The 69525-nt window shown below is 52.0% G+C and overlaps 5 protein-coding genes across 5 annotated transcripts in view; 3 read left to right on the forward strand and 2 right to left on the reverse strand.

Moving 5' to 3' along the window:
• Positions 1-16876: 16876 nt before the first annotated feature.
• B3GNT3 (UDP-GlcNAc:betaGal beta-1,3-N-acetylglucosaminyltransferase 3) lies at positions 16877-19651 on the forward strand (the record flags this gene model as incomplete). The annotated part of the gene is made up of 2 exons (XM_084250030.1): positions 16877-17449; positions 19100-19651. The coding sequence occupies 2 exons, from the start codon at positions 16877-16879 to the stop codon at positions 19649-19651; spliced, it is 1125 nt and encodes a 374-aa protein (XP_084106156.1).
• A 3835-nt stretch (positions 19652-23486) lies between these two features.
• INSL3 (insulin like 3) lies at positions 23487-24736 on the reverse strand (the record flags this gene model as incomplete). The annotated part of the gene is made up of 2 exons (XM_084251502.1): positions 23487-23695; positions 24547-24736. 2 exons carry the CDS (start codon positions 24734-24736, stop codon positions 23487-23489), a joined length of 399 nt encoding a protein of 132 aa, XP_084107628.1.
• A 2563-nt stretch (positions 24737-27299) lies between these two features.
• JAK3 (Janus kinase 3) lies at positions 27300-39729 on the reverse strand (the record flags this gene model as incomplete). Its single annotated transcript, XM_084249464.1, has 23 exons — positions 27300-27407; positions 28572-28682; positions 28940-29057; positions 29446-29618; positions 29905-30029; positions 30983-31172; positions 31243-31382; positions 31953-32103; positions 32235-32386; positions 32467-32599; positions 33357-33484; positions 34099-34183; positions 34837-34968; positions 35161-35288; positions 35784-35970; positions 36115-36226; positions 36652-36809; positions 36908-37030; positions 37510-37804; positions 38188-38333; positions 38513-38624; positions 38975-39098; positions 39546-39729. 23 exons carry the CDS (start codon positions 39727-39729, stop codon positions 27300-27302), a joined length of 3315 nt encoding a protein of 1104 aa, XP_084105590.1.
• Positions 39730-59254: 19525 nt separating this feature from the next.
• Positions 59255-62569, forward strand: RPL18A (ribosomal protein L18a). Its single transcript, XM_084250590.1, has 5 exons — positions 59255-59292; positions 60480-60659; positions 61482-61611; positions 62162-62271; positions 62414-62569. The coding sequence occupies exons 1-5, from the start codon at positions 59275-59277 to the stop codon at positions 62504-62506; spliced, it is 531 nt and encodes a 176-aa protein (XP_084106716.1). The 5' UTR covers positions 59255-59274; the 3' UTR covers positions 62507-62569.
• A 5372-nt stretch (positions 62570-67941) lies between these two features.
• SLC5A5 (solute carrier family 5 member 5) overlaps positions 67942-69525 on the forward strand; it is a gene marked incomplete at both ends in the record, with an annotated part of 11057 nt that continues 9473 nt past the window's right edge. Inside the window, 2 exons of the mRNA XM_084251503.1 lie at positions 67942-68298; positions 69158-69223. Of these exons, the coding sequence (XP_084107629.1) occupies positions 67942-68298; positions 69158-69223 (423 nt within the window). The remainder of the gene's footprint in view (positions 68299-69157; positions 69224-69525) is intronic.

Raw genomic sequence — 69525 nt, forward strand, 5'->3', positions numbered from 1 at the left:
GGCTGATGGGAGGGACAAGTCCTGGAGGAACCTAGATGGGGATGTCAGGAAGACTTCCTAAGGAAGGGGCATTATAAATGAGGTTTTGAGTTATGAATAAGAGTTTGCACAATGGGCCATGCATCCTAGGCAGAGAGATGGTGAGTTCTGAATTCCATGAGAAAGCAGTTAGTTAGGGCCTCCCCGGTGGCGCAGCGGTTGAGCGCTGGGTTGCGAAGGTGCCTGCAGCCTCTGCAGCACCAGTTCGATCCCCGGCTGCTCCCCGGCCACCGGAGGAGGGTCCCGCATGGCGCGCAGACCTCTCCTGCCGCCCGCTGCTCCCCTCAGCAGTGTACTTCGGTCCTTCTGCCTGCTCTGCTCCCCGCTCTGGCTCTGGTGAATTCTCTCACCCTCCCGCGCTTCTGACTGTACCCAGTGCTGGTATAAATAAATAAATAAATCTTTAAAAAAAAAAAAAAAGAAAGCAGTTAGTTAATCCATGAACATAATCCTACTATATGCAGGAAGTAGGGACACAGCTATGAGCAGACAAAGCTCTTGGATGCAGGTCTCAGTACCAGCAGGCAAGAGGGTTTGAATGGGGCCAGCAGAGGTGTGGTAACAGCAGACTGTAGCTGAGCTCAGTCCTTGGTCCAATCCTTGGACAATCGTTGGTCCCAATGGATGTGTGGGGACCTCGGGTGCCTGACCCTGAGGCCATGCTGATGCCAGGGACCACGCAGGGGCCAGATGAAACTCAGGAAGCAGGAAGCAAGATTTGACCAAGATCTGCTTTGTGCTCTCTCTAATCCTTCCACCCTGTCTCCAAAAAAAAAGAAGGGGTCTGTCCCAGCTTCACTTTTCTTGTCTATAAAATGGTTGTGGGGTGGAGAAGAAAGTCCTCTCCCTGCGGGAGGCTCAGAGAGCTTCCTCAGCTCAGAGCAAGCACACAGTCCACATCGCCTGCAGGAAGAGCCATTACAGGAGTGGCTGCATCAAATAGGGGCACTTGAGGCTCTGGTAGTCCAGTGTAAATGGTTTCCTGCACCAAACATTGTGCTAGGTGAGACAGGCCCTCTTTCAGGCATTCTTTTCCCAGGTGCAAGTTCAGAGCCTACCCTTGCTCTGTCAGCCCGTGTGGTTCCCTGAGCTCAAGGGCCCCATATAAGAGCCAGAGTCAAATGCCTGATCCTAGGAGAGTGTCCCCTACATGCCAAGTCTTTGCATATTAAGTAACTTTCCAGTTGGTGAGTGACCTAGTTAGTTACTCAATTGAGGTAAAATTCAAATAACAGAAAATTAGCCACTTAAAGTGAACAATTCAGTGGCAACAATCATAATGTTGTGCAACTGCCACCTCTATTTAGTTCGAGAACATTCTATCACCCCACAGGAAATCTATGGCCATGAGGGATTGCTCCCCTCCCCCAGCCCCTAACAACCCACTAGTCTGCCTTATGTCTGGATTTGCCAGTTCTGGATGTTTCAATGAATGGATTACACACTATGTGGCCTTTTGTATCTGGTCTCTCACTCAGCATGTTTTGAGGTTCATCCACCTTATGGCGTGTGTCAGGGCTTCACTTCTTTTCATAGCTGAGTGATACGCCCCTGTGTGGACGCATCACATCTTTTGCCCATTCATCCTTTTGATGGACTTTTGGGTTGTGCCCACTTCTTGAAAACAGGGCCGCTGTGAACATGGATGTACACGGATTTGTTTGAACACATTTAGGACCTTTTGGGTCTATAATTCCTGCTGGGTCATATGTTTGCATCCCTGCTGGGTCATTTTCATACCTAGCCTCCTGTAATTTTTTGGAGCCACTTGGAGAAGGGGGGTGGAGGCTGTGTTCTATGTGCCTTAAACATGTACTGATCAGCCCCCCAGCTCGCCCCCAGCTCACTTCCTTTCGCAATTTACTGAGCGGATGGGGCAGATGGGAGGAAAGAAGCCAGCCAGAGCATTTGATCTGGGCTTCTTTTATGGCCCCCACAACTCAGGAAACTCACGGCTACCACACAGACAAGCGAGAACTTGAACTTAAACCAAGGAGCTGATGCACCTCAATAGAGAGACTCTGCCTTTATGGACTTCAAAGTTCTAATGATAAGCCGGCCAGAGGTGCGCCCCACAGTGCTGCCATCTGAAGGTCTCCCATTGGATGTCGTGACCTTTGAAGAAATCACTTTCCCTGTGGGGCACCTGTAAGAACATATAAAACTTACAAGTAAAACTGAAAATATTAAGGTGCCTGCGAGCACTATGAGTGAAAGTAGCTGAGGCCACATACTGAGTGTTAAAGACTGATAAAGCAGATGGTGCCTGACCCTAAGGCTGATAAGGTATAAAAGGAGCAGCTACCTAAAGCAGACTCAGAGCAGTCCTAAAAACTGACTCAGAGCAAAAGTCTCGCTGGAAGCTACTCTTGGGGAGTCCAGCTCGCTGCCTTCCTTTGGACTCACACTCGCTCTTCAGCCCAAACCTCTCCTCGCTCCTTGGCTCCTTGGCGTCGCTCCTCTCTGGCTCCCCGGTTGGGCACACCGCGCACCAACCTGCACTCCCCGGCTCTGCTCCCCCGACCCTGCGGCCTGCTCCCACACAGCGGCACAAGCGGCCTACCAGCTCAGCACCCCGCGCGCCCATCCGCACTGCGCCGCGGGCCCTCGAGCCGAGACTTCCACGGCCTGCGGACCTCCACCTAGGTGGAAGGCCCGGCCAAGACACATCGCGGCTGCTGTCTGCAGTCAAGGGTACTAGGGAACTTGGGGTTGGCTTGCCTGTGTGAACTTAAGTGCTGCGTGACCAATATACGAATAAAATTCTCCTCGAGAGCCAACTTCTGACTGAAGCTTACCTATCACGTTCGCGACACACCCGACCACCGGGGCCTTAGTTGCTCCGTTGTAGAGGAGGAAACTGAGGCACAGCCAGGACCCGCCCCGCCTTCCTCGGGAGGAAAGAAGAACGGGTGGAGCCCAGAGCTCCGAAACGCCAAAGTGTCAAGAAACTCAGATGCAGCCCGGGGCTGTCGGGTTTCAAATCCTCACTAACCCCAAGAGTCTTCGAATCCAACTTTAGACTTCCAGCTTCCAGAACCTTTCCGGATGCCCCGGGCACAAGCCGGGTTTGGAATCTTTGAACGCCCTGCAAAAAACCCGAGAGCCACTGGTCACCCTGCCTCCTTGCGTCTTCCTCACTAGCTGGGCCAGCACTGCCAGGGGCCCCGGGCCGGGGGCTGAGGCGGCGCTCCTTGCACGTCTCCAGCCGCGGAGGAGCTCGCCCAGCAGCAGGCGGGACCTCGGTAGGGTCCAGAGGCCGGGAGGACAGACAGCAGCAGGGGCGCTGCCCGGGCCGTAGGGGAAGGGGGCGGGGCCGGCAGGGGCCCTTAGCTCGGCGGCTGGGAAGCCAGCCCCGGCCGGGGGAGGAGGCCTGGCTGGAGGGAGCGAGGCCCTGACGGGGCGGGGGCCGGCGCTCAGGTGAAACCCTTCTGCCGCCCGGCCGAGCGCTCTCGGGACGGAGATCGGAGGCTGGGCCGTTGTGTGTGGGTGAGTACGGGGGGCCTCGAGAGGTCAGGCTGACCCCCGTGGGCGTGGGTGGGGTGGGGTGGAGCAGGGCCGTGGGGTCGCGTCTCCGCCGCGTTTACCCTGAAGCCTCAGGTTTCAAAACCCAGTCGCCCTCATCTATCGGTAATAGTGATCGCCAGCGTTTCCAAGGCGGCCTGGGAGCTGGTGGAGAGGGAAACCAACCTAGCCTAGGGGGTGGGAGCTGACCCAGGCCATTTCTAACTTGGGCCGCGCACACAGTGACCCCACCCCAAAGCCGCCTCCTTTTCCCCAAATAGGGCCAGATAGGAAACCTGGAGTGGAGCGCTCAGTATGCACTGGCCGTTACTATCGCTGCCGTCTTGTTGAGATTGTAAACATGCTGATTGATTGGGAGGGTCTGGGCTCGAACACCACCTGATTTCCAGGTTGGGTTGATTGTTCCTTTTTTCTTTTTAAATTGAGGCAATATTGGTTTTGAACCCGTATGTGATTCAAAGGCATAGGCTCACACCTCAGAAGCAGGTCTTCACACCCACCCACCTGCTAAGGCATCCATAGTCCCTAGAATTATTGCTTCTTAAGGGAGAGCCACTGCTGACCCCCAGCCCTGACAGGTATTGAGCTAACCTCTCCTGGGATCTCCAGCTCACAGCCTCCCCTGGGGTTCAGATCCCTGCTCAGTCAGTTCTGTGTAGACAGGGTGCTCCTGGTCTCTGGCCATACCTCAGTTTCCCCTCCCTGAGGGAGAACAATGACCCTACACCCATGAGGATGCTGCAGGTATTCAACCAGAGAATCTTTTATGATGGGGGTGCTGCTATCCAGAAGAAGGGCCCATCACTTCTGTTTCTTCATTGGGCCTGGATCAATGAGAAGAGAGGGAGGCTGAACTGAGATGCATGGCCTACTACTTCCTTTAGCCTATTTCCCCTTCTCAGAAATGAGCCCAGAGACGCCCTTAGAGGCTCTACTGGGGCAAGGGTTGGCATCTGTCCAACCCCAGATCTCTTCCTGGAGTGATGTGGGATGTCCCAAGGAAGTGGGGACATCCAGTTCAACCACAGATGAGTCATCCCAGGCAAATCCGGATTGGAAATAGTCTAAAGGGTGCACCTTACCCTGCTCTCTAAATCCCACCTCTCCTCATAAGTCCAGCAGTTCACCTGTGTGTGAATATTGGGTGTATGTTTGCATAAAGTCCACTGCACACATTAAGTCTCTGACCCTATGTGTCAAGTGGGGTTTGTGGTGGGGGGCTATGGGGAGGGTGAAAAAAGTCTGTAAGTGCTTCAGTCACTCAAAAGGCTCCTGCCATCTATCACCATAACTGTAGCAATCATTAAAAACTGTAGCAACCATCATAATTACAAGTATATGATTAACCAATTTTCCAGGTTCCTGACCAAGTTTCTTTATGGCTCAGAGGTTTGTGGGGACAGAGTGGGGAACAGAACAGGCAGACTGACTGAAATACACTGCTGAGGGGAGCAGCGGGCGAGACAGGAGAGGTCTGCTGCGCCATGTGGGTAGCTCCCTGGCTGGCTGCGGACAGCTTCATAGTGAGTTGCTTAACCCCTTGCACCACTGGGAAGCCCATGGCTCAGAGTTTTTTAAGTCCACTTTTTAGTTTCCACTGAGTTTTCCCAGACCCCCACTTGGGACAGGGTCTCCTCTAGTCCCGATGTGGAATTCAGAGTGCAGGGGAAACTGAGGTCACCACTTCTCCCAAGGCAGTGTTCATACCAGGTGTGATTGAGTTGGAAGGAAGAGGTGTGTCCCCTTCATCAGGTATCTGCTCCCCCTCTCCTAGCTGCACAACTCTTGTTTGCCCAGCCCAGCCCAGCCATTCTCCCTTCCCCTCTCCCTCACCCCCAGGGTGTAGAAATTCCTGCCACATCTTATGGGTGTGGGCAACCAGCAAGGGGCCTTGGATCTTGCCTGCTTCAGACCAGAGCTTAGGGGATCCAGACAAGCTGGCTTAGCCTAGGGACCCTGGGATGGGCTGGAAGGAGGTAAGGTGTCACATGGAAACTTCTCTTCTGTCCAGCAGCCCCTTCCTCTGTGAGCCAGGGAGAATGCCCAGTGTGGGCTCTGTCTGGCTTGACTTGATTGACCCCTTGTGGGGAGCCACTATTAACATAGCAAATTAAAGAAAACCCTGCCAAGTGGTGGTTAAACACAAGGGTTAGGCTCCCACTTAACCCTGAATGAGTTCCTTGACCTCTCTGTGCCTCAGTTTCTAGCCATAAAAACAAGACCCACACAGCCCTTCCTCTCTGTCCAGGTGTGAAATGTAGACGAGCAGATGGTGGACATGCCACATGCATGTTAACACTGATCCTGATTATGCGGCTCATTATGTTTCTGTTCATGACATTTATCTTTGCACAAGAGAAATGTGGCAAGTACAAGACCTGATCAGGCTAAAGATGTGGGGGTCCTTCAGGAGGACCCCAGAAGAAGGGCCCATCACTTCTGTTTCTTCATTGGGCCTGGATCATGAGAAGAGAGGGAGGCTGAACTGGGATGCATGGCCTACTACTTCCTTTAGCCTGTTTCCCCTTCTTAGAAATGAGCCCAGAGACGCCCTTAGAGGTTCACTGGGGCAAGGGTTGGCATCTGTCCAACCCCAGATCTCTTCCTGGAGTGATGTGGGATGTCCCAAGGAAGTGGGGACATCCAGTTCAACCACAGATGAGTCATCCCAGGCAAATTCGGATTGGAAACAGTCTAAAGGGTGCACCTTACCCTGCTCTCTAAATCCCACCTCTGCTCGTAAGTCCAGCAATTCACCTGTGTGTATGTTGGGCGTATGTTTGCATAAAGTCCATTGCATACACATGGTTTTTTACTAAATCAGGGTCTGGCCATGGGCAACCAATCTAAGAGATTATCTTTATCTTCTTTTGTTTACTAAAGCAGCTCCTGCTTTTTGTAAAATGGTCTAGCCCATTATTACAGGAGGGCCAAGTTGGAATAAGCTGGTAAAGAGCCTATGAGGAATCACCCTCTGGTCCAGCAGGTCAAGATTCAAATCCCACCAACCCTCTTCACCTCGACTGCTATATGACCTCTGGTACGTAGGCACCCTCTCTGTGTCCTGGCCCACCTGCAAACTGGAACTGAGGGCCCTCTGGGAAGCTCAGGAAGAGTTGCTGGAGTTCATCCACAGGCCAGGGGCTCATACCTTGTGCTGCAAGTGCCTCAACTCCCATCCTGGAGTCTCTTCAACCCTGTAACTTGCTCTTCTCCAGAAAATTGTCTTGTTTGCTGCTGCTCAGTCCCCCATTAGTACATAATTAGCACATAATCTCCATGGGCATGGGAACTCCATCATGCTGGCTGAATCTAGACCCAGGTGTGGCATACACCTGGTTCTCAGAGCACCACCTGGGTGCAAGTGATAATGATAGCTGCTGTCACTGTAGGTGGTTCATAAATGTGTCAGTTGGAGAAAAGAGCACCATGCAGTCCTCCAGCCTCTCCTAGGTCTTGGGTCTCACGTACAAAAATGGGGTCCTTCCAGATGCTTCTGTCACCCCTGCCCCTCACCATCACCACTGCCTTTTGGCAACCCCAGAATGTTCTTTGCCCCCATCAAATCCCAGCTGTGATTGGTGAGAAGTGTAGGCACAGTGATGGCCACAGTGACACTGCTAGTTGGTACCTGCTAGAGCCAAACCCTGAGTTTGAGCATGAGGATTCAGGGGCAGGCCTTCTCCTTTCCCGCCCCCCTTCTCCTCTGATGGTCAGAAACCAGGTCAGGATGTCCTTCCCCCGGGGCCACCATGGTGCTTCAAGGGCAGCTGTTAGGCAGTGAGCCCTCATTTTTCAGATTCAGAAACTGAAACCCAGAGGTTAGACAAGTGGGGACACCCAGACCTGTGGGTCCCTGGAGTTGGGGTGAGGAGGGTGGAGAAGGATGGTGTGTCTGAGGAGCCTGAAGAGGAATTCAGAACTCACCCCCTCTGAGCCTCAGTTTCCTCATTGCAAAGTAGGAGCATTATGTGTGGACTCCCCAGTGTGATGGAGCCTCCAAGTCAGCATTAGACAGGCTCAAAATAGTGCAGGGCAAGGATGGGAGTTGGAAGGGACATGACCAGGCCCCAAGTGTTCAAATGGACGGGGCCTTGACACCTGGATGACTAGACCCCCGTGTGTCTAAGCCTCTGTGCCTCCCTGGCTTCCCAGGGACAGTGACAAGCAGACCCAGGTGCCTGGAGTCCTAAGGGCCTTGGCTATCACCTGGGGCTAAGGGTTGGTCAGAGCACCTCACCAATGGGGGCTCTGAATTAAATCTGCTGTGCAGTCTGTCTCCTCAGTGCATCTAGTGTCTCATTAGCAATCAACGAGTCATTAATATTTAGTACCACGTTATATGAATATTCATAAGTATTCGGTGCCATGTACATTAGTACCTTGGCATTATTTAGTGGCTTGTTCATTTTCATGATGATATTAATATTCATCCCTGTGTGATTTACACTTTTAAATTGTTGCCTTACAACTATAGTTGAGAATTGAACATGGTTTGAAACACATGGATCCACTTATATGCAGATTTTCTTATGGGCAGACAATATAAACTTACAGTATCAATCTAGTCCAGTACTATAAATGTATTTTCTCTTCCTTATAATTCTTTCAATAACATTTTCTTTCCTCTAGTTTACTTTGTATAAGAACACAGTATGTAGTACCAGTAACATCAGCTATTTATGTTCTCAGTAAAGCTTCTAATCAATATCAGGCTAGTAGTAGTTAAGATTTGGGGAAGTCAAAAGTTGTACTCAGATTTTTTATTCCCCAGGGGTAGGTACCTCTAACCCCCAAGTTGTTCAGAGGTCAACTGTATTGTGCATATTATCAATACAGGTGCCTTATGCATATCCAGCAGGTATTCAATACTTCATTAGTATTCTGCGCTTCTTGCTCATTAAATGCCTCACTCCTGGGCAGAGGTTAGGCAGGGGAAATGGTCAGTTCCAGTGAGTCAAAGTCAGTATTATTTCCTCATGCAGCACACACCGGGAGCATCACATGCGGGCACAGCCTTGGAGAACAAGATCCCCATGCTTAGCACTGCGGGCTTGTTGGGGAGAGGGCAGAGAGAAGTGCATAACTTTCCCACATCCAGTGGATGTGCGTGCTGGGAGGTTGGGGCCCCTCTAAGGAGGTGACATTGGACTGAGACTGAAGATCAAGACGAATGGGGGTAGGGGGGAGTGGAAAGGCAGGGCATCCCTGGTGAAAGGAAAAGCCAAATGGCAGGGCTAAGCCTGGGTATTTAAAGGAGCTGGTGTGGCTGAAGTGTAAGCGAGGGGGCAGAGGTCAATAGAGATAGGGGATCCAGAGGAAGCTCTTAGGTCTCAGCCAATAAGGGTGCTGGAGGCTGTGGGTTGTGGGTGATATCAAAATTACACCAGAGCGTTGGAGGCTAACTGCCTAGGCAAGCTGGTATTGCCCTGGGGGGCCTCATTGCCAGCTGTGGCATTATGTCCAGTCCAGAGGGAAGAGCTTGGGGGAGGCCCTGCACCTGCAGACAGGATTTGGATATGTTCACCCATCAAATACCTGTTGGGTTTCCCAGATACTTGTCATTTCATCCCAAGACCTCTTGCCTGGCCACCACACCTCGGTCACCTGCTGCCTCATTTCATCCCTGTGTAAGGCATGAAAGCTTCTCACATTCTGTTCCTCCTGGTCCTTCATTTTCCATCCCCCACTCCAGGCTCCAAAGAGTGACAACTTCCTTCATCATATTTTCTGAACCCACTCACTTCCCTGCACTCTGCTGACTGGCCCCCGTCCAGACTCCCAAATTCTCCCTTCCTGCCTCTACCCCTACCCTGACTTCTTTTCCTCCTGAATGGCCACAGGGGACTTCAAAGCATAAATCAGTCTTGTCCCTCCACCATCATATGCCCTCCGTGTCTCCCCATTGCTCCCTAGAGGCAACATAAGAGGTTCTTGATGTTTGCCCGCCCCCCCCCCCCAGAATGGTCTGACAACCTTAACCAACCCCTAGAGCCTGCCTACCTCAGACCCTTTGTGTTTGCTTTGCCTTCTGCCTGGAATGCCTTTCCCCAGGGTTTTACCCAGATAATTCCCCATCCTTTAGGATGTGCCCAGCTGGTCTGGTCCCCCTCCCCTAACCCCCAGTGGCTCCTCCTTCTTCAACAGACTTTATCAAGGTTGCCACTAAACTGATCACTTCTTCCCATTTTAAGATCGTAAAGGAAGAGCTGGTTGGTAGTGTCTGTGACCCTGCATACAGTAGGCACTCAATGAATACTCTGCAGTCCATGGGTCACTGCAAAGTAAAAGGATAGGACGTGTGCACTTCATTGACTCACCAGCCTAAACCCAGGGTAGCCCAGCTGGGAAGCCTTGAACAGCCTGGATTCAAGTGTTCTGTCCTTCATCACATGGTCCTTGTGACAGATTCTGAAAGATTCTGAGGCCCTAGCAAGGAATTGCTTCCTGTGACTCCACATCGTGGGACCCTTTCCATCAGGGTCATGGTTTCAGTTCTGCTTTACTCTTACCCCCAGTATCCCCATTTGTAAGTGAGGACTCTAGGGGCCCTGAAGGAGCCAGAATGGCCAGCCAAAGCCACTGAGGTGGTCACCACACAGGCAGTGTGTGCCAGCCCATTGACATGTAATTGCAAGTGACCTTTCAGCAAAAGTTCAAATTGCAAGTCCTTGAACACATCTTGTTTTATTTCCCATTCCCTGCTTTTGCATTTGCTCTTTCCTCCACCAGAATGCCCTTTACGTGATTCATAGGTGAACTCTTAATGCAACCTTCAAAGCTTCAATTTTAGTATTCAGTTCTCTTCCTCTGGCCCAGTCATTATCCCATGAATGTCTGGCTCTCTCTCACCCAGATTGGAGGCATCTGGGGGACCAGGCCCAGGGCTGAGGCTGCCAGGTTCTCCAGAATTTATTTGAATGAGCATTTTTCATGTGTGTGTTTTGGTATTAGAGTTGCTGGTACTCTTCAGAACCACGAGACAAAATGGGTTGCTTCTGTGGTAATGGCAAGCACCCCCTGGCCACCTTGGCTCCCTGAACCATTTCCCCATCTATAAAATGGGGGTGATTCCCTCAGGTTTGTCCAGCCCCCATGAACTTCAGGTAAGCAGATTTCTGGGCTTCAACAAGGCCAATAATTCCATTTTGCAGTGAAACCTGAAGAAGAGGGTGGGCAGCAGAATCTTGGGTGGGGATTAATAAATTGAACCCAGGTTTGGGTAGAGTTTCTCATCAGTCACCCAGCCCCCTCCAGCAGAGACCACAGAGTCACTTCCCAGGCTCTTGGAGGAAGTAATTCCAAGAGGCGTCCCTTCCTTGGCAACCAGGCCCCTGTACCCCAACATCTGCTTTAATAGTGTGAGGTCCCAGCTCTTTCAGATAATAAACCATGAGAACAGGTTAATGACTACTTACCACAGAGGCACCCACAGCTTTACTAGACCTGTGAATTCTCAGCATTAATAGGTTCAGTGAAAGAGGGCCTAGAGGTTCTCTCTCACACCAATCTGTATGTGGGGGGCTGTGAAGTTGGTAATTTCCCATTTGAGGTTTTTAGGGACAATAAGTTAGCAGGGGCCTTGGTGGATGGAAAAGGGAAAGAAGAGACCTCCCTGATGTTGCAGGGGTTAAAGACACAGCACTATCAAGCTATTGGCAGCCACTGCAGCCCCATTTGGATTCCCCAGCCAGCCAGGGAGGTGACCCACATGGCGCAGCAGACCTCTCCTGTCTTTCCCGCTGCTCCCCTCAGCAGTGTATTTCAGTAGATCCGCCTGTTCTATTCCCCACTCTCTCTGGTGAATCCTCTCACCCCCTCCCGCACCTCTAGCCTACACCCCAGTTCTTATATGCATAAATAAATCTTTTTTTTTTAAGATTTATTTATTTATATAAGAGCTGGGATATAGGCCAGAGGCGCAGGAGGGTGAGAGGATTCACCAGAAACACAGCAGGGAGCAGAACAGGCAGATGGACTAAAAGCACTGCTGAGGGGAGCAGCGGGTAAGACAGAAGAGGTCTACCGTGCCATGTGGGAATCTCCCTGGCCAGCCAGGAATCAAACCCACACTGCAGAGTTTGCAGACAGTTTCACAGTGCTGCACTCAACCCGCTACACCACCGGGAAGGCCCTAAATAAATAAATCTTTAAGAAAAAAGAAAAGGGAAGGAGATCTTAGAGGTATTAATGGAGGCTATTATGGGGGAGGGAGGAGGAGCCACTTTTATCCTGTTCCCCCAACTTGAACTCACAGGAACCTCATGACTGCTGCAAAGGTAGAGTAGTCAGACGACCCTCTCAATTGAGAGAAACCACAGGCCTGGAAATGCAGGTAGCCAACAAGGTCTTTGTTTCATATGCAGAGTTCTTACAAACAAGAAAGAAAAATGCAAGGAAGAGGCATTACAGGAATTAATTAAAACTAAGTGGCCACCCCAAGAGGTTCTATTTTTTTTTAACTTTTTTTTAAAGATTTATTTTTTTTTAAGATTTATTTATTTATTTGTTTGTTTATGAAATATTTATTTATACAAGCACTGGGTACAGTCAGAAATGCGGGAGGGTGAGAGAATTCACCAGAGCCAGAGCCGGGAAGAGAACAGGCAGACTGAAGAAGTACACTGCTGAGGGGAGCAGTGGGCGGCAGGAGCAGTCTGCACGCCATGCGGGACCCTCCTCCGGTGGCTGGGAGCAGCCTGGGATCAAACCAGCACTGCAGAGGCTGTGGGTAGCTTCCCAACCCAGCGCTCAACCGCTGCGCCACCAGGGAGGCCCTAAAGATTTATTTATTTATGCATACAGGAACTGGGGTACAGGCCAGAGGTGGGGTCGGGGGTGAGAGGATTCACCAGAGACAGAGAGGGGAACAGAACAGACAGATTGACCGAAATACACTGCTGAGGGCAGCAGTGGGCGAGGCAGGAGAGGTCTGCTGCGCCATGTGGGTAGCTCCCTGGCGGGGGATCGAACTCCTGCTGTGCTGCATTGGCTGCCTGTAGCTTCATAGGTTGCATCTTAACCCCTTGCGCCACCGAGGAGGCCCAAGAGGTTCTATTTTTGACCCCATTAATGAGTCATTTGTTTGTTTATGTCCTCTCATGCCTTCCCCTTCCCCAAAGCCCATGTTTAACTGAGTTACAATATTTATATTTGCTTTTGCTCTCAAGCCCTAGTTTGGAAGTTTAAAAATACATTCCCAGTGAACTGATATATAGATGGTTAGGCTTGTTTTCTTTTTAATGAATATATAAATAATAATAAATCTCAGAATTAACTCCATATGATGAATTTGCATAAAACTATATCAAGGTTCTTTGGTCACGTCCTGACACTAATTATCTGATCTTCTCTCATTTTGACTTCTCTATTTGGTTTCTTTGTTGTTTCAGCCCAGGATTTCTCAGCCTTGACAGTGTTGACATTGGGGCTGGCTTGTCTTCTGTGAGAAGCCCCTCCTGTCCCTGTAGGATATTCATTTAAGCAGCGCCCCTGATTTCCACCTACTTAATGCCATTAGCAGAGCTGCACTGCCACGGTGCCCAACTCATGACAACCAAAAATGCCTCTGGACATTGCCAAGTATCCCCTGGGGCAGAATTACCCCTAGCTTAAAACCCCTGGTTTTGATTCTAAACTCCAAATGGGAGGTAGGGGATGGCCCAGGAGAATGCAGGGGCATCTCTGATCTGAATTCTTTTTGGCGATTTGTCCTACTACTGCAGCTAGTGAGGTCTTCCCCATGCTTACAGCTCTTCCCCACGCTCACAGCTCTTCCCCACGCTTACAGCTCTTACAGCCAGCTTTGCCTGGGAGCAAAGACACATTTCAGATATAGTTCTTGCCACCCATCCTGGACACAGCCTCTCTTCAGCTCAGGAAAATGTCCTGTTCTTTCTTGTGTCACTTTCATCTGTTCACAATCTCATCCCAAGGTTATTTGCCTCCTTGGGTCTCCCAGACCTGCTCTTCAGAAGCCAAACCCAGGGGCTGGCAGCCAAATCTGGGACAATACAGGCTCTGTGCTGCCCACCTACAGGTAGGAACCTGCATCTGCTCAAGAACCACTCGCTCATTCCTGCCTCAGGGCCTTTGTGCATGCTATTTATGTCCCAGGGAAACTTTCCTCCCAAACCCTAGCCAGGCTATTTCCCCCATGCCATTTATTTCCCAGCTTAAGTGTCATCCAGAAATCAAAATCCAAACCTGCCACCCAAACCCATCACCTTGTATCAGTTCGTTGAGGTTTTTATTAAATGTTTGTTGCCCCTCAAACATTTAATAGTGGTAGAGACATTTAGGACTCCTATGCCTATTTACCAAGCGTCCCCAGCTCCCAGAAATGTCTGGTGCACAGAAGCCCAATAAATATTAGTTTGAATTTATAAATGTATAAAATCATTGAGAGTCAATATTTTTTCAGATTTTGAGGCAACCAAATATTCATCATCCTCTCAATACATTTATTGAGCACTTACTGTGCAGCAAGCACAGTTTCAGGGCTGGAAAGAAGGTGGTGAACAAGACAAATAGCACAGAATTCACTTTCTGCTAGGAAAGATGAATAAGAAACAATACATTTTCAAAATTGTATGTATTTTTTAAAAATGTATTTATGCATACAAAAACTGGGGTGCAGGCCAGAGGTGTGGGGGGTAACAGGATTCACCAGAGACAGAGTGGGGAACAGAACAGGCAGATCGACTGAAATACACAGCTGAGGGGAGCAGCAGGTGAGTCAGGAGAGGTCTGCTGTGCCATGTGGGCAGCTCTCTGGCTGGGGATCAAACTCATGCTGCAGTGGCTGCCTATAGCTTCATAGGTTGCATCTTAATGCCTTGTACCACAGGGAGGCCCTGATTGTATTTTGGAGATGAAAAGTACTATGGAAGAAAAGTAGAACATGGTGGGGGCTCAGGGCTACCAATGTCAACCTGAACACTTCCCTGTGAGGGAAGGAACTGTGTAGAAATCTTGGGATCCAGTCAGAGGGAATAACCTCTGTACAGTGCCTGCATGTTTGAGGTTAAAATCACCAGAGCAAGACTCAAAGGGTTGATTCCTTCCATTTTAGATTTAAGCTCAGAAAGATCAAACTTCTTTTCTAATATCACACAGCAAAACCTGTGAAAAAGAATCTGAGTCTACCTCAATTAGCATCAATTTGTAGCTCCATTAGAAATAGGAAGTTAGGACCTCCCCCCGTGGCTCAGCGGTTGAGCACTGTGTTGCGAAGCTGCCGGCAGCCTCTACAGTGCCTGTTCGCCCCAGCGGGGGCCAGGGTCCCACATGGCATGCAGACCTCTCCTGCCACTGGCTGCTCCCCTCAGCAGTGTATTTCCTCAGTCTGCCTACTCTGCTCTTCCCTCTGGCTCTGGTGAATTCTCTCACCCTCCCGCGCTTCTGACTGTACCTAGTGCTTGTATAAATAAATAAATCTTTAAAAAAAAAAAAGGCATGAACTTAGAAAATAAAAAAAAAAATAGGAAGTTATTCTCTTCCTGGTTCACAGATAATACCTGGGTGGGGTCATTTGGGGCTAGAAGGTCTTAACAGAACTAATGACTGTCCCACACTATTCAGGTGCCAGTTGGGAAATCTAGGAGACCATAGACTAATACAGGCACACTGAGGCATCCGGAGGTAAATGCTGACATTCACATATTCATTCGACAAATACTGAGTGCCCACTAAGTGCCAGGTGCTAAGTATTCCCTTCATAGCTGCACAACCTTGTAATTGGGGATTTCTCAGATTCCCCCTTTATAGGCAAGTGCAGGGTATGAAGAACACACAGCCAGGGAATAGTAGAGTTAGAATTTTTTTTTTTTAAAGATTTATTTATTTATTTATTTATTTATACAAGCACTGGGTACAGTCAGAAGCACGGGAGGGTGAGAGAATTCACCAGAGCCAGAGCGGGGAGCAGAGCAGGCAGAAGGACCGAGGTACACTGCTGAGGGGAGCAGCGGGCGGCAGGAGAGGTCTGCACGCCATGTGAGACCCTCGCTGGTGGCCGGGGAGCAGCCGGGGATCGAACTGGCGCTGCAGAGGCTGCAGGCAGCTTCACAACCCAGCGCTCAACCACTGCGCCACCGGGGAGGCCCTAGAGTTAGAATTTAAATCCAAGTTTTGGGCTACAGTATCTGTGCTCTTGAATGCTGAGTGTTATATACTTCTCCAAGGTAAGTGCTGCCTTGGGCCTAATCCAGCATTTTCAGGATGCACTGGAAAATACATCCTTCAATTTAGACCTGGAAAACAGCACAAACACTATCTTTCTGGGAAAACAAACAAACAAAAAAATTGAAGAAGTTCAGGGAAGCCAGGGAAAGGGTTCTGGAAGGGAGACCAAGGGCTCTGCCTAGACATGGGGAGAGAAACTTTCCAAGAGAAGGGGACATTAGAGCTGGGGTTTTGAAGAATGTGTAAGAGCTTGCCAGAGAGAAACATAATGCGTTTACCTTTATTCATAAATTCACTCATTCAAACCTCCTTGTTTTCCCTTTGTGTCATCATCATAGTGGATGGTGACAGAACCTCCAAAAAGCCCCTAGTGTTGGGAAGACAGTCAGACAAAGACACTCCCTTGAAGTCATGACTGGGCCAAAGAGTATGACAGGGCTAGATGTACCAAACAGGGAACCAGAACTCTCTCTGAAGTATTAGAGAGGGCTTTCCATTTAGATCATTGAGATGGGTTTTAAAAGAGGGATAGGAGTTTGCCAAGAAAGATTGTTTTGTTTGCGATGTGTTGGGCCTGTGGAGTTAATGATGAACATACAGCCATGCTCAGGTCAGCAGATATTTAAAAATAGTCAAGAACAGGTGACAATTGGATTAAAATTCCAGAAGCTTAGAGCTTCCTTGAGAAGCTGGTAAAAAGAGAAGCAAGAATCCCAGCACTTCTTAAATGATAAAATGGGAGTTTTCTGCCTTGCTGGGGGAGGCTCTTTAGTCATATCTTAAGCAGGAGGAGGCCCAGGCTGCATAAGAGGCTTCTGGACACACCCAGTCTTGGGAAATTGAGTTGGCATCTCCTTACCTCCCTTTTCTCTGTAAATATTTAATCCTCAAGCAGGGCCCGAGCAACTGTCAAAACCAACAATGGGCAGGGGAAGGCTGAAAAAGATGGGGAACACAGAATCAGTGGGGGTGAATTTAAATATTATACCAATTTGAGCAACTGGGAGGCTGCAACCAGGTGCTGTTGTCTATACATAGTCCCCCAAAACCCTTGGTTCCCTCCAGGATCTTCAGTGGGTATTATTCTCTGCAGGAGCTGCCCAGGAGTCTCCCCTAGCTGACCAGCATGAGGTGTTCCAGGTTCCGGAAGGCCGAGGTGGGCCTGTTTCTGGCCCTGGGCAGCGCTACCTTCCTCCTCCTCATCTTCATTCTGCACATGGCACCACCCACCTGCCAGGTCCCAAAGGAGCCGCTGGGCACCCCCACACCTCTGACCAGGCAGGCTGTGCCCACCCACCCACCACCTGTCCCCTGCCAGGCCAATGGCTCAGTGACTGCTCTGCCTGACTTTGCCAAACAGCCACAGCACGTGCGCAACTTCCTGCTGTACAGACATTGCCGTGACTTCCAGCTGCTGCAGGACGCTCCACCGGACAAGTGCGCTCAGCCGGTGTTCCTGCTGCTGGCAATCAAGTCCTCACCCCAAAATTATGAGCAGCGGGAGCTGGTGCGGCGCACTTGGGGCCAAGAGCGAGCTGTGCGGGGCCTCCAGCTGCGCCGCCTCTTCCTGGTTGGCACTGACCCCAACCCACTGGAGGCCCTCAAGGTCAACCGACTGCTGGCGATGGAGGCGCAGGCACACGGGGACATCTTGCAGTGGGACTTCCACGACTCCTTCTTCAACCTCACGCTCAAGCAGGTGGGCCAGGGATCACCTAATTGGGGCGCCTACCCTTCCTGCCCAAATTGCCACCACCTCCTCTGAGGGGCCCAGGGGAAGACTTCATGGATGCCTCCCTAAGCCCCACACTATCTTCCAGGTCCTGGAAGCCTCCTTCCCTAAAGCAGGCAGGGAGGTAGGGCAGGGTGGCAGAGGTTGCAGGCAGCATTCTGAATCCTGTGAGGCTTACATGAGAAGATGTTCATAAGGAGAGGGAGGGAACACATTTTTTTGTTCTGGTTCTGTCTCCTCCAGTTTTGGGGAAGGGGTAGAGAGATTCTGTTCATACACTGAGGAAAAATTAGAGGTCCTAGGAGACACCTGATAGGGGTGGAGCAAGCTAAGTAGAGACCTCCTGTGAAAAGGGGTTCAGTGTGGTTCCTATTCATCCTGAAGAGAGAAGCTCTGGTTTTAACCTCTCAATTGCTATTGCCAGAGGTGGGGGCAGGTGAGAGATTCACCAGAGGCAGAGTGGGGAACAGAACAGGCAGATTGACTGAAATACATTGTTTTTTTTGTTTTTTTAGATTTATTTATTTATTTATTTATTTTTTTATTTATACAAGCACTGGGTACAGTCAGAAGTGCGGGAGGGTGAGAGAATTCACCAGAGTCAGAGTAGGAAGCAGAGCAGGCAGACTGACAAAGTACACTACTGAAGGGAGCAGCGGGTGGCAGGAGAGGTCTGCGCGCCATGTGGGACCCTCGCCCGGCGGCCGGGGATTGAATTGGCGCTGCAGAGGCTGCGGGCAGCTTCACAACCCAGTGCTCAACCGCTGCACCACCAGGGAGGCCCTGAAATACATTGTTGAGGGTAGCAGCAGGTGAATCAGGAGAGGTCTGCTGCGCCATGTGGATAGCTCCCTGGCCGGGAATCAAACTCGTGCTGCAGTGGCTGCAGACAGCTTCATAGGTTGCGTCTCAACCCCTTGCACCACCAGGGAACCAGTGCTATTTTTCTGTTGTATGACCTTGTTCAAGGCACTTTCTTCTCATTATGAACCTCTGCTTCCTCATCTGCAAATGAGGTTGAAGACACACCTGTCTCCTAAGGTTGCCTTAGGGATTCAAGATAGGTGGGTGCTAAGCACTGTGCCTGGCGTGCAGCAAAGGTTATTATGGAAAAAGACCAGAACCTTTCAACATGCTTTAGTCTTAGAGCAAAAAACACAAAAGTGAACATCAGTTTGACACACATGATTCTTGTGGCAGTGAAGCACTGGTCCCATGCTGGGTACTGGGGAGATGGCACTAGTAGGAGAAACAGATCCCCTACCCTGGTGTATGTGTTGAGGGGGGCAGCGTAGATGTTAAATAGTAATTATGTAGCACCAAGGCTCAACTAACAGAATCAAAGGAATAACAATAAATTGTCTAAGTTACCCAATTTGCAGTTACATCCCAGATTCTGCTGGAGGCATGTCCCCTTTGAGTTCTGTTTAGAAAGTTGGAAACAGGTGGAGAAGGCAGCTGGCTGCTGAGGCTGGCTGGCAGGCTGGGAACTGAGGCTCAGCTCATCTGGCTGGAGGACACATCCTTGCTGGGACTTCCTGGGCTGGGTTAACCAACAGGGACCATGGCCAATGGCCCCAGCCCTCAAGCCCTTATGCCTGTTCACCCCACCAACAGGTCCTGTTCCTACAGTGGCAGGCAACTCGGTGCACTCAAGCCAGCTTCTTTCTCAATGGGGATGACGACGTTTTTGCACACACAGACAACATGGTCTCCTACCTGCAGGGCCAAGACCCTGACCACCACCTCTTTGTGGGGCACCTGATCCACAATGTGGGCCCCATCCGGAATCCCTGGAGCAAGTATTATGTGCCGAAGATTGTGACACCAGAAGAACACTACCCGTCGTATTGTGGGGGGGGTGGCTTTCTGCTGTCCCACTTCACTGCCGCTGCCCTATACCGAGCCTCTGGTGCCCTGGACCTCTTCCCTATTGATGATGTCTTCCTGGGCATGTGCCTACAACAGGAGGGCCTGAAGCCTGCCTCCCACAGCGGCATCCTCACGGCAGGTGTGCAAGTGCCCTCAGAACACCTGTCTTCCTTTGACCCCTGCATCTACCAAAACCTGCTGCTGGTACACCGCTTCTTGCCCTACGAGATGCTGCTCATGTGGGATGCACTGAGCCAGTCTGGCCTGACCTGTGGCAAGCTGACACAGATCGATTGAGGTGGAATCAGGGACCCCTGCCCCTAGGCTGCTGTCTCCACCTCCATAAGAAAGGCAGCATCTTGGGCCTCCCTGGTGGCACAGGTGGTTGAGGGCCGCACTGTGAAGCTGTCCGCAGCCTCTGCAGTGCGGGTTCAATCCCTGCCGGCCGGCAAGAATCCAGCATCTTCCTCCCAGGAAACAGACATTTCCCTCCTAAGTGGGCAGGACACAGGACAGTGCCAGGGAGAGGTTGGTGCATGAATTGTCTGGCTGGCAAACTCCTACACATCCTTCAAAACTTACCAGGTACTACTTAGACCAAGGTCCAGCATATTCCCCAGCATCTTGTCAGCTAGAGTGACCCCAGAAAATGTCTGGAGCATTTCAGAAGCACTTCTGTAAGGGTTTCAGTTGCTACTGCATTGAGGTCATTTGAACTGAGGTGCCACTTCCCAGCCCTGACCTTGATCACGAGCTGGACCCTAAGCAGTGGCCATCCCCTTCTTGGTAATGAACCTATGGTAGTTTTATGGTGAATGGTTCAAGGCCAATTGGGAAGTCCTGGGTCCACATGAAGATGAAGTGAGACACATTTTTCAGCCCCTGAAATAGGGATTCTATTCTTGACCCCTCAGATGGTGGGAGGGAACAGACACTGTGGACTGGGACCGCCCCTGCTCCCTGCTTGTGGTACTAAGTGTCCTATGGTGCAAGTGTTGGGCAGGGGAGGCCTGGACAGCCACCTGTTTGGGCTGTGGGATCTCAATATCTGGGGACACTGGAAGGGCACAGGCCTCATACCTGTGCTCCCTAAGAATACAAAGAACAGCATTGGGATTCACTGGACTCAAGGCCAGCACACACACTATGCAACCTAGAGAAGGGGGAGATTCGGGTTCTTAGGTGACTCAGATCCCTGATCCAGGAATGGTCCCCACACTCTGTGTGTCAGCGTCAGGAGCTTCAAGCAAACCATTGACTCCCTGCCCCACTAGCCATGGGCAGGTGTCGGACTTGGGTTTCACAGGCATTGGGTGGTGTGGTACCTCACATGGCAGAGTGAGGACTGGCATCCTCAGAAAATAAAACATTTCATGAACACCTAGAGGTTGTTTTTTTAAGTGATTTGCAAGATTTAACTCAAACCAATCTACACACCTAAGTCTCATTTTCAGTAGAAAATACACACCAGTGAAAACAGCATATGGATGAGGTAAGTCTTCAGGGGTTTCTATCAGGCAAATCTGATATCTGATCCCCTCTCACCACTGCTCACACACCCTCCATGACTTCTGATTGCCCTCAACTCATCTTCCCCAAGACTAGGTCTCAATGCCAGCTTTATGGCAGACTTAGCAAAGAGAAACACACCTGATGGGACTGTCCTTGGTCAGGTGGGACACTGAGTTCACCTTGGCCTTCCACTTCCAGCAAGTTGGCTGAAACCTGCCCCAGCCACTACCAGGCTTACCTCCTTCCCCTGGCACTGCAACTCTACTATCTTCTGTCCCACCTTCTCTCCTTGAGTATTTATTGTGCTCCTATTGGGTGCTACACGCCTCACCCTGTATTCTTCCTCCCAGCCCCACAGAAGGGTCAGCGAGTGCATTCAAATAGGAAATCCTCAGAAGTGGTAAGAGATTTAAGGAGAATTAAAATGGACAGGGCACAGACTGAAGGGGATAAGCATGAGCCGGGAGGACAGGGTACCAGGACTGCAGAGATGACATTGGAGCTGAGGCCACGGCCTTGAGGGAAAGGAGAAGAGCACTTAAATAGTAAGCACAGCATGTGCAAAGGTCCTGAGGTGGAAAGAGCTGGGAGCATTTGAGCCACAAAAGGGAGACAGGACTGGAGCTGAGTAAGTAAAGAAGATAGAAAAGGAGGGGGTACAGGTCTCAGGAGTTAGCCACAAGGGGCTTTATGGGTTGAAGTAAGGGGAAAGGGTGCATTTTGTACCACTGAAGGATGGAAGTGACATGATTGATTTCGAAGTTTTAAGAAGCCTGGTGGCTACAGTAGGAACTGTTGGAAGGGGAGGTGACAGCATCCAGGTCTGGAGGATGTGGGGACTGTATCACATATCTCTGTGTTTCCCCATTGCCCTGGGAGGGAGTCCTTCTCTCCCACTCTACCGAAGCATGTCCCATAAAACTGAATGACAAAACTTGATGTCCACTCGCTCAAAATATGGCCTTTGGCAATGGGATCTTTGCAGATGAATTAAGGTAAGGATGGAGATAAAACCACCCTAGGGGCCTCCCTGGTGGCACAAGGGATTAAGTCTCAGCACCATGAAGTGATTGGCAGCCTCTGCAGCATGAGTTCAACCCCTAGCCAGGGAGATGACACACATGGCACAGCAGACCTCTCCAGTCTCACCCACTGCTCCTTTCAGCAGTGTTTTTTCAGTCAGTCTTCCTGTTCTGCTCCCCACTCTGTCTCTGGAGAATCCTCTCACACTCCCACACCTCTGGCCTACACCCCAGCTCTTGTATGCATAAATAAAATAAATCTTTAAAAAATATTAAGAGAAAACCCACCCTGGATTAGGATAGGCTCTAAATCCATTGAGAGGAACTTTATAAAAGACACAGAGAGCACACAGAGAGATGTGGAATAGAAGGTGATGTGAAGATGGAGCTAAGGATTGCCAACAGTCACCAAAAACTTGGAGAAGGGCCTGGGACAGATTCTCCCTTAGAGTCTTTCAAAAAGAACCAAACTTGGGCCTCCCTGGTGGCGCAAGGGGTTAAGACAAAGCACTATGAAGCTATCCACAGTTACTGTTCGATCCCGGCCAGGGAGGTGAGCCACATGGTGCAGCAGACCTCTCCTGTCTCACCTGCTGCTCCCCTCAGCAGTGTATTTCAGTAGATCGTCTGTTCTGTTCCCCACTCTGTCTCTGGTGAATCTTCTCAACCCCTGCACCTCTGGCCAGTTTTTGTATGCATAAATAAATAAATCTTAAAAAAAAAAAAAAAACCAACCTTGTGGACTAACTCTGGTCTCTAGAACTGTGAGGTGAAGGTATAAATTTAGGTTATTTTGTGCCCTCCTCCCTCCCCCTACACCCAGTTTGTGGTAATTTGTTACTACAACTTTAGGAAACAAATGCACCTGGGAACAGATCACACAGACAGATGATTGATCATTTTTACCAGGGAGTCACATAGAATCCCTATCTCAGGATAAACAGAGGATACACGTGAAAAGAATAGTCAGAATTGGATCAATGAAAGTCTATGCATTCAGATATCCATGTGTGCGTCCACACATGAATTATTACGTAGACATTAATTGATATTAGAGCGCCAAATAGGTCTTCACAGAGACTTGGATTCAAATCCTTGGTCATTTCCTACCTGAACTTCTTGGGAGGCCATCTCCTGAGTTTCCCACACTGTCTTGTGAGGACTCCACTTGTTATCAAGCTCCTAGATGGGTTGGTGGTTCCATGGCCTCCAGGGGACAATCCCACAGGAGGGCTGACCCAGAGCCCTCCCTTTTTCTGTACAAACTGCAGACAGCTGCTTCAGATTCTGCAGGACCTTTATTCTTTTACTATTGAGGAATGATCACAAATTCAGGGAGGGTGGTGCCTGGGACTCCTCTGAGATGAGGACATTTGGATCTTGGGATCTAAGATCTAAAAACCAAGGATCCTTCAAGCTGGCATTGGGGTACAATTTTTCCCCAGTTGGCCCCACAGAGGGCAGGCAGGTGGCATGGAGGGAGGTAATGAGCAATGTCCCTCCAGACATCTGGCTTTATGGTGCTGTGTGGCCTCAGGAGCCTGCCAGGCCAGTCCCCTCTGGGTCTCAGGTTCCCCAAAGCCATGCACCACATGGATTCAGTGAGGACAGAGGGACAGTAGCTTCTGCCGGGTACAGCCATGGAGGCAGCATTGGTGGGCAGGGTTGCTGATAACTACCTGCCGGCGGCTGCGACCATGACGTGAGGCCCTGGGCAGGGGCTGTGGGGCAGGAGCCAGTGCGGGTTCTCTATCAGCTGCCAGTCCATGGAGGAGATGTTGTCCTTCCAGCCACTGCAGTAGCTCACCTGGGAACAGAGCAGAATTCAGTGTGGGCAGGGGACCCCTCCATGCTGTGTGCACGTACCTGCACATTTACATTCCATCAATGAGGTACCAAACACAGTCATCACACATACAAATGGAAAGTAGATGTTTATTAAGTGCCTATTGTATATAGGCATTCATTTATGCACTTCCAGTGCATACACTCACAACTCATGCCCACATTCAAGTCCCCAGGAGCCACCAACCACACCAACACACAGATACTACACAACTCATATACACATGCACATGCATGTGATCTGATACATACATGTGCACATGTGTCTGGGCCATGGGCACACACCATCACACACAAGCCCTCAGGTGAACACACACAGTCACATACCCCCAGTCAGTCCCTACTACCATGTGCACACAAATGCACCATGCAGGACTCACAAGTGTGTGACATACATGCACACACACGTGTTTTATTGCCTCTGTCCCTGGGTCAGGACTAGGGAGAGAAAGAAGTACTGGCCTCAGGCGCACAATTAAGGAGGCACCCAAACAATTCAACATTTAAGATCAATCATTTTAACGCAATATTTCAAATAATCAAACTTCATGCAAAAATGCATGAAGATCAAAGCACTGAAAGTATAAATAGAAACAGGATCTGATCATGCACATGGAAAATTCTGCCTCTGTTGCCTCTTACTGACTCTGGCCAAGCAGGGGCTGCATCCTCCGCTGTCTTAGACAACACTCAGTCAGCAGAGGGACCTAGGGAACTTGCGTGCAAAGCCTTCTGCCCACACCCACGTGCACCTGCAGCTGCCACAGCCCAGAATGCAGTCCTGCAGGGGCCCCCTCACTTCACTTTACTCACGGTCACCGCCAGCCACAGGCCGCCTATCCTCGGAGGACCAGCGCGGGCCACCACATAATCGCACCAGAGCACGCACGAAGTGATGGCCGCACAGCTTCTCTGGAGCCTCCTGGGTGGGTATAGGATGCAGAGCAAGGGCCAGGGCCGGGCCCACAAGTATCAGTGCCCAGGTGAGCGCTCGGGCATCCATGTCTGTGGAAGGGCACCCAGCCTCTTCAGCCACCCATTTTATAGGCTCCCAGTCCACCCCAGCTGGGGCCTTGGAGAGGGACAGAGCATTCTGAAGGATGGCCCAAGGAGAAGGTCAAGGGCAGGGTCAGGGCAGGGTCTCTTTCCCTGAGTCAGGACCTTGGGTGTTATCTCCCCCAGTGGGAGCACTGGCTGAGGAGTCTTTTTCTCCTCTTAAACCATTTTAAAGAGCTGAAATAGATAAACTGAGGAATAATCCCATGGGGTTGCAGGGAGGAGGTAGCATCTGGCCAACTGAGACCAAAGATACTCAGAATCTCATTGTCCCTATTACTGTACAAATAAGGAAACTAGGACTCAGAGGGGGTCCAACACTTGCCCAAGATAGAGGAAGTCTGAACAGTGCCCAGGTCCCCTAATGGTCCCTGCTGCTGGGGACTGGTTGGCCAGCTCTGCCTCCCCCCACCTCAGAGTTTCCATGTACTGTTCAGGCCTGGAACAAAGCTGGATGGTGAGTCAGTATCCACTTGTGCCAGCCTGGTGCTCTGGGAGCCCCATTTTTCCTGATTGTTTGTTTGCTTGCTTGCTTGTTTTGAACATTTTATTTATTTATTTTTGTGTGGAAGAACTGGGGTACAGGCCAGAGGTACGGGGGGGGGTTGAGAGGATTCACTAGAGACAAAGTGGGGAGCACAACAGGCAGACTGACTGAAATACACTGCTGAGGGATGCAGCGGGCAAGACAGGAGAGGTCTGCTGCACCATGTGGGTCACCTCCATGGCCAGGCTCAAACTCTGCCATAGACCATAGTGGTGATAGCTCTGAGACTTCCCTAGGTCACTAGGGAAGCCCCCCATTTTTTCTTATTTTAACAAGGAGAGAAACTGGGGGTGAGAGAGGAGAGTATGCTGGACCCAAGGCAATGAAGAGTCCAGAGCAGTCGTCATCTCTTCCCACAAGTCAGGCAACCTTTCTGGGCTGAAAGGTTAGGTCAGAGATTCAAATAGCTGTCTCTGTTGCGCTCTCGCTCTGTGTGTGTGCTGTGTGTGTATGTGTGTCTCCCCATCTTTTCAGAAGTCCTGACAAGCACAGGAAACTGGCTGCCCCCTCCCTTCCCCCACAGGCCTCCCAACCTGACCTTGCCTTCTGCCCCCACCCCCCACTCCCAGAGCATCTTGTTCTCTCCACCCACCAAGGGCCTGTAATTAGCTCCTCTAGGATGGAGCCAAGGTCAACAGCTGGGATTGGGGGGAGGGTTTCTGTCCTCCATGGCACCGGCCAGTGCCCCTCCCTACTAGCCCTTCTTCCCCAGCCTGTCCTGAGGCCCTCTTGGTGGCCCCAGAAGGGGTCTCTACCCCCCAATTCCATATCACTTTCCTTCCTGCTTCACTACCCCCAAGGCTCCACATCCCTGCATGTTCAGCCACAAGTCATTTTTGTCATTAAACTCGTTTATTCATTCAACAAACATTCCCAGAGTCCCCTCTGTGCCCACCCCAGCCCAGTTCCCAAGGAGCCGCCAAGCTGGAGGACACATAGACACCTCCCCAGCCCTAAGGTTGGCAGGGAGTAGCGGGAGCATACCAGGCGGTGTTGTAGGGAGGTTATAGCTGGAGTTTTGAGAGATGCATAGTTTTCTAGGGAAGCAGAAGTGGCAGAAAAGCCTTGCAAGCAGACGAGAATTGGTGGGGACTTAATCTGCACAAGACACCTTCTCACAAGCCTCTGGAAACTCTGGCATTGTTGCTGTCCATTGTCCAGGAGTCAGAGAGGGGAAGCAATTTGCCCACCATCACACAACAATTAAATGGCAGCAGTGTGGACTCCAACACCTGGACTCTTAACTCCCTATTCTGAGCCTCCTCACTCTCACTCTGCTGTCCCTCTTCCAAGAATACTTTTCCCTCCCTCAAGTGCACGAAGAACTCTTGTCACGCTCCTATGTCATTTCTTGTATGATCCTCTGGCGAGGACAGAAAGGGCCCCATATACAGCTGGGGAAACCGAAGCCCCAGGAAACAGAACTAAAATCAGGGTAGACTGGGGCCCCAGCTTCTCACAAGATCCCAAACAACCTCCTGTCACCAAAAGCAAATTTTCAACCAGGACAGCGACACTCGGGACAGCGACACTCGGCCTCCAGGAAGAGGGACAGAGCTCAAGCCTGAAATCATACATTTTAAGCTATAAAAGGTCACCACTGGGAAGGAGACCAGAAGCCCAGGGCCAGGCTCTGAGAGGATGGGAGGACAGGAAAGGCTTAGATTTGGTTTCTCAATGCGCTCCTTGATGCACCTGTCTTGACTCTTTACAAGTTCCAGAGGCCATAAGCTGCTGTTGCTTCACAAGCCATGGGTGTCCCTCAAAATCAATGCCATTCACCCCACTCATGGGGGCGGAGGGGTCGTGAAGCACGAGGCCCAAAGAAGGGCAGCCCCCACCGAGGGTCACAGAGCCTATGAAGACTGGCCCCGGAAATCTGTGCAGGAGCTATGAAAATGACAGTGAGTGAAGCTCTCCCTCAAGACAGGCGGGGAAGGCTCAGGTCCTGCACCCCTGGATGCTACCCCTGGTTTCCAGTCCACAGTGCATCCAGCCGGGGACCCAGAGTGCTGAATGATGGCCGGTCCTGCGGGCTGGGGGCCCAGCACCACTTCATGAGCTCATGAACCTGAGAGGGTGACAGGAGACAACAAGGTTACATGTCTGAGCTGTGTGAAGGACATGGCTCCTTGTCAGAGTTGCAAAACATAAGTTAGACTCCTTCCCTCCTATGCTCCAAAGTTCTCCATGGCTCTCCACGGATCTTAGAACAAAATCTCATCCTCTCCCCTGCCTCCCTCCATTCATCGCCTCCCTCCATCACCTCCTGTCTCATTCCATGCAGCCATATCTGCCCCCTATCTCTTTATTTTTTTTAAGATTTATTTATTTATGCATATAAGAGCTGGGGTACAGGCCAGAGGTGGGGGGGGAGGGTGAGAGGATTCGCCAGAGACAGAGCGGGGAACAGAACAGGCAGATTGACTGAAATACACTACTGAGGGGAGCAGCGAGTGAGTCAGGAGAGGTCTGCTGCACCATGAGGGTAGCTCCCTGGCCAGCCAGGAATAGAACTTGTGCTGCAGTGGCTGGAGACAGCTTCAGAGGTTGCGTCTTAACCCCTTGAGCCACCAGGGAGGCCCCCATCTCTTTATTTCAATGCACCAAGTTCATTCCCACCTCAGGGTCTTTGCACTTATGGTGGCCTCCTCTGCATATGTCTCCTCCCAGCTTTCCCTGGGGGTGGGCCCCTCCTGCTCCTTCAGGCATCCACCTTTCTGAGAAGTCCTCCCTGACACACACCCAGTCCTTTCCCCCTTCATCTCCTTCCAGGCACTGATCCCACCAGGATGTTCCTGCTAATGCCCACTGGTTACAGGGAGGACAGCGCAGTATCTGTTCTGTGGTCTGCTGGCTCCACAGGACCCAGCCCAGAGTACAGCATACAGCCAGTGCTCAATAATTGCTTGGGGCTTGAACAAATTAATTTAAGATATGTCAGACACTTACACAAAAGTTGTGAAAAACTGTAAAACTTACCACCATTAACTGAGCACCAGCTGCGTGCTCAGGCCTATGCTGAACATTGGATGGGTGTTAACGGGTCTGATCCTCCCCCACCCTGCAAAGCAGAGTCAGTCCCATTTGGAGATGGTAAACTGAGATTGTGAAGTGTTTGTGACTTGCTCAACAGGAGAGAGCCGCAAAGAAAAGGCCAGAATCCTCACAGTCCAGCTTTTGCTCAAGATCCCCAGGCAAACCAACAAAGTGGGAAACAGAGGCAAGTGCTCACCTCAGCTGGGCAGGCAGGAGGTGCCGGCAGCCTCTGGCCCTCGGAGAGCAGCTCCAGGAGGCGGCAGAGGGCGGGGACGTCTCGCTCACATCCCATCATCCTCAGGAACTCCTGGGGCCAAGGGGGAACTGGATAAGGGAGGGGGTGGGGCCACAGGTGATGGGTGTGGGAGGTGGGGATGGCCCTCCCAGTGTCCAAAGGGCGAAGGGGTTGCCCAGATAGGGCGTCAGCCTACCTGGGGCCCAAGTTGCCTGGACAAGGTGTTCCTGAACAAAAGGGTGACGCGTGTGGGGCCAGAGTGGGCCAGGGCGTGCGAATTAGCCAAAAGGTGGAGGGAAGGAGCTGGGGACCTAGGGGTGCCGACTCACGGCTGAGGGGCTGCAGCTCTTGTCACTGTAGGTAAAGAGCTCGTACAGGACGACTCCGAAGCTCCAGACGTCCGACTGGCGCGAGAAGATGTTGTCGGAGAGGGACTCGGGGGCGTACCTGGCGGGGACAAGGAGGGCTTGGATGAGGCAGAGGGTGGGGAAAGGCGCGGTCCTGGGCTGGGAAGCCGGTGGAGTCTGCGGGGGCTGTGAGAAGGTCAGTCCCAGCCCGGGGCTCAGTTTCCCCAACTGTGAATAGGGGAGCAGATTCTCCAGTCCTTTGGCAGGTCTGGGACGGGCCTGGGCGCGGTCAGAGCACAGTTTGGGGGGCGGGGTTGGTGCGCGGACAGAGAGGGGCGCGGCCCGCGCGGGGGGCGAGCTGGGGGCTAGAGGGGCGGGCGGGCTCTGAGCGCAGGGACCCGGCCTGGGTAGTCCGGAGGAGGCGAGAGGCCGGGACAGTAGCATCGCGGGAGGGGCCCGGGGTGAGGCGAGGAGGGAAAGGGTCTCACCAGAAGATGGGACTCTGGCCCGGCTCGCGGACCACGTAGTAGTCCTTGTCTACGGGCAGCAGCTTGGCGAGACCGAAGTCTGCGATCTTGACGTGTGTCTCGCTCTCCACCAGGATGTTGCGTGCGGCCAGGTCGCGGTGCACGCAGCGGCGGGAGCCCAGGTACTCCATGCCCTGAGGAGTGGTAGGCGGGGTGATCACGGGTACCGATCCGATCCCATGACAACCCAACAGGGACCCCCAAGCCTGACCTGGAATCCAATCTCGACCCCAGCTCTACCCAGACTCCAAGCCTAACCCTACACCAACTCATCCTGCACTCCAGTTGTGAGCGTACCTCTAACTGAACCCCATCTCCGACCCGACCTGGACCCCAAACTTCAGCCCTCAGCCTTCCCCGCAACTTCACTGAGACCCTCAGCTAGCCCCGGGGCGCCCAACAGTCTCACGCAGGCCCCACCTTGCAGATCTGCGAGGCGTAGAGAAGCAGGCGGCCAGCGTCTAGCCGCGCGCGGTGCCTCTGCAGGAAGTCGCGCAGGCAGCCGCTGGGCACGTACTCCATGACCAGCCGCAGACTCTGGCGGCCTGGGGGATGCCGTGGACATCGGAAGGGGTCACCACAAGGCCAAACTCAGTCTACTCCCCCACCCCATTTTTCCCCGGTTAAAATGGGACCTTAGGTCCCTCTGGACATTTTTGCAAAATTTTTGCTGCTTTTTGCAAAATGTAAACAGCAGCAATGATACTTGTGGCTAATGTCTCCAGAGTACTTTCTACAATATACAATGGACCCTGGAACAATGCAGCGGATTAGGGGCACCCACCCCCACATAGTGGAAAATCTGCCTACAACCGCTGTCCATACCATGGGTTCCACACTGGAGAATTCAACCAACACCTGAAGTTGGTTGAATTTTTGAAAGTAGAACCTTAATAGGAAAAAAAAAGGGTGTATAAGTGGACCCTTACAGGCCAAACCCATGTTGTTCAAGGGTCAACTATACATAAATTTATTAAACCTCACAACCAGTTTTTCAGATGGTGAAACTGACACTCAGGACCTCCCGGGTGGCACAGCGGTTGAGCGCTGGGTTGCGACGCAGACTTTGCAGTGCCGGTTCTATCCCCGGCTGCTCCCTGGCCACTAGAGGAGGGTCCCACATGGCGCGCAGACCTCTCCTGCCGCCCGCTGCTCCCCTCAGCAGTGTACTTAGGTCCTTCTGCCTGCTCTGCTCCTCGCTCTGGCTCTGGTGAATTCTCTCACCCTCCCCATGCTTCTGATTGTACCCAGTGCTTGTATAAATAAATAAATAAATAAATAAATAAATCTTTAAAAAAAAAAAGAAACTGACACTCAGCAAGGTTAAGTCACCTGTCCAAGGTTGCTAATCTAATAAGGGATACAGATGAAATTCAAACCAGTGATAGGTCTGAATCTGGATACAGAAGAGAATCAGGCCTGTCACTGGTGGTGTTCCCAGACCACCCACAAGTGAAGACTTGTGATGTGAAGAGTACCCACTAGGGAGGTGGCTCACCTGGGCCATAGCTGACACCCCGGTACTTGACAATGAAGTCACTGTGGAGGGCTTTGAGGATCTGGATCTCCCGCTGGAAGTCCCTCTGCTGCTCTGGCCCGCTATGCTGCAGCTGCTTCACGGCCACCAGAGCACCTGTGTTGTCTCCCAGAGGGTCGTAGCGGCATAGTTCCACACTGCCAAAGTTGCCCTGGGGGACAGCAGGGCTGGTATCCGTGTGCCCGGTGCAGCCCTGTCTTCCCCAGTCCAGTCCATCTCACCTTGCCCAGCTGCGAGATGTACTTGAGGTGTCTCTCCTCGAAGATGGTGGGGTCCTGGGAGGCATAGAGCTGGGCGCCATTCCACAGCCCATCACGGGGTGCCAAGGTCCCAGGTGTGGGGTCTGAGAGGAGCTCATAATCTGGGGGCATGGGTGGTGAATGAGCAGTGCACTGGATGCCACTCCTGAGCTGACTTGTTTGACCTCCCTCTACATGCTTCCCTTCACTGTGCATTAGGGCGGGACCACTACAAGTCAAAGGATACTTTGCGGGCGCTGGCAAAATTCTTGCATTCAAGGATGTGCCTCCTGGCACATCCCCCTTGTGCAGTGCACACCCTGTGCAAGCACTTATGGCTATGGAGATGAAAGAGCATTTCCCAGACTCCAGTGCAATGAGATGTGATCACATGGCTGAGCTCGGGGTGATGAGGGAGATGTGTTGGGTGCCCCTTCAGGCCTGGCCCATGGAAATGTAGCAAGGGACCCTGCACAATCTCTCTCTTGTCTGCAGAGGATTCAACAGGAGCTTCAGGTCATTTTTACTCTTGAGTTGAGGGGCATGTTTGTCACAGCAGCTGTCCTCGCTCATGCTATTACAGTCACTAAACACACCCATCTTGCCAGTCAGGTATAAAGAGGGGCGCTCTGTGCAAACCTCCCACTGGGTCTGACATGCAACCTGCCCACCCTGCCCAGCCCTGTAGGCACCTGAAGTGATGAGGCTGTTGAGGTCACGGATGACAGCTCGGAAGGAGGGCCTTAGGCCTGGCTCATAGGCCATGCACTGTTGGATGAGCAGGGCCAGCTCTGTCCACTTGGGGGCTGGCAGTTGTTGTCGCCCCTCATAAAACTGGAGTTTCTGAGGGCAGGAGAAGGGGCTTATCACCCTCAGAGGACCCCACTGGACCTGCCCATCCACCCCCAAGAAGACTCCAGTCCACCTTCTCTCATGTGTGGGCTCTCAAGGCCATAAGGCTCTCAAGGTCTGACCTTGGCAGGATCCAGTGTACTGATGGGCATTGTGACACCACTGAACACCTCCCAAACTGTGGCACCGAAGCCCCACTTGTCAGCTTCCAAGCCAAGTGTCCGGGCCTCCTGGAGACACTCAGGGGCCACCCAGGGGATCCTGTCAGTGAGCACTGGAGGGATGGGGATAGGGTCAGTGATCTGCTTCCTTGCCCCATGAGGGCCCCCCCTTCCCCTACCCCTCAGCACTTACTCTCCAAGCTTAACACAGTGGGGCTCACACCAGGGTCACTCAGCTTGATGAAAGGTGGGCTCCCATCACCCCCCTCGCGAGCCAGGAGCACCTTCCGGGCTGAGACATTGCCATGGGGAAGGCCTTTATCTTCCTAAGTGGATCCAGCAAATGGGAACACCAAAGGTTTGATGAATGAATATTCTGGCTGGCAAACTCCTAAACAGTCTTCACCACTAGTACTGCTTGTGGGCAGTACTCCAACATTTTCGCTAGATTCCTGGCATCCTGTCTTGGCTTCTTTGTTCTGTGTCACCTGATTGTGTCCCTTCCCTTCTCAAACACCTCTTCTCTACACCAAGTCTCCCCACTTGCCTTGAGGATAAAGTCAAAGAGCATTCAAGGCTCTTTGAGATCCAGCCCTCACTCATTCTTCCCATGAGCTTCCACATGCCCATCCTGGCCTCCTGCCCACCGGACTGCCTGGTGCACCCCAGGACATGGGACATGCCTTCTTTGCCCAGGCTGTCCCCTCAACCTGACATGCTCTCCTCCCTTTCTCCTCTCGATGAACTACTCAAGCTTTAAGTCCCTAGCTCCTTCCTCTGGGAAGTCTTGTCCTGTGTCCAGTCTCATGGCTCATAATGTCCCCCAGAATTCCACATGTTCCCTTGTGTTCTCACACCTCTGCTCCTGGACACATGCTGTTCCCTCAACTAAAATGCCTTCTCGTCACCCCCAGCTCACACCATTACAGTCACCAAGCACACCAATCTTGCCAGTCAGGTACACAGAGGGGCTCTGTGCAAACCTCCCACTGGGTCTGACATGTCACCCTGCCCACCTTGCCCACTCTCAGTTGCTCCCCCACCCCTTCAAATGGTGGGCAAAGCAGGCAAAGGAGCACTCACCAGATAGTTGAGGGCATAAGCCAGCTGTTTGGTCACCTGCAGCTTCCAGCTGGCTGGAACCAGGTGGCCACACTTACGCAGATACGTGTCCAGGGCTCCCAGGTGTACAAATTCCTGCACCATGATACCTGGGAGCAGCAGAAAAGGGGAGTGTTGGGAGGCAGCGCTGCTTTCTATTTGCCAGAAATGCCTGGAAGGTGCTATCTCATCTCCAGCCCTTGGCACATTCTGTCTTCTGCCTCGAATATTGTCCTTCTCTTCCGTAATTCCTACTTATCTTTGCTTACCCAGAATCAATGCTAGACATGTAAGCAAGGTTAGTGACTCTGACCACCCAGGGTCTCCCATTGCCCCCATCACACATGGTCACTTATCACCCTCCCCATTCTGTCATGTTCTATGCTATGTGCCCGCTCCTGGCATATCCTGCTAAATAGTTGGTGAGCTGGACCTGAGATGGAGGCTTGGAGGGGTATTGTAACCCATGCAAAGCTGCAGAGTAGGGGCACAGCAAGTGAGAGTGGAACCCAGGTCTGGCTGACTTGAGGTAATCCTTGGACTTGGATATTGGTGGGAGCCTGGAGCTACTGCTCAAGGCATGACAATCAAGGGACGTGGGGGCAGAGTTACGGTCCTTGGTGGATACAAGCCCCCCACCATGATAAGCTCTGGGTGTACATTGATGGTGACGCTGTAGATGGGCCCAGTGTGGCAAGGAGTGAGGAGTGGGGGAGTTTCTCACTGTCTTCAGCCATGCACACGCCATGGAGCAATACAAGGTGCTGGTATGACACTTGGCTCATCAGGCTCGCTGCTTCCAGGAATGACTTAGGGGTGGGAGGAAGAAAGGAGAAATGACATATGAGTTCCTCCCAAACATGGGTCAGAACAAGAACCCCAAACTTGCCACTCACAAACCTGCTCACAAGCTAACTTAAATGCTGGTCAAATCACTTGGATCCAGCTGTGCCTGGATCTAGCCATGCCTGAAAGTTTCTATCCCACAAGCCTCCTGGGGTCCTAGGATCCACCATTAATGCACACAGCACTGTGTCATGATCTTCTCATAGGAGATGGACGCACCTCCTATAATCTGCCTCGTCTGTCATGCAGAAGTGAAAGAGTCAGAGTTTGAGAAGGGATCCTCCTCCTTCCTCTGCATGGCCTGATGTCTGCTAGTGCTCCACCTAATTCCTCCTTGCCTCCCCCTTGTTGTCTCCTCCCCAGCCCCCATCCTCCTCTCCACTCCTCAAATGTGCCAGGCTCAGCCCTGCCGCAGGACCTTTGCCTAGGCTATTCATGCTGTCTGGTGTACTCTTTCTGTTCGCATCTAAATGTCCTGATCCTTTTGTGTTTCTCAGTTTGGAGATGCTGTGGCTACATTTCCATTGTTTTTAGATGCTGTGTGTTTACTTCTCTGAACCCATGGCCCTCTCTCAGCCAGCCTGGTGCCCAAAGGCCTGGTCTCCACCCTGCTCACCTCCATGCAGTTCTTGTGCTTGGCCTCCATCACTTTGAGCAGCACCTCCGTGTCCCGGGACTCCCCATCCACAGTCTCATGGCGACAGCCCCGGTAAATCTTGGTAAAGGACCCGTGACCCAGGTTCTCATGCTAGAGGGAGGGGGGAAAAGATTGGGGCTGCTAAGAGTCCTGGCCCCAGGATGTGTGCTGGCCATATTTTACAGACAGGGAAATAGAGGCACATGGAGATTATGTCACACGCCAAAGGCCACACAGCAGAGTCAATGTAGACCCCACCTGTGGATCCCAACTGATGTCCTCCCATTTCCTGCAGCCCCTTACCCACTCCAGGCTGTCGGTGGGGATCTTGTGAAACGTCATCTGACTCAGCTGGCATTGCGATTGGGACTGAATGGGGGATGATGTGGGCAAGCTGCAATCTCTCCGGACCACAATCAGGTTGGATTTTTCTATGGGGAGGAGGAAGAGGGAAAATTATCAGAGGTCAGAAGTGAAAGGTCCTCCAAGCTTTGCTTACTCTCTGTCTTAGTTTGGGTTTTCCCTCAGAACTCCCAGCCAACCCTGAGGTGAAGACGCAGGGGCACATGGTTTATTTGAAAAGAGATACCACGAAGTTTTCCTGGGACTGGGGAATAAGAGAGAGGGAAGGAACTCTGCAAGGAGTACCAGTGATCAGGTAAGGCTGTGAGCAACCAGGCCTCAACCAGTCTTGCTAGGTGTGAGCTCAGACTTGTCCCATCTGAGAGGTTTGTCTGAGAGTGAAATTCACTCAGAAGAAGAGGCAAGAGCTGGAGACAGTGTGCTAGTAACATCACACGGATCCAGTTGTGCCTGGATCTAGCTGTGCCTGAAGGCAACACTATCCCATGAGTCAATAGATCCACCTTCACCTGCAGTTTCTGCCACTTATCACACAATAGCTGGGACAGATGGGAGAAGTTCACCTTTGGGTTTTGGGGTGCAGCAGAAGGTGAGATTCAGTGCAACCCCATCCACATGCAGTCCACCATCCCGGCAGGCTGACAGGAGCGCTCGAAGACTGCTGTGGGAATGCCCAATACCAGCGAGGGAGAAGGTTCCCGTTGGGTGACACCGGATGAGGCATCCCTTGTAATCAGGTCCCAGGGAGGTCTGCAAGGAGAAGGGGTTCCTGAGTGACAGTGGACAACAGTCTCTCCCTCACCCCCTATTCCTCCAGCATCCCGTCTCTGGGCCTTTGTATATACTGTTCCCTCCACCAGAAATGCTTTGCCCCTACCCCCATGATGAGCCAACCTGGACACAGACAGTAAGGAGGAAACTGTCAAAATCCTGGGGGCTTCGGCGGAGAAGGTAGGAACCTGGAAGTGAGCCCCCAGTCTTGAGCTTGTTGATGGCAAAATCCAGACTGCAGGGGCAGATTGGAAGGAAAAAAGAATCCAAGACAGAAAGTCAGAGAAATGGAGGCAGAGAAACCTAGGTGGACCTGGGTTCCAATTCAGGTCTCTATGAAGCCTTAGGACTCTTCCCATACAATACCCCACTCCCCGACCTCCCCATTTATAAAATGAGCCAAAAGCCAGCACCTCTGCTGGGGGATTAAACAAGATTTCAAGCCAGACACCCCATCCATCCCCAGGAATGGCCTTGGGGCTCCAGGGGGAGGGGGGGAGGAGGAGGCAGAGAGAGGGAAGAGATGGCAGCCTCACTGAGCAACAACTATGCACCAAGTGCTGTTTGAGCGCTTGACACCTTGTCCTGGTCTCCTGAGAACTGAGAACACTGAGCGCTGGTGGGTCTGCTTCAGAGATAGCCAAGGGGGCAGGTCCTTACGTGATGGGGCCATGGCACTGCTCAGCTACCTCCTCCAGCAGCCTCGGGGGTGCCACCTCCTTGCAGAAGTAGTGCCGGGAGTCGGTGGTCAGTCGGAAGTAGCCGTCCACAAGTGCCACGAAGGATAAGGCCTCCGGCAGCCCTGGGAACTCAGCCTCCTGCAAGGACCTGCGTCAGGGCCCACTGCGGACTGAGGGCACGGGTCTGTGTCCTTGCCCTCAGGGTACATCGGGAGAGAAGGTCGTCCAGCACCCACCAGGATCTGGTTGTCTGTCCTGGTAATGGTGACCAGACGATGCTCCCCGGCCAGGCCGGCGTGCTGGGCCTGCTTGATGCTGATATCCACGATTTCTGGAAAGTCGCAGAAGGGCTGGAGGACCTGGAGTGGAGAAGAAGATTGATGGGGTGGGGGGTTCCCGCCCTCTCGGAGATGTTAATCCCTCTTGGAAGCTAAGCCCCCACAGACCCACTCGCACGAGCCCACCCATTCCAGCCCTCCCTACCCCTTCTTCCAACACCACCCTGCCATGCCCCAACTTTTCCACCAACCCCACCCCTCCCCGCCCATCTTCATATTTCTCTGCCAAACCCCACCCCCTTCACCAGTCCCTCCGTGAGCTCCACCAGTCCTGACCAGCGATCCCCCACCCTTAGTCTTGCCTCTTCCCTCCACCTACAATTAGTCCCGCCCCAAACCCCACCTACCAACTAGCCCCTTCCCTTCTGGCCCTGCCCATTTTTAATTCCCGCCCCACCCTGAATCCTTCCCGCTCCCCCCATGACCCCGCCCTCCCCGGCCCCACCCCTCGCATGCTGCCTCCTCTCCGGCCCCGCCCCTGCCGCGTGGTCTGCCCTCACCTCCTGCCCTGCCGGGCTCCAGGCGATGCCGCTGACCCCCGCCACGCAGAGCAGCCCCTGCGCATCCTGAATCCCAGCGGCCCCAGGGAGGCCCACGCAGAAGGTCTCAGCGGCCCTGGCCGGATCCAGCCGCTCCAGGTCGATGATGTACTTGGCCATGAGCGAGTGCCTGTCTGCCTGGCAGGCGGCCACGCGGTTCAGGGCGCGGAGAACCGTCCTCCGGATACGCTTCCGCGTCACGAAGCTCAGGCCTTGGATCAGGTCCCGCAGGCCAGGGGGCAGGCAGACCTTGTAGCTGCGTGTAGGGGGTGGGGACCCTCAGTGTGGGAGAGGGGTCTCCTCAGAGACAGACAGGGACACACACAGGCCCTGGTTTTAGTCGAGAGGCTGGAATGTGAACTGTATGTGAGCCACACAGAGGGACACTCATGGGGCCAAGGCTTCAAGGTGGGCAGGTCCTTGGAGTCAGACAGGAGGACACTTAGGCCTCTCGCTACAGGGGACAGGACTTCCCTCCCGCTGGAGCCTCAGTGGGCAGTGGGAGACTGGAGCTGAGTTGGGGGAGCCTGGGTCACAAGGGGGACACCCATGGGGACCCAGGCTCAGATGATGTCCTGGCAGGGTAACACTCACTCACTTCCAGGTAGAGGCTAGATGCCACCACCTGGAAGCCCTCACCTGATGGTCTTCAGCAGGTCTCTGGGCCGCTGGGCCTGCTCACAGGCCATCCGGGCAAGGTCTAGCACCGCGAGACTGAGACACTCGCCCTGCTCCTTGAGGCTGAGGCCCACGGGGAGATGGCCGCTCACCAGGTCAGTGCGATGCTGGGGGCCAGTCACAGCCCAACCGTGAGCCCTGATGTTGCCCTTTGGAGCCCCAGCCCTGGGCTGACTCCCAAAGTCTGGGCAGCCAGAGGGAAGGTTAGCCAAGACCACCCAAACACGAGCCCCAATGTTGCCCGTTGGACCCTCATCCCTGCATAGAGCCCCACACAGACCCCCACCTGGGCAAAGAGGTGTTCTAGGACTGGCAGGTCAAGGATGGCGCTGGCCAAGTCCTTCCGTAGCCCAAAGCGGTGGCACTTCTCCAGTCCATACCAGTTGGGGAAGTAAAAGCTGAGGAAAAGGAGGGGACCATGAGTGAGGGAGTCACTGGCCTCAGCAGGAATGGGGGTCTGGGGGAGGTGGAAGACTGTGTCAAGACCTCACAGAGCCCAGAGTTTGCCACCAATTTGCTGTGTGGTTTAGGCAAATAATCCACCCTGTGGGCTCAGTTTCCTCATCTATGAAGTGAGCAATGATCATGTGAGCAATGATCATGCACCCACCAGGAGGTCCAAGGACATGATAAGATTGTGGGGATCACTGTTGTTTTATTCCCCCATTTCTTCACCCCTGGCAAAAAACATGCTATCCTTGTATTTAACCCACACCTGTGGGAGGACACAGGGGAGGGGGCTTCCTACCGGAGCCTGTAGACAAGGACCTGGGTGCCCGAGTCCTCCACAGAGAAGATGTGGCTTGGTGGAAACCAGCAGGACAGGTCCTCCGTGGCCAGAGCAAAGAGAGAGTGATACACGGGCAGAATACCTGAGGAAACACCCCATCAGCTCCCTTCTGAGCCTCTCCATCTGTCCCCTGCAGAGCAGCCATGGTTGTCCCCACAATGTCCCACAGGGCTTTCTCATTTTCAGTTATGATATTGAGTCCAACCCCTGCTCATATGCAATCTAGAGTTCCCCATAGCCCTCAGGAGAGTTGTCATGCATTCAGCCTGTTTCTGGGGGAGCCCTTGCCCCTCTCCTCAGAGCACCTTCCATTGTACTCTTTACCTGGAAGGATGACCTGCTGCCTTCCCTCATGTGCTATCACACCTTTGAGTTTTTCCACAGGTGGTTCCCCATGTACCCTCCTCATTTACCAAACTCCTACTCATCCTTCAAGACCCCAACTCCAATGCTGACTTCACTGGCCAGTAATTCCAGCTCCCACCCAATACAGGCCTCCTTCTGGCCTAGCTTTTAGGGATCCACTCACCACTGGCCTTAGCAGCCTGAACACATAGCTCTTCAGCTGAGTGGTCCCCAAAGGAGAAGGATAGACACTTCGGAGGTCCAGGACCCCGAGGGGGCAACAGCACGTGTAGTGTGCCAGCCTCTGAAGATGAGAGGCTGCAGGAGCGCTGAGAGATCAGGGGTGTCTCCTCACTTGGAGGTGCCATGATTGCAGTCTGCCTGGACACAAAAAGAGGTAGCTCCTCAGTTCTGGGCAGAGGGGAGGAGGTTACAAATCCTCTTGGGTGGGGGCCTCCCTGGTGGTGCAAGGGATTAAGACACAACCTATGAGGCTATCCGCAGCCATTGCAGCACGAGTTCGATCCCCAGCCAGGGAGCTACCCACATGGTGCAGCAGACCTCTCCTAACTCTCCCACTGCTTTCCTCAGCAGTGTGTTTCAGTCAATTTGCCTGTTCTGTTCCCCTCTCTGTCTCTGGTGAATCTTCTTACCACCACCCCCACCCCTCTGACCCCCGCATCTCTGGCCTGTACCTCAGCTCATTTGCATAAATAAATAAATCTTTTTTTTTTTTTTATAGAGGCATGCTTTATTTATTTGTTTGTTTTGTTTTTGTTTATACATGCACTGGGTACAGTCAGAAGCGCGGGAGGGTGAGAGAATTCACCAGAGCCAGAGCGGGGAGCAGAGCAGGCAGAAGGACCGAAGTACACTGCTGAGGGGAGCAGCGGGCGGCAGGAGAGGTCTGCGCGCCATGTGGGACCCTCCTCCGGTGGCCGGGGAGCAGCCGGGGATCGAACCGGCGCCGCAGAGGCCGCGGGCAGCTTCGCAACCCAGCGCTCAACCGCTGCGCCACCGGGGAGGCCCATAAATAAATAAATCTTAAAAAAAAAATTCTCTTGGGTGGAGAATGGGGTGCCTACTGCTGGGTGAGGTAGGGTTAGAGCTGGGGAGATAGGGAGGGAGAGAAGGAGGGAGGAAAGGAGGGGCAGGGGAGAGAGAACGGCTAACACACAGAGCATTAAGGTGGGTCAGAGCTATAAACCCCCAGACCAGAACTATACTGGGAACTGGAAGATATTCTGCACGCCATTTTTTTTTCACATGTATCCTAGATGCTTGTCGATACCCAGGCCAGACATCTCCAGTCAATCTGCAGCATTGACTCAAGACCCCAATAAATCCTTGCCTCCAATAGGCACGAGCAAAGGCTCTCAAATGTACAAATTTGTCCACCAGGAAGTATATGGGTACTGACTTGTGTACATGAGAATTTAAGGGGACAGGGATCTCTGTCACTCCTTTTGGGTCTGGGGACTCAAACATTTCTAGGACTGGGGCTGGAAACTTCTGCACCTGGTATGATATGTGTCTTGTCGGCATACGCAGTCTGCCAGCTCAGCCAACAGGTCTCTGCCTCTACTTTTCCACCATCTCTGCCCCTTCATCACCTTTGCCATTTAGTCCCCTATTGCACTTTCATATGCCCCCTCAGGCATACAAAGGACACTTCTAGGATGGGTCAGGAGGAAAGCACCCGCCTTATTTCTAGGTGTTCCACACCTGCCAAATTCCATCTTTCTCTCCTGCTCTGGGGGACCCAGAACTCAGGACCCCTGGCTGGCTGGGACAAGGGATTGGCCTTGGAGTCCAGTGAGGAAATGGGAGGGGGGGTGGGGGAAAGATGACTAAAATCCACTTGAATTGAACTGAATGAAGAAGATACAAATAAAACACTGGGGGAAAGTTTGCTACAAAATAACAACGGGGGTGTGAAGTTGGACAACATTAATGAGGTATTAACACACAGGGACTGTAAGTCTGGGTCAGGCCTGAGGGTGGGTGATGACCCTGGACACTGGGTTCAAACCTTAACCCCACCATATGCTGGCTTCTTCTGCTGGCCCTCAGCTTTCTCAGGTGTGAAATGGGCTGACTCCCTATGTTTGCAGAACCTGTCCAGCCAAGAGTCAACACATTCAATCTGGAGTCATGAGCACAATCTTTGGTAATGGGCCAGCAGGTATTGGACAAATGCCAGCTAAGTCAGGCAGGAAAGTCCCCTGGCACCGTGGGGTGTGGTGGTCCTGTGTGTCAGGAAGTGAGGGGGGGACCTCTTATCACAGCTCCCAGACCATGATCTAGAATGCTTCCAGCCCCAGGAGCCAAGGGTCTTGCCTCTCCTACAGAATTCGTGAATGCTGTCTTATTTCTAACACTAACTTGATGTTGCACCTTCTATAAAGGGAAAGGCAGAGAATGTCTTCAGCTTAAAATAAATCTTAACGATTATTTAAGAAAAAATGGAAAATTAGAGGTCGTGTCGGGGCCCAGAAAAATACCCTTGTTTAAACACTCAAAGGCGCACATCCGGAGTAGGGAAGGTTGGTCACCCTCGGCCAGGGGCCGGCAGGAGCTCCCGGAGCATGCGCAGTGATTCGTGGCACTAAGATTTGGGGGCCTCGTTTTATGTAAGACAAAGCCGAGACCCAAAGAGGAAAAACCTTTGCCAGAGACCACACGGCCTCCCTGCTCGAGTCTGTCTGGCAGCTTTCCTCGGAAGAAAGGCCTGAAAGACAGACTTCCTTCCCCCGGCCCTGCCACCCCCAGCCACACTCCCCCTGCTCAATGCTGTGCCCACCAAGCCCCATGGCATCATCACCAGCTCTTACCTGGCCGGTGGGGACACTGGGCAGATATCAGGAGGGGAAGGCAGGGCGGCAGCAAGAAGAAAGTCCCGCTGGCTCCTTCCTGTGTGGGCCCCTCGACTTCCTGAGTCGCTGACAATTACCGAAAGTCATGGCAGTGCGGGGACTGGGATGGGGGTGGGGACATGAGAGGGCCCAGCCGGGGAGGGGTGGGAAGTTCCGGAAGCCTCAAAAGCCATGGCCCTGCTCAAACAGGCTGCTGGAGATCCCAGACTCAAGGGAAGTGTCCAGATCACATGGGGCGTCAGCAGGCTCCCCACCCACTCTCTGTGGGGCCCTGGCAACACCCAGTTCCCAGGGTCTCAGTTTACCCATCTGGAACATGTATGGATTGAGCCCCCAGTGAAAATAAGAGACCTGGGCTGCATCTGCCCAGGAAAGAGGCAGGAAGTTGTCCTATTCAAATTTTCCTTCAAGGTATTCCTTACCTGAGACCCTGGGAGGGCTAATAACTCCCTTCTGTGCACTGTGGCCCAGCCCAGCCCTAAAACCCAGCAAACCACACAGAACAGGTCTGTCCTGGGCTCACTGTCTAGTCTGGCAGGCAGCAATTCATAATTTTGGTGCCTGCAAGGAAACCACCAGGATGATGGGATAGGCACAGCCATGTGTGCAGAGGCCACATCCACCCATCCATCAGTTGGGTTGGGATCAAAAGCAGAACAAGGAAAGAGCACTCCTGGTTGAGGACATGGCAAGGGCAATGGTCCCAACGAGGAAGTGAGCCAAGCAGTTTGAGTAGAGAGTAGCCAGGAGGAGTCAAAGAGGGAAGGGCTGGGAGGTGGTCAGCTGGGGCTGGATCACAGGGGGTCTGATTGATTTTTTTTAACATCCCTGAGGCTATCATGCATAGAGGAGTCAGGAGGTCAAGAAAATGTCCAGAAGAGACCAGAACCTGTGTTCTTAGTAGGGCACAAACCCAGAAAGTAGCGCTTTGGGGAGAGATTTTAGAGGTCTCTTTCATCTCTAATGGCTTTGGTATCTATATTGTGGACTTTAATTAATTCAATCACCCAGAGATACTTATTGGGCAAGGTTGGAAGGCATTGAGGGCCCAACAGGGGACAGAGCAGACCCCTCTCTGCTGGTGAAGCTAAAGTTCTAGTGGACAGATGACAATAAACAAGTTACCACCCATTGACTGTTTCAGCGGCAGTAGGGGCCAGATGGCCAGGGGAGACACTGAGTCTGGGAAGGCTTCCTGGAGGATAGTTAAATCCAATGATACCTGGGATTAGCCAGAGTGTGACCCAGAGCACCAATAGAGGGTAAAGTCCAGGCAGAGGTCAATATTCCTGAGAAGGGCAGGGTGGCAAGCACACTGACAGCGGAGATTTGTCAGAGGAGCAGAGGAGCTGGTAGGATCTTGTGGATGGAGGAAAGAGGTGTAGGTCTCAGTGGGAGCCACAGCAGGCTTGTGGCAGGAAGTGCTGCACAGCAGCTTAGCATAATGTGTTTTCTTTTACTTCCTGGGTGGCTTCAGCAGAAAGGAATGCAAAATGTGTACTCCAGCCCCTGTCCCTGGAACAGAGGCACCCCACCCTCCAGGAAGGAGGTTGAATTTTATGCCCCTGACAGAGCTAGTGTGATGATGATGTGGCATTTTGAAAATAAACAGAAGGGGTATAGAATCAAGACAGAGGTGTACCCTAGCCTTCAGGTGCCACTGGAAATTATGGGTAAAGCACCTAGAACTTGCCCAAGAAAATACTGGGAACTTTAGTAATGTAAACATCCCAAATTCTCTGCCAGTAAAAAGTTTACAAAAACAAAGAATTTATAAATGAACTCGGAAACAAAGGTAGACTCATCATGGATAAAATATCTTTATTATATAAGCAATTCTTAGAAAACAATAAGGAGGGCCTCCCCAGTGGAGCAGCAGGTTGAGCTCAGCGGGTTAAGCACAGCACTGTGAAACTGTCCGCAGCCTCTGCAGCAAGGGTTCGATTCCTGGCTGGTGAGGAAGATACCCACATGGCGTGGCAGACCTCTCCTGTCTCGCCTGCTGCTCTCCTCAGCCATGTATTTCAGTTCGTCTGCCTGTTCTGCTCCCCGCTCTGTCTCTGGTGAATCCTCTCACCCTCCCGAGCCTAAGAAAAGAAAAAAGAAAACAATAAGGAAATGGTCATAACTTTGCAGGATATGGATCCAGAAGTCACAAAAGGTCCAAATGGGCCTTAAACTCAGAAAAAGATGCTCAGTCTCATTCATGATAGAAGAAATATGTAGTTAAATTACAATGAGCCCATATGATTTCAGTAGATGCAGGAAATAGTTGACAAAAATCAATACCCACTTAATTAAAAATTCTCAGCAAACTAGATATAAATAGGAACTTCCTCAAACTGACAAAGAACATTTATTAACTTAAAATTCTAAAGGGTCTCCCTCATGGCACAAGGGGTTAAGACAAGCACTATGGGCCTCCCGGGTGGCGCAGCAGTTGAGCGCTGGGTTGCGAAGCTGCCCGCGGCCTCTGCAGCGCCGGTTCGATCCCCGGCTGCTCCCCAGCCACTCCCTGGCCACCGGAGGAGGGTCCCACATGGTGCACAGACCTCTCCTGCCGCCCGCTGCTCCCCTCAGCAGTGTACTTCGGTCCTTCTGCCTGCTCTGCTCCCTGCTCTGACTCTGGTGAATTCTCTCACCCTCCCGCGCTTCTGACTGTACCCAGTGCTTGTATAAATAAATCTTAAAAAAAAAAAAAAAAAAAAAAGACAAGCACTATGAAGCTATCCGCAACCACTGTGTTAGGGGGAAAGGATGTCCTGAGATAATCTCAAGTCAGGCACCCCGTTTTGTATTGGGGTTGCTCTACAACAACTGCAACAAGAGTTCCATCCCTGGCCAGGGAGGTGACCTCTCCTGTTACACCCGCTGCTTCCCTCAGCAGTGTATTTCAGCAGATCTGCCTATTCTGCTCCCCACTCTGTCTCTGGTGAAACCTCTTTCTCTCTCTCACACACACACACACCTCACATCTCTGGCTGCACCCCAGCTCTTATATACATAAGTAAATCTTTAAAATAAAGAAAGCTTTCAAAAAATTCATAGTTTCAAAGAACTTAGGGAAACCAAAGTGATTTTTTAAAGATTCATGCATGCATGCATGTATGTATGTATGTATATATGTACTGCTGAGGGGAGCAGCGGGTGTGACAGGAGAGGTCACCTCCCTGGTTGCGGATAGCTTCATAGTGCTTGTCTTAACCCCTTGCGCCATGAGGGAGACCCTTTAGAATTTTAAGTTAATAAATGTTCCTTGTCAGTTTGAGAAAGTTCCTATTTATTAAATAACTCCAGCAGACCCTCCCAGCAGGAGACAACCCTGCCCCTTACAGTAAATCCCAACTCATTGCCCCCCAACCCCAGATGATACCACGCCACCCTCACCTGCCAAAAAATTCCATCAGTAGCCTGACCAGCTCTCCCCATTTTAAGTCATGATTTTCACTCTTTAGCCACCGAGTTAGGCCTCGCCCTCCAGGTTGATGGAGGAAAGAATAGAAAAACAAAAGGCATCACAGGACCAGAACCTGACTCATATAAGGAGATGGGGATAGAGGGAAATAACATGACCATTAACCCAGCTATAGAAATCAAGATCTGTAGGCCCCAGTTCCTTATCACAAGGCATAAGGCCCAAGTAGGGAGTGTGTGAAGCACAAACCTGAGGGCAAAGATATGGAGATTGGGCCATTGTGGAATCCCTGATTCCTTTTGGATTCTGCATAGTTATCCAAAATCAGCAGCAAACAGGCCACTCTAAAAGGAATGAGCCTCTCCCAAAGATAAGAAGACTATCAATGCAGTCTCTGCAATGGCACGGGGCATTGTAACCAATTCTCTCCCTGTGCAGGGCAGCAGCCTTCCTGCCTGCCCGTGATCTGTGCCGTGCTGGGACTTCTCACTGACCTCCTTCAGTGGAGGCAACTTACCTCAAGGCTGCCTGCCTGCGACCATGCAGCCCTCTCTCAGCAAACCTGTCCTTTTTGGGGCAGCTCTTCCTACGCACTTGTGGCTATGCAAGTGTCTTTTACTGTCCTATCCTTTTCCTTTTTTTTTTTATAGAGGCATGTTATTTATTTATTTATTCATTTATTTGTTTGTTTGTTTTTGTTTATACATGCACTGGGTACAGTCAGAAGCACGGGAGGGTGAGAGAATTCACCAGAGCCAGAGCGGGGAGCAGAGCAGGCAGAAGAACCTAAGTTACAGCGGGCGGCAGGAGAGGTCTGCGCGCCATGTGGGACCCTCCTCCGGTGGCCGGGGAGCAGCCGGGGATCGAACCGGCACCGCAGAGGCCGCGGGCAGCTTTGCAACCCAGCGCTCAACCGCTGCGCCACCGGGGAGGCCCTGTCCTATCCTTTTTCTAATAAACCTGCTTATTTTTTTAAGATTTATTTATTTATGCATGCAAGAACTGGGGTACAGGCCAGAGGAGGTATGGAGGGTGAGAGCATTCACCAGAGACAGAGCGGGGAGCAGAACAGGCAGATTGACTGAAAATGTTATAGGGCAGCCCCGATACAAAACGGGGTGCCTGACTGTGGGTCCTCACCCGTGCGCTTAAAAGGACTTATCAATACTCTACTGCAGGGCCTCCTCAGTGGCGCAGCGGTTGAGCGCTGGGTTGCAAAGCTGCCCAGGGCCTCTGGGGCGCCGGTTCGATCCCCGGCTGCTCCCCGGCCACCGGAGGAGGGTCCCACATGGCGCGCAGACCTCTCCTGCAGCCCGCTGCTCCCCTCAGCAGTGTACTTCGGTCCTTCTGCCTGTTCTGCTCCCCGCTCTGGCTCTGGTGAATTCTCTCACCCTCCCGCGCTTCTGACCGTACCTAGTGCATGTATAAAACAAAACAAGCAAATAAATAAAACATGCCTCTATTTAAAAAAAATAATAATAATAATAAAAAATACTCTACTGCAGGCACACGCAAAAGGTTAATAAAAGGTTTATTTACAAGGGAAGGGCAAATGAGGAAACGTACAACTCAGGGAGAAAAGTGGGAGACAATGCTTTAAATGTGTCCTACCCTATCTGCCCAATCAGGAATCCCAAATGGCACTCTGAGAGCTGGCCACGAGCCAGGAGCCATAAAGCCAGGAGTGGAGCGACTGAGCAAGAGCCCCCAAGGCCCACGAGTTTGGCTTTTATACCCAACCTGGCTGCTTAACTCCACCCTCAGGTCCCAGCCGCCTTCCCTTTGGTGGTGACTGGATTTGTCTTTCCCAATGTCCTGATGGCTTTGGTCTGGAGTGGGGGTGGGGTCCACAAAGCCTGTATGGGATTAGCTCAGAACATACTTTCCCCCTAACAAAAACACTGCTGAGGGGAGCAGCAGCAGAGTCAGGAGAGGTCTGCATGCGCCATGTGGGTAGCTGTCCGGAGCCGCCTGGAGCATGCGCCATGTTGCACATGTGCTCGATGAATTAGGTTTCGATTTACTGTTTCGCCTTCAGAGAAACCCCTGCGTTCTCCTGTAAATCACGCGAGACTGAGAGGCACAATGGGAGGAGCGACCAGGGTATAAGAAGGGAACCGCGAGAGAGAAAGGGAGGACTGCGAGGAAACTGTAAGGAGATATGGCAAGGGTTACTGCGAGAGGAGCAGAGAGAAGGCCAGGGAAGTAAGAAAGTCAGGATAAAGGAAAGACATGTAAATATAGTAAAAGGATAAAGGAAAAATAAAGAAGCAAACGCTAGCGTCAAGTCGTCAAGCCCCTCATTTCAATCCTCAGCCCTTCTCTTCCCGTGCCTCTGAACCCCGCGGGTCAGGACAGGTAGCTCCCTGGCCAGGGATCAAACTCGTGCTGCAGAGGCTGCCACAGCTTCATAATGCTGTGCTTAACCCCTTGCACCACCAGGGAGGTCCTAAACCTGCTCTTTAAATATAACTAACGTCTCTGTTTCATGGAGAAACTTGTCTGGGAAACTCACCACAAGCTGCTGAAAGGGGAGCTCTGGTGAAAGCTTTCCCAGAATGAACCCAAGGACCCTGCACTCCAAACTCAAAAAAAACAAAACAAAACAAAAAAACTGATATCACAGGCCTCTATTCTTTCCTTTCTCCCTTTTCCCCTACTCCGCTTCCCTCTTTTCACTTATGAGGACCAAGGAACCCTCCAAGCATACTAAGGCCTGACAGCAGCTGGTAAGCAACAGGGGGACCTCCTCCCAAGAGGGAGTAAGGACCAGCAGAATCAATGCCACAGGAGCGGAGAAAGTGTTATAGAGCAGCCCCGATATTAAACGGGTTCCTGGCTGTGGGTCCTCACCCGCGCGCTTTAAAGAGACTTATGAATACCCTACTACAGACACACACAAAAGGGTTAATAAAAGGTTTATTTACAAGAGAAAAAGAAAATAAGGAAAAGGTACAACTCAGGGAGAAAATAGGGAAATAAAGTCTTTAATGCGTCCTACCCGATCCGACGACCTGGAAACCCAAAGTCACTCTCAGGGCTGACCGGACGCTGCAAGCTGGCCGAGAGCCCAAAATGGAGAGCCCAAAATGGAGAGCGAGAGAGAGCCCCCCAAAGCCCACGTGTCTGCCTTTTGTATCCACCTGGCTGCTTAACCCCACCCTCAGGTCCCAGCCACCTTCCCTTTGGTGGTGATGGGATTTGGAGTTCCCAGTGTCTTTGGCTTTGACCTGGGGTGGGGGTGGAGTCCACAAAGCCTACATGGAATTTGCTTTGGGACATCCTTTTCCCCCTAACAAAAGGACTTGTCCTAGTCCTACAATGGACCTCCTGGCAAACCTCAAATCTACTACTCCTTACTCTGCCTTTCTAGATCTGCCTTTTCCAGCCATCAGACAAAGGACCATTCTGCCATCTCACCTGGCTGACCACATCCACCACAGGCCAGCAATTAAAGTAAAATCCCCTCCCCCCCCTCTTCTCTCTTAGTCCCTTCCAGTCCTTTCTCCCTTCTCCCCCACCTTTTGGCTTCACCTCCCATGAAGGCACTCAAGGGACTTGGTTTCAGGTCACAGTGACCCCCTCCTGTAGTGACGTCCACTTCACTTGGGAGGATTTCCTTCCGTAACCAGAATTGCAGGGACACCTGTTGGATTCTGCTCTCCCCTCCAGCCACTAAGGCCCCCTTCTCCCTTCTGGCCACAAAGACCTCCTTAGTTAAGGTCCCCTTCAGGCTCCCCCTCAGTCTCTAAGACTCCCTTCGGTCTCCTTTTAGGTAGCTCTACCTGCTTCCACTCCCCATATGGGCAACACCCCATCCACCACCACATCCACCTCCCCACCATGCCTCCTCTACCTCTAAAATGGGATTAAAGCCAGTTTTAAAGTCCAAATGGCTTATTCATCTCTCCACCCAAATCTGGCCCATTTACAAACTTGACAACAACCAATTCAGTACTTTTGACCCTGGCATTTTAAAAGATTTCGATAACTTCCTCCATCGAAATAGCAAATGGTCTGAGGTTCCCCATGAGCAAGTTTTCTTTGTTCTTTTCTCTCTCTCTCTCCCTTCTCTCCACAAAGACCTGCTCACTTCATCAGATCCTTCCTGCAGACACCTCCGGGTAGCCACCCACCACTCCCATATGTCAAAGTCACACTTCAAAACTCCTCCACCCTGGTTATAGTTCAACAATACCCTCTCAAACACTCAGGGGATTTACACCCCCTTTTTTTTTTTTTAAGATGTATTTTATTTATACAAGAACCAGGGTACAGGTCAGATGCGCGGGTGAGAGAACTCACCAGAGACAGAGCGGGGAACAGAACAGGCAGACTGACGAAACACACTGCTGACGAAACACACTGCTGACGGGAGCAGCGGGCGAGACAGGAGAGGTCTGCTCGCCATGTGGGTTGCTCCCAAGCCGGCGGGGATCGAACCGGCACATGCAGAGGCTGCGGACAGCTTCGCAGTGCTGTGCTCAACCGCCTGCGCCACCAGGGAGGCCCCTGGACTTAACACTCTTACTCCTCTGCCTTCGCAAGACACACCTCCTTGTTCGATGCATTCCTCCCACCAACCACAAAAAGAAACCTCCTGTCGATTCTTGGCCTCTTCAATTCTTTTCGCATCTGGATCCCTAACTTCTCTCATAGCTAAACCTCTCTACGAGGCTACCCCCAGGTGAATTCACAAACCCCTGGCCCCCTGAAGGCCCTCATCCACCCACTCACCTGCTCAAAAAGGCTCTCATTTCTGTCCCTTCCCAACCCCCACCAAGCCTTCTACCCTTTTATCCACTCAGCCCAGGCCCTCGGCCTCCTTTGTCAAAAGGAAGGTGACACATACCTTCCAGGGGCCTATTTATCAAAACGGTCGGACCCTGTCACCAATCCCTTCAGGTCCTATCCTCACACTCTCTCGCACCCCAAATAACAGCCTAAGAGTCTCCAGCTTCTGTACTTCCTGCTTGCTTTAAAATGCAAATGTACCCTGAGGAGGCAATGAGTATCTAATTGCTCAGGCTCTGGAGAAAGATCTATGCTGGGCCTGACGGCTTAAAGATCTTCCCTCCTCTCTGTGAGCTGTGTGGTTCCCCAATAGAACTCTGCCATTAAGAGTCTACAATCTAAAAATTAAAAACTAGAATGTAATAACTCTGAATGCAAGTAAAGTACGGTGTGTATTTAATAAGAAAAATGTATTTGGAATGGATATTTTGAAGGTCTTGGAATGAATTTAAAGATAGAGGGCTCCCTGGTGGCGCAAGGGGTTAAGATGCAACCTTTGAAGCTATCCGCAGCCACTGCAGCATGAGTTCAATCCCCGGCCAGGGAGCTACCCACATGGTGCAGCAGACTTCTCCTGTCTCTCCTGCTGCTCCCCTCAGCAGTGTATTTCACTCAGTCTGCCTGTTCTGCTCCCCACTCTGTCTCTGGTGAATCCTCTCACCCCCCACACCTCTGGCCTGTACCCCAGCTCTTGTATGCATAAATAAATAAACTTAAAAAAAAAAAAAAGGCCTCCCTGGAGGTGCAAGGGGTTAAGCACCGCACTATGAAGCAATCTGCAGCCTCTGCAGGACAAGTTCAATCCCTAGCCAGCCAGGGAGAAACCACATGGCGCAGCAGATCTCTCCTGTCTTGCCCGCTGCACCCCTCAGCAGTGTATTTCAGTCAGTCTGCCTGTTCTGTTCCCTACTCTGTCTCTGGTGAATCCTCTCACCCCCCACACCTCTGGCCTGTACCCCAGCTCTTGTATGCATAAATAAATAACTTTAAAAAGAAAAAAGACGGTCACTGGGGAGGTGACCTGGGGAAAGAGAGTTATGCTGTTTATCTTCTTGTGCCTGTTGAATTTTGTATTTGTTAAGTGTTTGAAAGGCAAGTGTTTCATCAAAAAAGTGATACCAGAATTGTCAGGCCTAGTCTCCCAGCCAGGAACAGATCCCGGGCTGCAGGGGCAGTGCTGAGCCCCAGCCACTAGACCCCCACGGGTTGGTGTCTCACGAAGCCGCAGCAGGAACTTCGCAGACTCTCAAGGCAAGCAAGCGAGAAGAGGCAGGTTTGTTTAGAGAAAGAAAAAGTTTATTGAGGAGAAAAAGAACAGAAATAAAGTGGGACTCCCAGGCCAGGAAACCAGGCCTGGGAGGCTCAAGGAAGCCAAAGTGGAGTCGTGTCTCAGGGAATATACACCTTCTTTCCCTCATTATTCTAAAGCTCCACCAGTCTCTCTGTGATTGGTCAGTTCTCGGCTGTCTCACTTCATCTGCTACTGGGGGTGGAGGGGGTAGTCTTCACATTCCTTATCTAACAGCTTTCTCTTTCCCCATTTGTTGCATCTTTTATCTTTATGGCCCAGTCCTCTGGATGAGCATCCCTGCATTGAAGTTAAACAGCTGCCCTTCTAAGTTGTCCATAAATTAAACCACACTCCATTTCTCCAATCTCTACCTCCCTTTATCACTTGAAGGAAACCAGGACCAGCGTTAACAATGTTGTCCTTGGTCCTGGGATGTTTGTATTTCCAGGTGGAATTAGTTACACTCCTCTTGCTGCCCCTATCTCTGAAGCCTTTCTCAATTCTCCGAGGTCTCCTCCTGCACTGTCCCTAAAACTGCCTAATTCCTACCTTGCCCTGTGTCTCAAAAAGAAATATATTTAACCACATAGGGTGGGCGCTACTGTTATAGGACAGGGAGAGGGGCAGCCCAAACCCTGCAAACCTGCCTGTTCTAAATGGGTTCTGCCATCCGCCGCATCAACACAAAACGTATGAGACTTTAATGGGAAGGAACTTTAATAAAACTAGGAAACAATAAAGGTAAGGCAAAGAGTTTAGTTTCTAAATGAAGCACCCAAAGTTACCCGTCCCCTCGTGGGTAATAGTCCATCCAAATGGGATTGGCCCAGAGCAAGGCCCCAAGGCCTGCCACAAGTCTAAAGCATCTTCCAGTGGGGACCCACAGAAAAGGGTCACAAACAACCAGACAAGCCCGGAAGGAAAAGAGCAAAATCAACATCAAGATAAAAGCTGCCATTGTCACCTCCCCATGGGTCTCACCCACATCTGTGTCACCCAGTCCACGACCAAAAGACAAGCGCAGTTTCTTCACGTGTCTCTAGGCTCCATGCGCCTCCTCCAGGTCTCCTGGCTCCATCCTGCTCCTTCCTCAGTCTCTTCTGCTGCTTCTCCTCTTCCTGCTCAGCTCCACCCTCCCTTGGGTGGGGCAGGGAACCTCCCCCTTTCCTGGGGACCACCCTGTTACACCCTCAGCAGTGTATTTCAGTAGATCTGCCTGTTCTGCTCCCTATCCTGTCTCTGGTGAATCTTCTCACTCTGCCCTCATTCACCTTTGGCCTATATCCCAGGTGTTGTATGCATGTATAAATAAATCTTTTTTTAAAAAAAGTCGGTGGTGGCGCAAGGGGTTAAGCACAGCACAATGAAGCTATCAGTAACCTCTGCAGCATGAGTTTGATCCCCGTCCAGCCAGGGAGAAACCCACGTGGCCCAGCAGACCTCTCCTGTCTCGCCGCCCGCTGCTCCCCTCAGCAGTGCTTTCAGTCCGGCTGCCTGTTCTGCTGCCCGCTCTGTCTCTGGTGAATCCTCTCACCACCACCCCCACACCTCTGGCCTGTACCCCAGTTCTTGTATGCATAAATAAATAAATCTTAAAAAAAAAAAGAGTTGGTAAGCCCAGCATAGCAGGAGATTAGTAGTCAATGCCTTTCTGTGGACAATTAGGCTGTAAAATTTCAGGATATTGCCAGGAGCAAGATGGAGTGAGGGTGCTCTGGGGACCCAGTGGCCCCCAGCCTTGGCGGGAAGCCAAGAAAGGCACCACCCTCTAATTGGCGTTGCAGAGAGAGTCCACCAGGTGGCAGCAGAGCCAAAGCCAAGAACGCGGTTGCTTATAAGGGACAGACACCCTCATACTGCCCTGGTGCATCGCAGCTCAGGGCTACAGTTCCCCTGTGGGTAAGATGAAGTTGACTGTTGGGAGGGGGCCTCCCTGGTGGTGCAAGGGGTTAAAGCACAGTACTATGAAGCTATCTGCAACCACTGCAGCACGAGTTCAACCCCCGGCCAGGGAGCTACCCACCTGGCACAGCAGACCTCTCCTGACAGACTTCTCCTGACTCGTGCTACTTCCCTCAGCAGTGTATTTCAGTAGATCTGCCTGTTCTGTTCCCCACACTGTCTCTGGTGAATCCTCTCACTCCTTGCATCTCTGGCCTGCATTCCAGCTCTTGTATGCATAAATCAGTAAATCTTTTTAAAAAAGTTGATTGTTGGGAGATTTATTTATTTAAAGATTTATCTTGTTTATTTATATATACAAGAAATGGGGTGTAGGTCAGAGGTGTGGGGGTGGGGTGGGATGGGGTGAGAGAATTCACCAGAGGCAGATTGGGGAGCAGAACAGGCAGATCTACTGAAATACCCTGCTGAGGGGAGCAGCAGGTGAGACAGGAGAGGTTTGCTGCACGATGTGGGTATCTCCCTGGCCTGGGATCAAACTGGTGCCATGCAAGTAGTTAAGCACAGCACTGTGAAACTATAAGCACTCTCTGCAGCATGAGTTTGAGCCTAGGCAGGCCAGGGAGCAACCCCCAAGGCACAGCAGACCTCTCCTGTCTCGCCCGCTGCTCCCCTCAGCAGTGTATTTCAGTCAGTCTGCCTGTTCTGCTCCCCGCTCTGTCTCTGGTGAATCCTCTCACTACCCCTGCCCCGCACCTCTAGCCTGTACCCCAGTTCTTGTATGCACAAATAAATAAATCTAAAAAAAAAAAAAAAGAAACTGTCCCTTTTGGGGCAGTCCTTTCTGTCCATTTGTGTCCATGCAAGTGTCCTTTATTTTTCTCCCCCTTTTATAATAAACCTGCCTGAAAGGTCCATGCAGGAGGCCGGAATGCAAAAACCCACCAGGCAGCCCACCTGGGAACAGGAATGCTGAAGCCTGCCTAGAGGATTCAGACAATGAACCTCCCTCGCCCTACAAATCTTTTCCCAGACAAAGAAACTCCCCCTGCCCTACAAACCTTTTCCCGCCTTACGAACCCAATCTCCCACCTGACCTCTCCTCACCTTATAAAAGCCCGCATCCCCCTGACAACATGCGCGGCTTCACGGACCCCCACCTTGGGTCCGTGAGGTCCGCCTGGGGCACAATAAATTTTCCCTTCCTTGAGAAATTTAGCCTGGCTCTCCTTTTCTTTACCGCGCCGAACCTTTCACTGCCCTTTTGGATATAACTAGCATCTCTATGTGCTGGAGAAAATCGCCTGGGAACTCACAGGTGTTGGTGAAAGGGGAACTCTGGTGAAACCTTTCCCAGAGTGAACCCAAGGACCGCACTCTCTGAACCCAACAACTCCAAAAACCACATCACATCCATCCATCCCTTCTTTCATTGAGTACCTACTGTGTGTCCAGGACAAAGAAATACCGTGGTCGGGAGGCGTTGACATTCTACTGGGAGAAATAGACAAAAATAGACTGAAAAAGATAAGTAAGAGAAATAGGCACCATGGCAGTGTGCTATGTACTTAGAGTAAAAAGAAAATAAGGGTGGCGTCTCTAAGGGTCCCATGAAGCTCTCTCCCCCATTCCAGCCAGGGGACAGGCCCCCCTCTTCCTTTTCTCAGCCTGTAACAGGGTGGTCCCCAGGAAAGGGGGAGGTTCCCTGCCCCACCCAAGGGAGGGTGGAGCTGAGCAGGAAGAGGAGAAGCAGCAGAAGAGACTGAGGAAGGAGCAGGATGGAGCCAGGAGACCTGGAGGAGGCGCATGGAGCCTAGAGACACGTGAAGAAACTGCGCTTGTCTTTTGGTCGTGGACTGGGTGACACAGATGTGGGTGAGACCCATGGGGAGGTGACAATGGCAGCTTTTATCTTGATGTTGATTTTGCTCTTTTCCTTCCGGGCTTGTCTGGTTGTTTGTGACCCTTTTCTGTGGGTCCCCACTGGAAGATGCTTTAGACTTGTGGCAGGCCTTGGGGCCTTGCTCTGGGCCAATCCCATTTGGATGGACTATTACCCACGAGGGGACGGGTAACTTTGGGTGCTTCATTTAGAAACTAGACTCTTTGCCTTACCTTTATTGTTTCCTAGTTTTATTAAAGTTCCTTCCCATTAAAGTCTCATATGTTTTGTGTTGATGCGGCGGATGGCAGAACCCATTTAGAATAGGTAGGGTTGCGGGGTTTTGGGCTGCCCCTCTCCCTGTCCTATAACAAGGGGAGCAGCAGGAGAGAGAGCAGATGTCTGCTGCGTCATGTGGGTCAGCTCCCTGGCCGGCCAGGGATGGAACTCGTGCTGCAGTGGCTGGAGATAGCTTGATATTGCTGAGACTTACCCCATTGCACCACCTGGGAGGCCCTCGTTGTAGCTTTCTTTTCTTTTTTTTAAGATTTATTTATTTATTTATTTATTTATTTATTTATTTATTTATTTATTATTTATACAAGAGCTGGGGTATAGGCCAGAGTCGTTGGAGGATGAGAGGATTCACCACAGACAGAGCGGGCAGCAGAACAGGCAGACGGACTGAAAGCCCTACTGAGGGGAGCAGCAAGCGAGACAGGAGAGGTCTACCTTGCCATGTGGGAGCCTCCCTGGCCTTTCTGGAATGGAACCGGCGCTTCGGAGGCTGTGGACAGCTTCACAGCGCTGCACTCAACCTGCTGCGCCACCAGGAGGCCCCATTGTAATTTTCTTAATAACATTCTTTAGATTGCTTTACTGTAAGAATATAATATACAATACATATAACACAGAATATTCATCAACTGATTATGTTATTTGTAAAACTTTCACTGACTAGCAGGCTATTAGTAGTGAAGTTTTCTGGAAGTCAAAAGTCATACTCAGGTTTTTGATTGTGCAGGGTTTGTTGCCTCTAGTCCCTGTATTATTCAAGGGTCAACCTGTGATTATAAAAGACAGCATAAAGGCATACTATATTTCTCCTTCCTTCGTCTCAACTGATTTGGAAAGCAGTTGTGTAAAAATATATATCAGTTGTACTCTTGAGTCTGTAAAACATGGAAATACAATATATTTGAATATAACAGCACAAAGGGCAGGGGAGGGAGCAGAGCTATATTGGAGTAAAGAAATGGTTCCAGGTGGTAACTCTCTCTAATCCACAAAAACAAGTAACAAAACCAGAAAGACAAAAGGAGAAATTAATGTAACAAGCTCTATAAAATACATTTTTCCTCTCATGTATTTTCTCAGATTCGTTGACACACAACTGAATGGAATAATAATTGTAACAGGGTCTCTTGGTGGCGCAAAGGGTTAAAGACAACGCTATCAAGCTATAGCCAGCCGCTACAGCAAGAGTCCACTGCAGCAAGAGTTTGATTTCTGATTCCCTGGCCCCCAGGAAGCAGCCCACAAGGCGCAGCAGACAGCTCCTGTCTCCCCTGCTGCTTCCCTCAGCAGTGTATTTCAGTAGATCTGCCTGTTCTGTTCCCCACTCTGTTTCTGGTGAATCTTCTCACCCCCTAACCACCGCACCTCTGGCCTGTATCCCAGTTCTTGTATGCATAAATTAATCAATCTTTGGAAGAAAAAAAAAGTTAAACGAAGAATTACCATGTGACCCAACAATTCTACTCCTAGTCTCATACCCAAGAGAAATGTAGGGATATGCTAGCAGATTTGTATGCAAATATTGTTTACATCATTATTCACTATAGCCAAGAAGTGGAAACAAAGGAAACGTCCATAAACAAATGAATAAACAAAACATATCCTTAGAGTAAAATGTTGTTTAGTAGTAAAAAACAAATGAAGTAGTTGTCCAGGATATATCACATGCTGTGAAAGAAGTTGATCACTGAAGATCTCATTTTGTATGATTCAAATTTTTTTTTTAAGATTTATTTTTATTTATTTACACAAGCACTGGGTACAGTCAGAAGTGCAGGAGGGTGAAAGAACTCACCAGAGCCAGAGCAGGGAGCAGAGCAGGCAGAAGGACCGAAGTACACTGCTGAGGGGAGCAGCAGGCAGCAGGAGAGGTCTACGAGCCATGTGGGACCCTCCTCCAGTTGTGGGGGAGCAGCCGGGGATGGAACTGGCACTGCAGAGGCTGCGGGCAGCTTCGCAACCTAGCGCTCAACCGCTGCGCCACCGGGGAAGCCCTTGTATGATTCCATTTTTGAGAATTTTGTCTTGAAGAGGCAACTCCATAGAAGCAGAAAGTATATTTCTTCGTTGACTAGGGCTGGGGGACGGGGAGTGAGTGGGAAGTGACTGTTAATGGTAAGGGACTTCTGTTGGGGATGATGGAACTAAAATTAGCACCAAAAGTTATTTATTTATTTATTTTTAAAGATTTATTTATTTATGCATACAATAACTGGGGTACAGGCCAGAGGTGGTGGTGGTGGGGAGAGGATTCACCAGCGACAGAGTGGGGAACAGAACAGGCAGACTGACTGAAATACACCGCTGAGGGGAGCAGCGGGTGAGACAGGAGAGGTCTGCTGCACCATGTGGGCAGCTCCCTGGCCGCCAGGGATCAAACTGCTGCAGTGGCTGCAGATAGCATCATAGGATGCGTCTTAACCCCTTACGCCACCAGGGAGGCCCAGCACCAAAAATTTATGATGATGGTTGCACAGTTGTGTTTACACTAGATGTACACGAATGTGTGCTTGTGAGTTGCATTGACTTGTACAATTTAAATGGGTGAATTGTATGGTTGTGAATTACAGCTTAGTGAAGTTGTTACTTACCTGTTAATATAAAAAAGTAAAATGCCAGTAGAATTCAGAGCTCCCCCACCCCGTGTAAATAACCCCTCCAATATATTCTCTTTTCATATTTGTTTTCTTCCAGTCTGACATCGTAACTTATTTATGGTTCTTTCCCTTTCCACCTTCAGTCTCCCCTCCAGAAGAGCTTCTTTTTGCCTGGAAAAACTTGCTAAGCCCATAGTCCCTCAAAGGTGGGGGCTGCAACCTGATCAATTCTAGCTCCCCTAGGGCCTTTAAGGTAGGCAGGTGGAGGGGATTGAAAATCTGTAACCACGAAACACAAATCAGAACCGAATAAGGATAATAACTAGCATTCCAGCGCTTTGTCAACGTTAGCGATTGTTAATTGTTGATTGCTCTGTGTATCATGTTTTACATGGGTTACTGAAATGGGGGGATTCTCTTAGTCCCATTCTACAGATGAGAAGTCTCAGGTCTGTGGTTCGAGACCACTGTGTAACACATCTGCCGGCAGAAAGATCCTGGAGTGGAGAGAACCCATCACAAAACATACCGGGTACTCCAGGTACAGTTCTGTGCAAATGCATTCCGGAGTGACGCTCCGCAGGCCACTGAGGCCCCCGGGAGTGCCTACAATTCCCGGCGTGCCCTGCGCGCCGACGGCTCTTACTACCGCAGTGGAACGGAAGGTTCTGGCCGCGTTGCCTCTTGGGAGTTGTGGTCTGGCTGAGAAAGGAAACCGAGCTTGTTGAGCGCGGATCAAAGGAACCAATGGGCGCGCGGCTTGGAGAAGGCGGGATTTCCTGCGGCCAAGTCCTGGTGAGCGGCTGCGCGAGGGCGGCCACTTCCTTTTGTGTGTGGCGGCGAGCGTGGCGAGGACGCCATGAAGGCCTCGGGAACAGTAAGGCGAGCGCGACTGGGCGGGGGTCTGGCGGGGCGCGGCGCGGACCGACGCGAGGGCCCCGGGGGGTGGCCTGGGCCGCAGAGAGGGTGAGGGGTCCTGGCTGTGTCCCGCGCGGTTACCCGGCGCCGACCCGGGTGCAACCAACATGGCCGGCGCCGCGTGGGGAAGCCGGCGCGTGGCCGGGACGGCTCCAGATCAAGGGGCCCCGGGAAATGGGACAAGATGCGGGGCGTGGAGGCACACTTCACGGGCCGCCAAGCTTGTTTCCTCACTTGCAAAGTTGGCGTGAGGTGGAGTAGTGGTATTCGTTCTTCTCTGACGCAGCTTTGAGAAGTAGAATAGCCTAAGCCCGAATGACAATGGGGTGCGACCCATAACTCTGTCGCCAGTGCTGGGCAAAGTCAGAGGGCGCAGTGGCTTAGAGATGGAAGAACAGGCCCTGGGGAGAAACAGTGCGAGTCATGTGTTGCTCCAGCCTCAGTTTCCACGTTGGCGAAGAGGCGGCCTGCATTGGCCCCTTACTGAATGGGTTGTCCGCGGGGCTGACGGTGTAGGTGACAAGAATTGTAGCTGGCAGATGACCTCACCTTTGCATCTGCTACAGCAGGAAGCTTTCACTTGAGGATCCACACCCCTTGGACTGCAGTTGGGGAAACTGAGGCAGCTCGAAGTCGCAGGGCAGCAGTGCAGAGAGACACAAGACCTGGGAACAACTGTGGATTACAGTCCGCGTTCTGACTGGAGTGGGCTGGGAGATCCCAAGCTGATCACTGTTAATTGGTTCCAGAGTGAAAGAGGGTGGTGGCTAGGTTGTCTAGAGCTGCAGAGTCTGCCTGACTGTACTTTGTCAAATGCCACAGGTCTAGACCTTGGCTTTGCCCACAAATAGAAGGGAATGGGAGCAACAGCAAAGTTAGCAGGCCTCCCACCCCCAGCTTTCCTGAGCCAGGAAAGGGCACAGAGGCATCTCAGTTAATCTTACCTGCTCACCCTCCATTTTGTGGGAAAGGCTCTTGCAGTGTTGTGACCCATGGTCACTCTTGACTCCCCAAGCAGGTCCTGGGGTAGGACTCTGCTCTGTCTCCTCATTCTCATAACCAGGCTTAGAAAAGGGTGTGGCATGAGTCCACTGTTTTCCTCAGGCTCTATGTGCTGGCCCCACCTCACCCCTCTTTCCATTTCAGCTGCGAGAGTACAAGGTGGTGGGGCGCTGCCTGCCCACCCCCAAATGCCACACACCACCCCTCTACCGAATGCGGATCTTTGCACCTAATCACGTTGTCGCTAAGTCGCGCTTTTGGTACTTCGTGTCTCAGTTGAAGAAGATGAAGAAGTCTTCAGGAGAAATTGTCTACTGTGGGCAGGTATGGCATGTATGAGACAGGATGGGGTCTGGAGTGGATTCACATCCTGCAGTGAGGCACTCCTCATTCCTGTAGTCACTACATTTCAGGAGCACTGGTCTTGTTCATACAGTCCCTAGGGCTGTTGGGGCCCCAAGTTGGGATGGGATGGTTGTCTCAGTGACTTTTTCCTATAAGACAGCATGAGGCCTGGGGAGAGCTGGGGCAGGGGGTGTGCTGGACACCCTTAGTGGAGGCTATCGCTTTCCTGGGTCACACGTAAAATGGGGAGAGGCACTGTCTTTGGATCCATGTAGCTTGAGGCTTTACTGGGCAGTGGGTTTTGTGGTTTTTTTTTTTCTTTTCTTTTTTTTTTTTTAAATATTTATTTATGCAAGCACTGGGTACAGTCAGAAGTGCAGGAGGGTGAGAGAATTCACCAGATCGGGGAACAGAACAGACTGACAAAATATACTGCTGAGGGGAGCAGCGGGCATGGCAGGAGAGGTCTGTGCGCCATGTGGGACCCTCACCCGGCAGCAGGGGATCAAACAAGCCGGTGCTGCACAGGCTGCCGCGCAGCTTCGCAACCCAGCGCTTAGCCGCTGCGCCACCAGGGGAGGCCAATGGGTTTTGGAAAGAGTTGAATTTGGGAGGCATCTGCTGTTTTGCTTCTCTGGAAGAAGCAGCCTGGCCTGAAGTGCTCTGCTTCCTCCACAGCCAGCTATACTTCCAGGACTGGGAAACCCAGAAGAAAGGCCTGGGAATTGTCCTATCCCCTGGGGGCAGCTGGGCAGGGGTCCGTACTCACTGCTTTGGTTCAGCCAGTCCCCTCCTTGGCAGATGTTCGAGAAATCCCCTCTGCGAGTGAAGAACTTTGGCATCTGGCTTCGCTATGACTCCCGCAGTGGCACCCACAATATGTACCGAGAGTACCGAGACCTGACCACCGCGGGTGCGGTCACCCAGTGCTGTGAGTGCGGCCCATGCTGAGTCTCCTGTAGACAGACCTCACATACAGGGACTCAGGACAAGTGCAAGAGCTTGAGGGGAGGGGTATTGTCCCAGTAATGGTAATGCGGGGTGCAGGGGAGAGAGTTGCTTGGGCAGAAGGATTGGGCAGGATGCACTCAGCCCACCTATTGCTAAAAGCAAGGGCTTTAAAGGTGGGAAGGGATATCAAGTCATTCCCAGCTAGACTGTACCATCCCCCACCTCTGTCTTGTAGACTTTGATCCCTGGGTGGGCCTCCTGCCAAAACCCAAATCCAAGCACCTAAACCCAAGAACCACCGTTTCTCATAGCAGTGGTTTAAATAGAGGTGCTGACAGCAATCGGATCTTGTCGCCTTTGGGGGGCTGTGTCTGTGCCCCTGAAAGTGAATTCGGAGGTTCTACACCCCTGGTGGTTTGTGCCAGGGACTGCAGCCACTCATCCTGCAGATGGGCCCCCTCTCCAGTGGGCACTTGGTGGGAAGTTGGGGAAACACAGAAACCCTGACCTCACTCACCTGCTCTCTGTAGACCGAGATATGGGTGCCCGGCACCGTGCCCGGGCCCACTCCATCCAGATCATGAAGGTGGAGGAGATAGCTGCAAGCAAATGCCGCCGGCCAGCAGTCAAGCAGTTCCACGTGAGTGCTCTAGGACACGCTGGGCTTGGGCGGGGGAAACCAGATCTGACGCAGGAGCCCAGTGGGGGTTGGCCACACCTCAGTGACCCCAGAGGATGAAATTAAAAGACCTCCACCTCTAACCCTCCTCTCCTTATCTCAGGACTCGAAGATCAAGTTCCCACTGCCCCACCGGGTTCTGCGTCGCCAGCACAAACCACGCTTCACCACCAAGAGGCCCAACACCTTCTTTTAGATGCAAGGCCCTCTCCATCTTGGCTCTGCACAAATAAAGTCCTGGGAAACCCGGGTGCTAACACACAGTTGTTTTCTTTGCACACCCTGCAGAACTCAAAAGGGTGTAGTCAAGCTGTGAGTTCTCTGCTTTGGGTTGGGGGGCCCTTCTCCTGAAGTGGGACACAGGCACCTGGTTGTCCAGGAGGAGAACCCCAGGAATGGTGAAGGCCCATCCCTAGCTTCTTTACTGCCATTCAAGTCTGTTGTTGCTGCTGGTGAAATGTAATAGACAGGACCCTGGGGAAATTGGGATGGTGGGGTGGTCATTCCATTTGGGACTGCCCATCTGGCCTAGTAGAGGTTCTCTGTCCTCAGCAGATAGAAGGAGGGTGTCTCAGAGGCCACCAACCTGCTCTGCTGAGGTGGTTTCCCCTTCCCCCACTGGCGGCCCCTGAATCACACTCCCTAATCCTGCCCACAGATGTCAGTCTTGCTGAGCAGGCTTCTGTCTCCAGGAAACATTTGAGGCCTGGGAATTCCAGGCATGAAGCTAATCCCACATTGGGAGTGACTGCCCTGCTTGATCCCTCAGGGCTCAGGAAGGTAGGGCACACGGAGGGCTTAGACCTTGGAGCCTCACCTTTTCCATGACTTGGGCCGCCCCGGCCCTGAGCTTTGGTGTCCTCTTCAGGTCAGAGCACCAACCACATTGACCGCAGGAGCTGGGGACACCAGTCATTCAGGACGGCAGGGGATGGAGGAGGGTATGCACAACTCTCCTTTCCCGATTTTGAAGGTCACGCAGGAATGGTATACCCAGCTGTTTTCTAGAAAAGCAGTTCACTTCAAATCCCACCTGTGCTTGCCATTCATAAGACCACCTGGGGATGGTCTGGGTCCTGGCTAGGTGCTGGGACCACAGCTGCCACTGGTGGGTTGGCCTCTCCAAGGTGGTAAGCCACATGACTTCCCATGACTTACTAAGTGTTCTGCCACCCACGCACACACACCCCAACTGGGATATAAATTCCTGGACCTGGTGATGGTGGGACAACCTTGATTTTGGCTTTAAATGCCACCTTATCTGTGTGCCAGTTATTCTTCCAGCAGCCTTGCCAACACTGGGTTAGACTGATAACTGAAGACATTTTAGGATTTGAATCCATTTTTCTGTGAAAGACACTTTACTTAAAAATCATTCTTAGGAACTTCATTTCTTTTCCTTATGAACTGTGGTCTCTTATAAAACCACCCGTATAGGACAAGCTCGGGAGAATAAGGTTCTTAATATGTTGCAGGTGCTTTTTTCCCAGGATACTGGATCAGCTCAGTTTTTACCTAGTTGATTTTGTTAATATTCAGGGGTTTCTGACAGGAACTCCTGGTTAGTCCAGAGACCTTTAGAGACAAGTTTAGATGTCACTTGTCTTCTCTTTCTGTTAGGGATGGAAAGAGCAGTAGGGATTGAGCAGTAGTGACGTGCAGTCTTCAGGAAGTGCTATTCTGGCTGGAACTGAGGCAGATCAGCCCATGCTCCTGAAGCCCAGGCTGGCCTTCAGGAAGCCATGATGAAGCAGCAAGTGGGAGTATACTCCCTTAGGCCTGAGCCCCCTGCCTGTAGCATCTCTAAAACCAAGGGAGAAGGAAACACCTGTCCTGCCTACTTATCCTCTGTTAGGGCCTAGAGCTGACCCTCATCTCTGTGCCTCAAGTTGTCTGCCCACTAGTCCTACTCTCTTCAGTGTGAAGTGGGAGTGTGGGGTAGGAAGACTAGTCATGATTAAGGGGCCAGGGCAATACGCTGCCAGGAAAGGCTTGGGTTCCACAGAGGCCACCTTGCAGCTCCACCAAAGCATCCCTGTCACAGGTTATCAGTTGTGGAGTTGATCTTACTGGGGGACCCTTGAACTACAGCTGAGTGAACCCAGTTTCCTGACCTGTACTTGTGCATTCACTCTCCCTGCCAACTACTCAGAAGTTGGCCCACAGATGCCCTACTGTCTAATCACCCACCTAACTCCCCTCAAGCTGCTGCTGGCTAGGGGTGATGCCCACTGAGTTGAGTTCTCTCCAAAGGGATTGCCAGGCTGCAGGGGCTAACAAGAATTAGAAGGCAAAGGGTCCTTCCACATGGCTGTGCGTGGAACTCACGCAAGGTGGCCACAGGGATTGCTTACCCCCTCTGCGCCAGCTGGGGCCTGGGGAGGGGCAGCTCTTGTTCAGGCACACCAGCCAGCCCAAGGGTGAGGGCAGGCCTCTGCTCTTGGGTCCTTCCTGGGCAGGACTGGGAGTCCAGGGGAGAGATCTGCACCTCCCTCCTGAGTCAGGCACCAAGGCAAGATAAGGGGGTGGTGTGAGAGGCCTGACCCAGTTCCTGGAGCTGGAGAAACAATCTGTTGGGGCCTTTGAGACCTCAGGGAAATTTAGACTGGCAGCACCATTGATAATGGCTTCATGGCATACAGGGCAGAAGTTTAGTGACAGTGATATTTATTCAAGATAGGGGCAGAGGGTGGGCATTGGGAGCACTGCTGGTACCCAGGGGACCTGCAGGTTGAGGGCAGCAGTACCCATACAGTATTCCCATATTTCTGCCCTCAGATTGCAGCTGCAGGGAGTCACCATGCAGTTATACACTTATGGGAGGGGAGGGGTAGTATGTAGGGCCTCAATCTACTCATCCTGGTGCCTCCCCTCCCAGCCTTCCACCCTCCCATTGACAATTGGAATCCTAGTCTGGGAGGGTTGGGCCTCCGTCTCCCCACCCTACTTCCTGCGAGGCTCTGTGCCAGTGCCATGACCTCCCTTCCCCACTGGGTGCAAGATAACCATCCTGCAGGGCAATGCCATGCCCTTGTATTGGAACTTAAGAACCTGTACAGAATCCATTCACTTACTTGGCAGCCTCAGCCTAAGACAATGGTGAGTTTTTAGAATCTAGAAATCTTAGTCCTCATTTGCTCCAGGTTCCCCAGTGGCTTCCCCATCATCCTTAGAACAAAATCCATACCCCTCCTTAACACTGGCAAGGTCCCCATGTGAACCTCCTCATTCCAGCATATGCCTTGTCTCACTGCGCGTCCCACTTCAAGACCTTAGCATTGTAAGTTACCATGGCCTGAAGTGCCTTTCCAGCTCCCTGCAAGCTTGGCTAATTCTCAGTGGGTGAGTGTGCTCACCCCCCAGGAGATAGGGACACAAAGAATGGGCCTCAGCCCTGCCTTTAGTTTGCAGCATGGATCCTCTCCCCCACAAGGTAGGGGAGGACCCAGTGTCACGCACCATGAGGAGGGGCACAGAGAGATTTTCCCTGGCCTGAGGAACTCAGGACCCTGGTGAGGTGCCGACTGTAGGCTAGAGAAGGCCACCAGGGGGTGGCAGAGACCCTGGAGGACTCCTGGATGCCAGCACTCCACCAGGCTTTTTAAAAAAAAAAATTATTTTATTTATGCATACAAGAATTGGGGTGTAGGCCAGAGGTGTGGGGGCTGAGAGTGTTCACCAGAGACAGAGTGGGGAACAGAATAGGTGGATCTACTGAAATAGACTGCTGAGGGTGAGAAAGGAGTTGTCTGCTGTGCCATATGGCTTAGTTCCCTGGCAGGGAACGAACAACTCATGCAGCAGTGGCTGGGGATAGCTTGATAGCACTGAAACTTTAACCCCTGCACCACCAGTGAGGCCCCCAGGCTACTTTTTATCTTTTTTTTTTTTTTTTTTTTTGTGGGACCCTCGCTGGCTGAGTTGCAGACTCGGCAGCCCAGCGCTTAACTTCTGCGCCACCAGGGGAGGCCCCCAGGCTACTTTTTAGATCCCACCCCCTTATGAAGGAGGGATTCTCCCTCAGTCAGCAAGCAGGAGGTCAAGTCAAAGACTTGAATTTAGAGCTTCCAGAGAGCAAAATCTTTTGTGGTCCACCAAGAAAGGGCCCCAAGATGACATTTCCTGGACCTTTGGCTGGGTGAAACCAGATCTCATAACTCAGTTTCCTTCCCTTTTTTTTTTTAAAGATTTATTTATGCATACAAGCACTGGGGTACAGGCCAGAGGTGTTGGGGGGCGATGAGAGGATTCACCAGAGACTGGGGAACAGAACAGGCAGATCTACTGAAATACACTGCTGAGGGGAGCAGCGGGCAAGACAGGAGAGGTCTGTTGCGCCATGTGAGCAGCTCCCTGACCGGGGATGGAACTCGTGCTGCAGTGGCTGCGGACAGCCTCATAGGCTGCATCTTAACCCCTTGTGCCACCAGGGAGGCCCTCAATTTTCTTTGTACAATACAGATTTGGCAGATACTACCTGCCTAGGGTCTCCCTTTTGGGGAATTCATGGCCAATGATACCCGCCCCCCCCAAAATGACCTCCATTATACACCTCTGCCTGGCTCATGACACTCAGTGCCTCTTTAATGAAGGAACCAATGAATGAATGAAGGACAAATGAAAGGCATTTACATGCCAGGTTTATGATATGCAGATTTAATTTATTTCTCTGAGGCAGCGGCTATTTTATCCCTTGGCTTCCTCGAGTACGTGTGCACTGAGGACTGGAACCACAATGTCTCACCCAGCATGAGGGCGGGGAGGAGGAGGATGGTGGTTTCAGGGATTCCCTCACCGGGCCCTAGATGAGGGGGGTGTGTCCGGTGCTGTTGTGGGTGGCAGCATTTAAGTGGAGTGAATTTTACTTACCGGAATTTTCCTCAATCCTGAAAATAAAACCCATTCCAGAGTTCCCTGTAGCGCAAGGTACAAAAGTATAGCGGAGATTGGTATGCTGAGGCCCCAGCTCCCACCCACTGTGTGGCATCCCACGAGCAACTTGCCATCTCTGAGCCTCAGTTTCCTCACTTACCAAGAGGAGACATTAACAGCCGGTGAGCACACAGAATATCCCTCAACAAGTGAGGTATTTGGGAGCCTCCACATCCCCTCCCCAGCAGCCACCCATTGTGACCTGTTGGGGCCTGTCTGATCCAGTCCAGGGCGGAAAGGGTGCGGGTCCTGCCCGCCCCTAGGTCTGGGGGAGGAGTTTTGCTTACTGAGGAGCCCAATAAATCCACAGCCCGCCCCTGCCGCTCCCACTGCGGCTGTGCCACCGAGAGATGCATCTTTAAGTCCCAAAGAGACCTCCAGTTGTCAGTGGTGAGCCAGGGAGGGACAGACAGCCAGTGTGGACAGGTGGTTGCTCAGTGCAGCCCCACCGAGTGGGAGGCAAAGTGGACAGACACAGACGGTGAAGGCTAGAGAGAGGCCGGCTACCGCAGTGAGGAGCCACAGATCCTTGGCCCTGGAGCTCTGGCTTCCACCTGGGCCCCTTTCACTGAGTTTGGCACCGAGGAGCCAGACGTGGCCTTGCCTGGAGAGACCAAGCATCCTCCCATGTCCACAGCCCTGCCTCCCTGACCACTGCCAGTTTCCCTCACACGCGCCTGGAACCTGCACCTGCACCTCATGGCCGTTGTCAAGGCAGGGGCACAGGCCACTTTCGGAGCTTGGGACTATGGGGTTTTTGCCCTCATGCTGCTGGTGTCCACGGGCATCGGGCTGTGGGTTGGGTTGGCAAGGGGCAAGCAGCGCACCGCCGACGACTTCTTCACAGGGGGCCGGGACCTGACAGCCCTGCCCGTTGGTCTCTCTCTGGCCGCCAGCTTCATGTCAGCAGTGCAGGTGCTGGGCGTGCCAGCTGAGGCCTATCGCTACGGCCTCAAGTTCCTCTGGATGTGCCTGGGCCAGGTGTTCAACACCCTGCTCACCGCAGTGCTCTTCCTGCCCGTCTTCTACCGCCTGGGCCTTACCAGCACCTACCAGGTAGGGGAGAGAAGCCCTGGGCCAGAACCTGCCTTGGCTTTGGACCCAGAATGCAGGGCAGGTCCTGTGGGCTTTAAAAGGTGTATGCAGGGGTATGCAGGCGGGCTCCTAGTTGCTTCCTGGCTCCCCCTCCCCCCTCCAGGCAGCCAGGCAGCCGGGCAGGAAGTGTTCTGGGAAGTAGCTGCAGGCAGTGGGGTAAGTGGCAAGAAGGAGGAAGAGAGGGGGGCACATCCTGGTTCTCTTCTGTGGGAGCAAGCCCAGGCCAGGGCCAGGGCCAGGCTTAATCAGAGGTACTCACATGTGGAGGGGCACACTCTGCCCCTCACCTGCCTGGACTTCTGTGCTGGCAGCGAGGACAACTGCCAGCTCCCAGTGCTAAACCCGACTTCTCCTCTGCCATCTGCGGTAGGTGAGCAGTGCAATTCTCTGCTGGAGTCTCCCAAAAGTCATATCCAGCTAAAAGAACAGTCCGTAAAGTGATTAAAATTCTCTGGCTTGACTGCCAGTAACAAAAGAGGGCACTGCTGTGTCTTGCATATGTTGCTACGTTCAAATTCTCAGAGCTGCGGCCACTCCAGGGGCAGACAAGCCACCAGTGATGGTCAGGAAAGCCTCTGCACACTTGATGCATCGATTCTCTCGGCACCTGCCTTGTGCACGCGCGCGGAGATGGCGCGTGTGCACAGGTGTGTGCGGACAGGTCAGGGTACGTGTGCGTGGCCAGGATTAGAGTGCGGAAAGCTCAGTTGGCCTCGGGAGAGAAGGCAGAAATCTAGAGGGCGGGTGAAGGACTGCAGGGGCCTCGGGACTCTGGTTAGGACCTGCCCAGGGAACCATCATCCTGGGTTCCTCCTTGCAGTACCTGGAGCTGCGCTTCTGCCGCGCTGTGCGACTCTGCGGGACCATACAGTACCTGATAGCCACGGTAAGTGGCCTTGGCCCCGCCCTCACCGGTCACCGCTCTCCCTCATTCTGCAATGCCAGGACAAGACACTCCCCCCAACCAGCCTCAGGCCCAGCCTTCCCGTCTTAGAGTTCCGCCCGGGGACCCTATGAGACCCCGCTCCCCGCCTGCCGGATCTGGTTGCAATCCTTGTAGTTCCCACCCTCCCTCACCGACCAGTCTTTGTGCTTCACCCCACCCCTACCTGCGCGGCCCCGCCCATCTGTCCCTACTCAGTGCCGGGACTTCCACCCTTTCCCCCCAGCTCTCAGTCCCTGAGTCCT

This window comes from Talpa europaea (genome assembly GCF_964194135.1).
Source record: "Talpa europaea genome assembly, chromosome: 12".
NCBI classification, from domain to species: Eukaryota; Metazoa; Chordata; class Mammalia; order Eulipotyphla; family Talpidae; genus Talpa; species Talpa europaea.

Excerpts from the sequence above, each read along its gene's own strand:
- RPL18A (XM_084250590.1), top strand. Across the intron at positions 60,660-61,481 it reads AAATTGTCTACTGTGGGCAG|ATGTTCGAGAAATCCCCTCT; the intron begins GTATGGCATGTA and ends CCTCCTTGGCAG. Across the intron at positions 61,612-62,161 it reads GGGTGCGGTCACCCAGTGCT|ACCGAGATATGGGTGCCCGG; the intron begins GTGAGTGCGGCC and ends TGCTCTCTGTAG.